Source organism: Falco biarmicus, chromosome 1 (assembly GCF_023638135.1).
Source record: "Falco biarmicus isolate bFalBia1 chromosome 1, bFalBia1.pri, whole genome shotgun sequence".
In the NCBI taxonomy this organism is placed as follows: domain Eukaryota; kingdom Metazoa; phylum Chordata; class Aves; order Falconiformes; family Falconidae; genus Falco; species Falco biarmicus.
In genome coordinates this window covers 29,413,204-29,485,292 of record NC_079288.1, presented here as the reverse complement: position 1 = coordinate 29,485,292, position 72,089 = coordinate 29,413,204, and the positions used below count along the sequence as shown (strand labels likewise).

At 41.0% G+C, this 72,089-nt stretch overlaps 1 long non-coding RNA gene across 8 annotated transcripts; it reads left to right on the top strand.

Annotated features, from left to right (window-relative positions):
• The first annotated feature begins 22,947 nt into the window (after window positions 1–22,947).
• LOC130154248 (uncharacterized) lies at window positions 22,948–54,243 on the top strand. Of its 8 annotated transcripts, none has more exons than XR_008823659.1 (9): window positions 22,948–23,094; window positions 35,348–35,513; window positions 35,913–36,001; window positions 36,285–36,394; window positions 36,950–37,112; window positions 41,923–43,104; window positions 46,569–46,811; window positions 50,206–50,363; window positions 52,237–54,243. It is a non-coding gene; the product is annotated as an uncharacterized LOC130154248 (long non-coding RNA). The 8 variants fall into 8 exon arrangements; XR_008823666.1 differs by having other exon boundaries at window positions 52,214–54,243; XR_008823658.1 differs by lacking the exons at window positions 50,206–50,363; window positions 52,237–54,243 and adding an exon at window positions 48,273–49,146 and having other exon boundaries at window positions 41,923–42,872; window positions 42,954–43,104.
• Window positions 54,244–72,089: the final 17,846 nt, after the last annotated feature.

Sequence of the window (72,089 nt, the reverse complement as noted above, 5' to 3'; positions counted from 1 at the left end):
GCACAAGCTGTAATATAAAGAGAGCATCAGTTAGACAAGTAAAGGGATTCAGCAGAAGTGAAGCATGACGAATTAGGAGAAACAATCAATATAGACATCATTATAAAAGTCATATCAATGATTTAAGCAACTTAAAAATCCATAAAAATCTACAGTGATGTGAATTAAATAAAAATTACAGATTTCAAAAAAATTTTCATTAAATGTTGTTTTGAGTGAACCTGTCATTCTTGGTGACATGACTATAATTTCTCAGACACTCAACATTTGTTCTTTTCTTTTACAGTACATCCAATCTAGCACAGTACTATACTGAGGGTAGCTGCAATAATACCTATTTGCCTGAATTAATACTTGAATGATTATTTAAAGAACCACACCTCTCTCAGTACAGGATATAGCTCACTATGATTAAATAGCCAGTGAAAGGATTACCAGTCTTACATTACTTGTACTTCCCTCTCATAACATTTGTTCATAATGAGGGATGTATCTGCCATCCTATCCTTTAAATATCATAATATTCGAATCATGGTATTGGCCACAGTGTCTCTGACAGTTATCTTTCGAAAAATGTTGCTGTTTCATAGTGACATTATTTTTCACTAGGTTATAGCCACTGAAAACCACCATTTCCAAGAAATTAACAGTAATGAATAATCTCTGCTTTCAGATACAGCCTTATCACCACTGCACCTTAATCTTCTTGCAAAATATTCACATTTTCCTACAAAACACATATCTTTCCACAAAAAACCCCCCCACATTTTTCTATTGAAAAAATCAGTACTGGAAGAATTTCAATTTGTGACAGGGCACTGAAAGTTAAACACTATTCTATTACTTTTTAAAATTTAAATAATGGAAAGGAAGAAGTACAGAAAAAAACATGAAGAAAAACAAAAGAGAGACATATGTTTTGCAAATTCCCATAGAAAAACTGACTCGCTGTGTTACTTGATTTTGAGGTCAACCAACACTGAACACACGCACTTCTCTTTCTTTTACTTGAAACTGTAAATTTGTCCAAGTCCAAGGCAAATTTTGACCTACGAAATAGCCCTCATTATTCCTGCTTGGCAATGCTCAACTGGCAAGTTCTGCAGGTAATTTTTTTTAATTTTCAGGCTACTGAAATATTTAAATTAAGATATAGCTTTTATGAAATCAAAGGAGTCTGGTGGAAATATTCTGCAGGCTTTTTACCATTAAGCCATTTAAAGAAAGCAGCAAGGAGATAATCAAAACCCTCTAATGTCTGGAGGGGAAAAGCAAGTGAGGAATAATTCAGAGAAAAGATGAAAAAAGGGGAAGGAAAAATAAAGGAGGTAATGTAAATGTTATTCCAGTTTGTTTTCACAGCTCCTAAGTAATTTCTCCCACTTGTGATCCAAATTACATTGTCTGTGCCCTTAAAAAGCAAATTGCCATTTACAGGCTTCCTTTCTCTGGCGGTAATCACTTATACCCCTTTCATAACTGGCTCTGTCAGTTAAACAACAAAAAATAGTAACAAACTGTATCATCTGCTTCTTCCTATATCATTTTCCACTGCCCATTCTCAGTCCCTATTCCACGTTGAAAAGAAGTTTCTGGCACTAGGGTATATCAAAACAACTTCAAATGGCTGTGAAATGTGAAGTCAGAAAAATGTGGGGGTTTTTCTAGCATTTTTTTATTAAAAATACTTAAAATTAAGCCCCTCTGAAACTTTTGTGGCAGCTGGCTGTGCATACCTGTCACCTAAGGATGTAAAGGGAAGTGATATTGCACTCTTACAAGAAACAGGGGGTACAGAGGACTCCGAACACCCAGCTAGTGCAGAATGAAGCCTGTCTGTATTGCATCATGAATGCACCACAATAAGGGTCTAATGCCTTGCATGTAACAATGAGTGACAGCCTAATAGTTACCTGTAATTTTTCATTTGGGACCTAGGTTGCTTTTGCTGCTGTTGTTTTGCAGAATCATAATAAACAGCCACATTTAGAAAAGTGTTCCCAGCCTGCACTGCTCAAAAATTTCTGGCAAAATCAAAAGGCAAAAAAAGTCCTGTTTAGGCTGGAGGAAACTCTTTACCAGAAAAAGAACTGCAGCAGTGAGAAATGAGAAGGCATAGAGGGATGATTCAGTTGAAGATTTTCTTAAATAATAAGTTGGTTGCTACCTTCCTACGAGGCGACTTCTTTTCACTGACCTGTCAGAAGTCTATTTTATTGTGTTGGTTGGGTTTCTAACGCTGCTCTGATTCACCGCGCATATTAAAGCCGGCAACAGAGAGTTCTGCCATGTTCTAATATAGGCTTAATAATCCGTATTTACACCAAATGGGCACCAAAAGACTGAAATTATTCATGTTTGTATAGGGTTTCAATATCATTAAGCGAAGCACAGTAGGGAATGTAATAATCAAAGAAATTATTACAAGCTACCATTGCAGTATAGGTTGCAGTAAGAAATACACAGAAGGGTCTTCACAAAGGCTAATTTTAGGCAGAGAAGACTGGTCTCTGTAAGCACTTTCTGTAATCAATAGAAAGAGACAGGCACCTTCAGAGGGCAATTCAGAGCATGAGCTAATTTAAGTGTTCTGAATTGCACTCTTGAAATCCCCATCTCTCAGTGTTTTATATATTGGAGCCTAGGGAGATATACCTCAGATACTGACACAGAAAAAGCAGAAGAGAAGTAAATCTTCTGTATTTTGTAAAAGAGTCATGACACTTGTAAACTGAGGGCATGTCAACGCGGCAAAATAAGACAAAGTGCAGGGAGGCCCAATTTAGCCCTGGCTGGGGCTGGTGAGTCCACAACGCGCAGTAACAAGCAGGTCTACAGGCCCTGGAGCCTTCCTGGAAAGGTTTCTCATCTTCCACCCAGCCCAGGACAGACCAGCTCTGCAATTTCGGGGTGCAGACCGATGCAGGGATGGCCACCCAAGCTCCCCCAGCACACAGCAAGCCAGGCTGGCTGGCCCCAGCATCAGCCTCCCCTGCCGCCGGTTCCCAAGGGACCTTGTCCTGCTTGACTTTTTCCTCCTGAGACACCAGTGTCCCCCTTGGCTCCACCAAATCCAGAGAGAAGCATGAGAGGAATAGAAGTGCTGGGGATCCTCCCTAGCATGAAACAAAGCTGATTTTGGAATAGATAAACAGTGAAAGTAGGACACATTAGACACAGGCATTCTGTGAGATGATACCTGTTCATGTTTACTTTTAAACAAAAGACTTACTGACAACTTTGAACAAACTTTTTATTGTTGATGCACAAAATAGAATGAATACATCTTCAAAAACAGTAACAAAGTTATGTGCAAATTCTACTCTTTAAGAGACATCTATTATTTTTGAGTCGTGACAGTAATAGGGCTATTGCATCCTCTCTGCCAGGGCTGTATCCTCTGAAAATCGTTTTTGCAGAAACATCACAGTGTATGAGTCAGCAGGTCAGATTCACCCACCATGTAAATCAGTTGGAATAACAGGATTTCCAGCTTTGAACCCAGAGACAGCCGTGTTACACCTGTCCTTCCAAACTAGCCTATTTCATTTATTCACGTTTGGTTTTTGTGAGTGAAGAGCTGCAAATACCTGCAGTGTCTTCACAGCCCCCCAGGGAAGGGGATTGGGCTCAGAGGGTTGGCTCCTTCTTGGACACACACTTCCCTGCTACAGGAAGTTATTTCACAGCCAAACTACTACCCCTAGGAGAGGAACTGAGGGGAAAAGAAAGGACCAGGCTTTTTCTGCCGCTGCCTGTCTCTGCCTTACAACAAAGGCAGCTGTTAATACTGAGCACACAATGGCGACCTGGGCCATCTTCTTCCTACAGACTCTCCTGAAGATATTTATTATTTACCTGATGTTAGAACTAGCAGCAGGAAAGAGAAACAGAAGCTGAGTTACTTATAGCACTATCAGAAAAAAACATGAACAGAGAGGAAGGAAAGGAAATCAATATGTGTGATTGCTCTTCTCCATCCACTGTAAACGTGTTGGTGAGGGACATGATTCATCTCTGCTGGTGAAAATTGGATTATAAGTGTTGTTGAAGCAGAAAGGGAATTTTGAAAGGAAAATATGTTCCTGCATTCATGGCTGAGCACTTTGCAGAGAGACTTTTAATTGGATATATGACAAATCCCGTCACAGAAGAGCAGTCTTGGCTAGAACCCTGAGGAACAGAAGTCAGCTGTTGTCCTACTCCCCTGGTGTTACACCCTGGACCTCCTTTATAGATGACTTTACAGTCCTTGGGTTTTCCGTATCTTCCTCCAGCGGGAAAGGCACGCAGTGCCGAGTACAGGTGAAGCTTTGATATGCCAATGCTCCTCTGAAGGCTCCCATCAGAAAGGTAGGAGGGAGGTATTAATATAAACGTTTTCCATTTACCTAATTTGTTCAATTCAACGATACTAAACAGCTTTGGAAATAGCTTGAAACAGAGACTTTCAGCATGTCTGAGAAGTAAGATAAAGTAGCAAGGACACGCCAAATGAGAAGAGTTCCTTAACTGACCACAATTATTTTAGATTTTTTTTTTTCTCAAGGACACCTAAATATAAATGAACAATGCTCTGCAGAAGGATGGAATTGACGGATTTAGTTACCTTCCTTGACCTGTATTCTTCTTAGTTAATGGTGAGAACAGGCAAGCCAGGTTTTATTTAGATAATTAAGCCCAAGTATAGAAAAGAAGTATCAGAAAATCTATATCTTGTTGCGTTCAGAGAAGACAACTAGGTAGACAATTAGGCAGCCGCATCACCTGCAACACAAGCATTTCACTGTGTTCCATTTCTCATGTCTGCCACTGACTTACTGGATGATCTTAAGCAAGTAACTACTGGTTCAGTTTGCCATCACTCACCTACAGCACCGAGAAGAAACTGCACTGATGGCAGTTACACTTCCAGCAGTCACGGAGGAGCCCTTAAAAACCTCCCTAAATGGTTCTCTTTCAAGACTGCTAAAGAACTACCATTTCTGCGATACAAAGCAAACCAAGGAAAACTCGAAACCATTAAAAATTAGACTTTGGTTGTCCATCTTAGGCAGTTAGCAAGTAGCAAGTGTTTTACCTTGAATAGGCTCCAGAGAGCAGGTAGGAGCCCCTGGGACACCAGGGCTGCAAGGATAATAAGCCAGGCTGTTCTTTCCAAGGAGAAAGCAGCAGCTGCATTGTCACTGTTGTCATGGAAGTTTTTCCATTTTGAAGTAGTCTAGACAAAAATAAATTTTCAGCAGCTCTACATAGTCATAATAATCAATATTTAAAGGGTTGTGGAACATTGTAACAAAGGGGTTTGATTTTAGTCCCTGACAACTAGAGAGGTAACCTGATTTAATAAGGGAATGCAGCAGCAACCATGCTTCTGAGCCATTATTGCTAATTCTAAAGACCCCATAGTGATAAAAGAACAATAATGACTGAGGACTAATAAAAACAAAATCAGTGAGGGTTTTAATCATCAGCAGAAGGACATGAATTGAGTGTTAGAAAACATACTCTGTTTAGAGAGTTAAGCTGTTATGCACACTGAAGCATAATTTGCTGTCACTGTTTTATTGTCATGCAATATATATTGTAGAGTAATCATTTTAATCTGCATGCAGATTATTAATTAGTGAAATAATAATTTAGCCCAGAGTGAAAGCACAGGCAGGATGAGGAAGCAGCTGGCTATTTCTCCGACCTTTTCCATTTCAAAAGCTATTCCATAATGACCCAGCTGCTGTTCAGGGACAATTTTTATGTTAACTTTGTTGTAAAAAATCTGCATTATGTGTAAGGCTGCATTGTGACTATGTACTTACAAAGATTTAGATGCATATATATTATTTATGCCAGGCTAATAAACTATACTTCACCATTAATTTTAGTGAACATCTACTGCTGAAGTGTCTTTAACTCGTCAAAGTTCCTTGCAGGTTAGTCTACGGTGCAGCAGGCGCGCCAGGTCCAGCCTGCTGAACCAGTAATGGTAAGCAACTCAGGACAAATGGAACAGCAGAAGCTTCATGTGGCCTTGGGAACTCTTTGGAGTTTACTATTTGGAGTCACCTGCTGGCTGGTCCTGCCCTCCCTTGGACCAAGCTCTAAAGTGCTCCATCATTGTGTCCTATGATGCATGCACACGCACACACACACACACACACTTGCATCCTTGTGAATCTAAATAACGGCAGCTGTGGCTCCATGGTGACTGCGTGCGTTCCTGTAGGTATCTCAGTGCTTTCTGGAGGCAAAATTCAGGACCTGGAACATTCAAAGCATACCCCAGTGGGGGTGACTCAGCCATCAGTAAAGAGCTGGCCATTGTAGCTGCTGGTTCCAGCCGCTAAAACCTGGCACCACTACCCCCGTGCCTGAGGGCTGAAACCTGCAAGGTTGCATTGTTTCTATGAGAAGTCAAATTCCTATTAAACTTAATGAAACCTCTGTCTCTAAATCCCTTGCACCAAATGATAAAACTTTTGCTTACTTAAATGGGAGAAGACATTTAGGGGACCTTTTGCTCGTGGACTCTGGGAAACTGTCGCTGGGGCTCCCTGCTCTGTGTATTAGCAAGGCTGATCCTTCCCCTTCCCTTTCCCACTCACTATAAAGGAAGCTCTTAAGAATTACCCCTCCCAAGAAAGATGTGCTTGTTCACAGAAGTGATAATGGAATATTAATGAAATATAATGTATCTCCTTCTAGTTCAGTTCAAATCTAAACCAGAGTGCCCCCAAACTAAACCCATGACTAGCAGCTCCCCCCTCTCTCTGATTTTCATTAGGGAAGCTGTGGTTCAGTGTGTCGTGGTGACATTCAGAAGATGCCATGAAAAATCCACTTAATGCAGAAAAACAAATTTTCTGTCACTTCCTTTTGCAGAAGAAGCTTGCAAGTAAAGACAGCACGCATAGTGCAATTTGCAACATTGGCTACTCTTTAAAAGTTTTTGTATTCAGCCCCACCTAACTGAATTTATATGCTCAACTTCAAAGGTGACATGCAGAGCCAAACCTGTCCTTTGCTACTCCATTGTGTTTCGTTTATTTCTCGCCTTGCAGTAAACCTGCAGCCTCGTTCAAATCAAGACAGACAGTTGTGGGCAGTTATAAGCAGCAAGGTAATTAAGGGATTTGCTGACTTTAGTGAAAGCGAAATGAAATGAAAAGTGAATATGAATATATGGGGGAAAATCAATGCAAGATATTCAGTGGGGTTTAAAAAGGCTTAAAGAAAGGATTTCCAAAGCTTGCCGTGTCTTAGAAAGCTTTCATTTTTACCTGATTCAATACTATTACTTATTTTGATAGGGAGACAAAAGTGATCTCAGAGCTTGTGCTGTATCTCAGTCTGGGGTTTCTGAGGAATGTATTTTGACTTCCAAGGAGCCAGTCTGTTCCATCGCTGAGCATTGTGCCTGGCTGGTACTTAGTAATAAGACTTCTTTTAATCTGCATGTTCCAAAAGAGACAAGATTTGTAGAAGGTTTAGGTGAAAAAATAACCAGTTTCTTGAGACCTCCTATGTTGTACATTTTGTGAATATGCATTCCATCAAAAGCTTTCTTCTTCATCCAAGTAGGCTGGGATTATGAGAGCTCTAGATATCTTTGAAAACTGCAGCACACACCTACGCTCAGCCAGCACTTTTCTAATTATATCAGCAGGTCTTTGAATTATTGCTGGTTAAACTCTATATAAACACCTCTGAATAGAGGTGATCAGGGATTGTACTCCACCTTCATTAGACAACCTGCACGAAGCAGCCAATTTTTGACAGTCTAAAAATAAAAGCATTACTTTCCTTGGTAAGGGAGACTTATTAACAGACTACAGAGCTTTCCTGCTTCAGGGCAGTACAGCAACTGAAGGGGAGAAGGACTGAAAGTTATTAGCATCAGAAGTTTGTTTTTAACCTATATGAAATAATAAGATGGTCTCACACCACTGCCTGGAGTGTAAATGGCCAGGAAAACAAGTACTTTGGAAGCCGCTCTCTTTCTTCAGAGTAAAACAATGATTTTCTTAATCAAGTCACAAAAATCCTATTCACAGGACTGTCATTAATTCAAACTAGAGTCTTTTCTATATTCAAGGAGATCATCTAAAAACAAAAGTAGAACCACAACAGAGTATGTCTTATTCTTTTCAACTCTTTTTAATTTATTTAAGTTTAATGAGCCTTTGGCTTTCCACATACACATATATAGGTGGCAATTAACCCTGCATTGTCAGAGAATGCCACTTGATTCAACACATTTGTCTTTGAACCCTTTTATCAGAGCAGCTCACTTTGTGAAGAAAGCATAGGTGGGCTCTTGAAGCATGTGTTACACAACAGAGTTCTGCCCAGAAAAATACTCCAGCAAAACATCAGAAAATCCGTGACTCGTTGTGCCTAGCTATTTTTGTGTGCAGACTGTCAATGAATATGGATCATACAAAGTGGATGCTTGCTCTGATCCAGTACAGTCATGACTGTCTTTCTGCCAGTCTTCTGCTTGCTTTCCTCCAACATACAAATACATTCATCACTTAGATTTATGCTTTTTCAGCTGGTTGCCCACCTTTCACAGTAAGCTTCCAACATGTCTTTTGAGTTCAGTGATATTCACTCTTGTATGGTTCATTTCACCCTTAGGTAATCCTGTCTGAGCCTTGATTGCCTGCCTCCAGTGAGCCGCCAGCACAGGAATTTCTGTTACATGCTGCTCAACACCCCCAGTAATTGCGGTGGGTTTTGAGAGCACCCACTGAAATGCAGCACTGTTTTGTAGCGGCGTGTGTTTCCTTCCCTGCAGGCTTCCCCTTCTGAGCCTGACCTCTAGGAGAGGAGCCGCCGGCTCCCTGCCCTCCCTGTCAGCTCCCCCCTGGAAAGCAATGCAGAGATGACCATGGCTGGGAGCATATGGATCAGGAACGGTATTTATACACGTCAAAATACTACATAGGATACTGGATCTTATGCTATGACACAAGCACAGTGAAACTACTAGATACAAGCTCTTTAGAAGAGCATAAGTTACTCTAAACCCACATATTTAAAATTTATGGACAAAACAGTTCATGTAACTGTCATACTTTAAAATTAGCAAAACTCCATTAACGGTCCCCTAACTTATCGGGAAAGTAGATGGAATATTTGAACACATCTGAAAATCTGACAGCTAAGTGCTATAGATCATGAATGCACCTTTCTAAGCCATACATAAATTCCCCTAGTGCTTCAAACAAGAAGATAAATAAGATATACCATCAGATATTTTTTTTGGCAATTCTCCTTGCTTAGGATGATATGTAGACAGAGCTTCTTCACCTACAGAATTTTAAGAAGGGTTTCAAACAAAGGACCACATTGGCCAAATACACTTTATGCAGACTTTCTAGTGGCTTCTTTCTGAGTTTGACTACATTGTTGCTGCTACACTGTGATGCTTAAATAGAATTCAGGTGGCATCTTGGACCAGTGGCTTCAATAAGGTTAGAATTTAGTTTTCTGGATAGGTATAGATGGTATAGAAACATCATTCACTTCTGAAACGTATCCACACATGAAAAGGAACACCAAAATGCTCCTACAAATAGCAATGGCCAAACACCACCACACTTTCTGAAAATATGATCAGACATCCATATGTCTCTTTACTTTCAGGCCATGGTCATACCATTTAGCTACCTACTATGAAGCAGTATGTGCACATGGAAGTAGTGCTGGTGCAGGGCACCTGGGCAAATACACATGAGGCTTTGAGTCCTGCAACACGGAGTATCTAAAATTACCTGTCCTCTGAAATAAGCTGTGGCTTGCTAAGTACACTAAGTACAGATTCACTAAGTACAGAAAATGGCAACAGAAAGAAGATGAACGGTTTGAAGAGAATATGTCATGAAAAAGGAGTATTAAATGTGCAAAACATGATTTAAAAAAATAAAAATACAGTGTTCTCACTGACCCAGAAAAGTATATTGGTCCACTGGTTGTTCTAACGCAAATATAGCAGCCTCTCAGTTAGATACACACCCATACATCTGAATCTACAGAAAGTCCTCTCAGCTGAGTCTGTAATATACATTCATGTGCCCTTTAGAGAGAAACAGAGCCAAAAATCTGTTTACTTTATATTCCTGTTAAACAAAAGAATCCTACCTAGTTATGATTTTGTCCAGGAACTGGATTAAACTACAACACAGGCAGCTGAAATAAATTCAGATAAGGGGGAAAAAAAACCCCAAAACCAACCAAAACCCACCAGTCATGTAAAGTTTCTGACTGGTTTTAAATGTTCAGACCACATGCCATTCCTCCCTGTTTGCTGCACTACAGTGTCTGAACTCTGCAACGTGACAAAGCCAATCTCAGCTGTGCAAAACCGGCCCCACAGGCTGCAAACCATAATCCTCCTGCAACAGCAAGGGCTGGAAACGTCCTGGAAAGAGGAAAGGTTGATCACTTCACATTTCTTTCTCTGCACTTTTTATGCTTTCACCAAATTATTCTTTGTCTCTTCATTTCACAAATTAGTGCACACCAGCACACTGACAAAGCTGCCCTCCCAGGAAATGTATTGTTGGAAACCACTAAGTTTTCCTCAAAATAACTACACGGACAGCTGTGTGGAAAAAAGAATTCTACTTGGGAAGCTGAAAAGGTTTAAGCTGCTGAGAAAATGAGGACTCAAGCTGATAGAGAGATTTAGGGGCTATTGTTTTTAATCTCTCTCTCTGTCTCCAGTGAATGCTTCTTCCTACACAGAGTTGCCATAGTTTCAGATTTCTGTGGTTCCTTGGCTGCTGGTTACTATGACATTTTTATATCCCTGATGATTTTATGATGTGTACAGTACCCAAATTTGTTTTCACGCTGTATATGGCATTACAACTCACATACATACTATAACACCTGTAATTATTCTTTACTCTTTTGGATATTCTTTTCCAACTTGAAACCTAAACAAATCCCCAGATTTCAAATTCCTTTTTGTTTAGTTCAACACCTAGCTTTCAAAAATATCTTTGAAAACTATGACTTAAAGGAAGAAGTAATTAAACTTACATCACCAGAGTTTTCTCTGGTGCTGCATACTAGGGGGAGCTAGTAGTTAGTGCTAAGTACAGGCAGTCCTGTGCTCTCAGTGGGGAAAAAAGCTACTGGGAGCTCTGGAGTAAAACTTCTTTTCCTGTTATTAATCCACATGATCTGCACAGATGCTTCCCCTGCTTTTTACAGATAACCTGTGTGTTATTAGCATGAAACTAAAGACAGATATTTATTGCTTTTATGATTTTTAGCAATTCAACTTCCACTCTTGAAGGTGTTGAAACACAGGATTCGAAAACTCTCTCAAACCTTTTTACTTTTCAGCATTTTCCACATTTGGATTGACATGCTAAATTAGGTTCTGTTACGGTACATTTGCTTCCATCTCTCCTTTTCCCACATCTACACATCGCTCTACAATAAACCATGCCTCTTCATTGTATCCCAAACAAATAACTCTTTCCAAGTCTCTTTTTCCAGGTTGCCAGTCCCCCTTTCTTTGTGTCTGGTCTTGGCAAGATCTCTTTGCACTGCTTTCCCAATAAGGCCAGGTTTTAGCTTTATCTCTGCCTCATTTATTTTGCAGCTGCTTTGTTCTCATGCCCAGGCTATTTAGCAACATGTCCTGTGGAAACGTAAAAAATCCCCCCCAACAACTGAACATCTAGTCCCCGTAATGTATTTGAATCCAATGACAATGCTACTGCTTCAATCAGCTTTCCAGGCATTTTCGCTAACTTATTCCATCCCCTAAGAAAAAACAAAACAAACTAAAAAAGACATGGCTTTAAAAAGTTTGGACTGGAAGCACTTGGCTTCAGAGAGCTAAGCACTGTTACTGGTATTCAAGAATGCTGCGGTGAGCGGCAACTGGTCTGTCTGGAAGCAGAATGTGGTCCACTGCAACATGTTTATTCCTAATGGGTTTTTTCCTGCTTGATTTTTTCTTTCTGTGGGTTAACATTATCCATCAGTCACTCTCTATAGATGCAGAACTATGCCATACCTTGAGAAATGATCTCAAGACAGCATTCTGACAAAGGCAGCCCTGCTGTTTGAAAGGATTCGTTCTATATCCATTGGTCCACAGTTCTTCATTCCATGATCTCAAGCAGCACAGCTAGGCGATAGGGAACTGTATCACATTCGGCTGCGAGAGAATGTTCCTTTCTGTTGGCTTTGCTGCTTGTGATTGCAGCGTGAGAGCAGAATACTCAAACACCCAGAAGTACATTTAAATCTCCAGGGCAGGAGCCCTTTTTGCTTGACTGATCAGGGAAAAGTGAACAGTTGTTGAATGACATTAATACTGGTTTTATTTACCTATCATTTTGTGGATTTGGGTTTATTTTTTAAACTGGCTGCCTATAGGAACTGCTGATGCCTTCCTGTGATATTACAGTCAGTAGCTGCCGTTCTTTTTGGAAGGAGATAACTGGTTGGCCATACTGCATGCACAATGTCATCATTTGATACACAGGATTTGTTGCTAATAGAAAATTCTTAAGGGCCACTAACCAGTTGTATGAAGATAAATTACCTTTGCTTGGTATCATTGTGAATGCCACTCTTTCTACAGCCTGATGTCATGAGTTTACCCCTGAATTGTGTGATTCAGTTCCGTAGAGTGAGGGATACCGCAGGATGGTAAAGGAAGGCATTGTATGTTTATAAAGACTGATTTTACTCCAGAGATAAATCTGCAGCGCATCACTGTCTTATTATATCCTTTCCTTACAAATGGAAATTATTGAATTTCTTTTGCCTCATTTAATTCTTTTTAATCCCTTTTCTTTTTTGCCTTCTGGTGATAGCTTTTGCTTACTAATTGTCCAAGGCTGACACCCAATGGGTTGCATTATACTCAAATGCTCACAAAGCTATACCCGCTTCCGAATGACTGCTATTGAAGGGAAGTCCAATTATGGCAAAATATTTTTCTTTTCCTCTTCTGTGATGCTGACAGGCCTTGGGCATTAGTTTGCCTTATTTTATCAAAAGCAACAATGGAATGAAGATTTGCTTGCTTTGAACTATTTCATAGAATTTTGAGACAGGCAGGTATACATCCTGATCGTACACAAAATAACTTATAACTGGTAAACACTTAGACTCAGCGTAAATCTGGAGTTCTATGGTCTGCTCCCACATGGAATACTCTGTTCCTGTGAATTTACATTCACCCAGCTCCAAGCAGCTCGCTATAAGACTACTTGCATGAAGAGTCATCCATCGGAATAAGTATTTCCACCACCGGCCCCATTTAATTCTGATTTAGCTGGTATATCAGCTCAGGATTCTGTCCATCGTCTTTTAACCTGCTACATAAGAAGCAAAAACCATGGCCACAGTGAATGCATTTTGTCTGTACTATATCTTGCTTCAGCCCATCAAAAGAACACATTTAGATGAATCATGCTGAGAACTCAATTTGATTGCGAATTTGATCATGAACTGCAAAGCCTAAATGTGCATTATGAACACAAGCAGAATAGGGAAGCCCAGTTACAAAATACATGGGTTATTATAATCTTAAAATCACAGCAGTGCATTATGCAGCAGACTTGATGCAAAGTCTAAGCATGAGATAAAGTACAGGAACCTAAAAAATGTTATTAATGCAATTAATTAGTTTTTGTTTCTTTGTGCAGTGTTTGAAAAAAAAAACAGACAGGATTTTAATATAAAAGAGATCCTTGAGGAGACAATTTAATCAGCATTATGATACACCAAGTGATTAAGATTAAACACAGGGAGGCATAATGAGAACATCAGCATTAGCAAAGTCAAAATTTCTCACCTCAACACAAAAAGTTATTACAAATGTTAAAATACAAACTATGTTTTATTTCAAATGTTAAAATACAAACTATGTTTTATTTCAAGGACGTATAGTCCAGATATAAATATTGTTAAAAGATTTGGTTTTCTTCTCCCACTTGTGTTTTTTATTTCAAAACATTTTCCTGTCCTCAGAAATCAGTTTCCTCCTGATAAACAGCCAGACAAATGAAGGTCTGATACACGGCCCTTTGAAGTCAAAAGGCAGCTTATCTTTTGACTTCTGTGAGCTGCTTTATCCAATGTTAAAAGCTGAATTCAGAAAAGCCACAGAGTTTCATAAAAACCAAAAGGGATTCAAATACGTCACTACTTCGTTGAAGAGAACCAGTGTGCCGAGTCGGGGACCAAAATTTTAAGTAGCCAAAGTCTTAGCCAAATTTTGCTCTAAACCTGAAAACTGAGGTACCAAGTCCTTCCACTGGGATAAAATCTTCTAAAAGCTGATGGAAGCTTCCTTCAGCACGGCCTGCCAAAGCCAGGAAAGGACTTTTTGCTAAAGAATGCGAGAAACAGTTATTTCTGTAAGCTATTATGTTTTTACCATTATATGGCAACCGAATGTGGTGACCCCAAGTCCTGAAGTTGATAGTTCCACGTCCTCAACAACATTTGCTGAAAAAAGCAGTCAATAAAGTCTCTGAGCATTTGTCTGGGTAACAGCACTGGAAAACGCGGAAGGACCAAACACCTTTCCAATCTATGTCTCATGCAGCGCTATTCAGATCAGTAAAACTTTTATCATCCTGACCAGCAATTCCCAGATCAAGCACTGGGCTGCAAAGTGTGCACGTGGGGGCCTGTCAAGAGCCCAGCCCTTTCTGAAATGTCAGGGCTTTGCATCTCCGGCCAGGTTGTGCATTGTATGAAAACACCGCGGGACAGAGAGAAACGGCTGCAGAACCTACCACACAGTACCCTCCGCTGAGCAAGCAAGGCCAGAGGGACCGAGAGAATCCTATTTGTGCGCCTCAGGTAAACAAGGCACTCTGATATCTTTCTTCATTATGAGGAAGTAGGCACATAGGAAGTTTCTGGAACCCCAGAGAAAACGTTAAACATACTAAGATAGATATGTATCTAAGCAGATGCATTATTTTAAAAGGGGGAGCTCAACTTCATGCTTAGGTAGAGCCTTGCAGGTGTTGACTTTCATTACACCACTTTGACGTTATTGATGCTCTCCCCCCAAACAACACTGAACATTTGGCTTCTGCATAAATGGCAGAAACTGCAGTAGATTAAGCACCAGGCTATTGCCTGCCTTTGGAAAATTGCCATGTAACAGCAAATGAGCAAAGCACTCTGAAGCCGCAGCCACCTTTAAGAGTCTGATAACAGAGGAGGACTTCTCATAAAACATCTTTTTAACCTGAGCACCCAGGTGGGAGCACTGCCGTGTGATACCATTCTGACCTTTCCTGCCAAATAAGAATGATCTCCACAGAGTACTAATCTCTTCAACAATAGTTATTGCTGGTTTTAACAAATTACTTACGGGGGAGGGGTTAGTTACTAAATGCTTTATTCTTTCATCTGTTGCTTTTGAAAGTTTGTCTTGTTTTCATTATTCAGGGGTTTCCCTCTAAAACGGAAAGGGAAAAATGATTCAAATTTATTAATATAGGTGTCAGGCAAACTCTGAAAGATATGAGACTGGATCCTACTCTGTATAAATCAATTTCTTCTTGGATATCATGGGAGTTACAGAGATTCATGCTAGTAGAGGATTTTGCCCTACAAATAAACCAGCCAAAGTTTTGCTGACATCTCTGAGCCACTACTGATTATCAAAATGGTTATCACATCTTTTAATGTCAGGCTTTAATAAAGCTACTGAGCCAGAAAAACTGAAGGTAACCCAAGATTTAAACCAAGATCTAATCCTAGTCATGAGGCAGAGCAGAAAGGGTGGCTGTGCTTTCGGTGCACCTCAGTGAGACCAGCAGGTTTATTATCTGAATGTGATCTGCTTGGTAGGGTTTGGGTGTAGGTCTTTGGCATGAGCCAGGGGTCTGTAAAATTTCTCCCTGTTGTTCAGACCTCGAGTTTCTACAGGTTCTGTCTGCAGCAGCAAGACAAATTCAGCCCAGTCACACAACCGGTAAAGAGCAGAGATTACAGCCAGCCATCTCCTTCCACTATGGCAAGTGAAAATTTAAAAATATATTTTCTCATTCTTTTTCATATTTCAGTACATCCCCATGCAATAAGCAAAAACACTGGAGACCCTTTCACTAATGTATCTCCTGCACTTGCTGTTTCCGAGTTTTTGTTTTTGAGGTTTGATTAAGCCAGTTCAATTTCTCAGTCTTCACCTCCTTCTTCCAAGGTTGCCTGCAAAGAAAATCACTTGCCAGCAGAAAGGCAGCAGCTTTCCTGACTCCCCTGTGTACAGCCCACGTGCAACCCCGACAGGGAGCCCAATAACTGAGAATGGATCTGGAGAGGGAGGGTAATGGGCGTTACAAAGAGGGGAACCAAGGATTTACTGGATGAGGGGAAAGAGATGGAGGTGAAAAGACTGAAAAAAGGAGGAAGGACTGGCCATCACCTTGTAAGCATTTCAGTCTTCCCCATGCCTGATTTTCCAGCATAAGCATTCTTGTGGTGGTGTTTTATTTGCACGTAATAGACAGGTAATGTCAAGAAGACATTCTGTAGCTCCGACATAGCTTAGCTGCATACAGTATACTGTAACGCTACCTACCAATTAGTGTGGATATGCTGCAATTACTACTGCCATTTGTTAACGCTTCTTTGTTATTTTGTCAAGCACAATATTTATATATAGTATCAAATTCTACATTGAGTAACACAAGTTTAGAATGAGAGGGGTAAACAAGCAGCAGCATAGTACTAAGTCTGTACTAAGCCTAGAAAAATAATTTTTAAGGGACAACAATCCTACATAAAGCTGACTGATCCACTAGAGGAAGAATATGCTATTTTGTCAAGCACTGAGATAAAATCAAATAGTCCCAAATTGCTGAAGATCATGCAGGTGTGGTTGTTTTCAAAGTTCATGTTTGACTGGCCAGGCCAGTTAAACCCTCTTGCTCATACAACCCCTTAATTCCAGCCACCTTGGGAGGATCAGACCAAGACAACCAAATCCAGGAGGTAAAATATAGCACATAATAACGTGCCAGGTATTATCTGCTTTTACATGCAGAGCAAAATCCTCTACGTTGTTTGCCTTCCAACCAGCCAGCTAACACTTCCAGAGGCCAAACCCCCTGCCTTACAAGCTGAATCCAGCCCTTTGGCCATTATTTGGACATCCTTGACTAAAGCCATGACCTTGCAATACTCCTTGCTTACCTTCAGGCTTTGGCTAGACTCACTCATTTCAGCAGGATTATTTCCATGCTTAAACAAACACGTATGTGTGTGCAGAAGCGGTGACTACGACCCCATACTGATGTGCATGTTATAATAAAATACATGAAATTGCTTCATGAACTCTAACAAGGAGAACAACGTGACACCCAAGCTAAACAGGGATTGCGAGCCATTGTGATGATCTACATTTCTCACCCCTCAGCACTGACAATCAGCCACTGACAGAGTCAAATTTTGGGCTAAATTAAGCTATTTCTCTCTTCTAGATGAGTTACATTTACTACTAAAATGATTCTGTGCATATTGATCTTACTTATAAAGGAATCTATACATAGACAACTGCACTGTATCAGGTCTTCTATAGAAAGACAGTATAACCTGAAGAAACAAATCCAACCAAAACACAATAGCATGTTTTTTTTCTCTCTGGTGGCTGTGGCTGTGTTTCTATGGGCAGGACTGGTGGACCTCCTATTCAAATCAACAGCTGTGAACAGCCTTCAAGGTCAGGACTAAGGAAATAAGACAAATAGCAAATAAGAACAGTGCTGACAACAACTGATAAGGTGGGTTTTCAGATGCTGAGCGGCTCATCAAGTATATTTTGAGGCTATGGCATGGAATATCTGTCCCAACTACTATAATTCATAAGTTATACAATAAAACAGGAATAAAATGAACCTGAACATAGAAGAATTTACCATTCCTCATGATGTGGATTAAAGAACACGTAGACTGACATTATGAGTGAAATAGTGATAGATAATCTAATTTCACAAACTGTCTTGAGGAATAGGGATTTGATAAATGAGGAAGGTTCCATTTGAAGAGAGCTCTCAGCGTGGGCAGTGTTGTCTGGAAATCTCCCTGGGACAGAGCAATATGGGCATTTGATAACTTCAAGTCTAAACAAAAAACATTATGCAATTAGCCCATCCGGTAAGAAAGTCTCACCATAAAGCATCATGACAATATCAGAAAACACCACAGCACTTGCTGTGTTGCCTGGTGGCTCAGGTCCAGCCTGGGACTCAGGAAGGCTTTCTTTTAATGTTTCTGATCAGCTGTGACATGTGGAAAGTCAAGGAGGCAGCAAAGTTAAGACCAGAACTCTTCATTAAATACTGCCCTAACAGTCAGGACTATAAAGCAAAGCCTGCTCACGTGCTAGAGTTCTGAGGACTTCCAATTGTACAAAACCAATTATGAAAAGAAGTACCATGATAGAGATTTCCCATTTGTATACTTAAACCTGTCATACTCAATAACACCTCAAAAAAAAGTCTCCCATTAGTCCTTACCTCTCTCTCAGCCTCTGGTCTGTGAGCAGAACCTGTAGGAAATTGCCATGCAGATCTCAACCTTGAGTTGTCACGAACACCTTACAATCATCTTACTGTGAACTGATCTTACAAGCGTCCAGATGCAATCTGTGTCTCCGTCAAGGAACGTGCAGACTCTGATTAACTGTGTTCTGTACAGGTAGCACTTGCTGCTCCTGCAATTCTTCTAATATAAAAGTCTGCTATCTATCTTTTATCCCAGTTGTGTAGTCCAATCTCAGATGTTTATTACAGCTGTATCTTACTCCTCCCTGTGTCTCAGCATGGCTCCCAGACTGCAGTTACAGCCCTGATAGCTACTGGCTTCACCTTGTTTCACTGCACACTGGGTTTCAAGGTATGTGCAATTTCAAAAAGCAATACACTTCATAGTATTTTTTGCTAACACATCACATCAACCAATACTTCACATATTTACTGATAGATTTCCTCTGATACAATTCAAATAGTTAGCAATTCCTTTTCAGTTTTGGCATTGCTTTGTCCTCCCAGTAGAGCTCACGCACGGGGCATTTGCAAGCAGACCTCACCCCTGCAGGAGACATGCTTTTACAAAAAAAATGTGCTTGGTGCAGATGTACTGGTATTACACTGAGGATTTTCTTCAGCTGATGCAAATCTTGGCACACTCCTATGACCACCATGAAGTTACTGGCTCCTTTAACCATTGTCTCAATAGTGCGTGATGTGTCACTGGAGCCAGTTGTCCCCTGCATCTTCTACAGGACCTTTCTGCCCTAGAGAGTTTCATAGTGGCTTTAACTCCACTGTGAGCTGGCTTACTCCTCCTGATAAGACTATGTCCTCCTTATATTTGGCTGCTTTACCATAAACCGGATCTTATCTGAAATGATCTTACTATTTTCAGTTTGATTCCTTGCTGCCACTTCTGGGTGTGACCTCTGAGCTGGTCCTATATTTTGAAGTCATCAGCTGTAACACAGATGTTTGAAGTATTTCCAAACACCTCATTGAAATACATCACTGGCTGAACTTTTTTGAGAAGGTGGGGAAAATATATATACTTGCACCACATTCTCCGTGCACAGTTCAGATGATTTCTCATTTAATTTGACTTGGCAGTACCTGACGACTCCTCCACAACAGACAGCTTTACCCAGCAGTGAGCTCACAGCATCTCTGTGGGAGGGCAGAAGAATGCTGTCCCTAGCACAGTTCAACTAAGGCTCAGGCTTCAGATAAAAATCCTAATCTTCAACTTTTCTTTTAATTTCTGACTGAATCCTTGACTCACAGGGTGCAGGTGGAGGAGACTAGTTCAAGCCAGCTACAGCTCCATGCATCTCTAATTGCCTGAGCCTGTTCCTTGCTGCAAAGCAAAAGTTTCTACCGCTGGGTAGAACAGATATGGCTACATCCATACATAGTTTTGATACATGGTCCAGGAAGGTCTCTGGGTGAGCAGCTCCTCTTTGGAGCTGTGTGCTCTGGTGTGCAGCTAACTCCTCTGAGTTCAGCCTTCTCTGTTAAGTTGTGGTGCCTGAGTAATAAGACTCCTCTTGTCTGGCCACTGAACCAGCTCTACCAGAGAGCACAAGAGTTGAAGTAGGTATTCATTCCAACACAGCACCACCTTAAAGTGCTGGTGATGAATCTGAATGGGCAATGAACAAAGAAGTAGTTTTTGTGCCCCAAAAAAACATACAGATCATCTTTTATTGGAAACCTGTCCTATGAAGAAAACATGTATAAGATGCAGAAGCACTAAACATGCGTCATAGATGGTATTTCAAAGGTTCAGAGCTAAGGTGAACCTTGTATTGAACACTGCTAACTGTTGGAGTCTGCCCTTCACCAACATGCCTGATTAATCAGTTTCTTGCTATGTTTATTGTTTGGAGCAAAATTATATTAATACAGGAATGGAAACAGCACAAACAGTACTATAAGAATGCCTGGCTATAAGAACAGGAAAAAAATAACTCAAGCACTTGTGATCACTGATTATTACATTTTCAGTGCTGTTGAAGAGAATTTTTTTTGAAGTATGTTTACAATCATCTCCAAGTTCTATAAATATTGCTTCATTATTGACTTTGCCCCATGAATCCAGTACTGATGCAAATACTCACCCTCCCCACTGCCAGTGGCAGATCAGCACTTGTGCTCTGGTTGGCCTCTGTGCATTTTTAGTATTTGTAGGACTGAGAGTTCAATGGCTTAAAAGTAATGAAGAGTGAAGAAAACAGCTTCTGCCAGAATGAAAGAAAAGTACAAGTTTTAAATGCTAGGTTCTGTTTAAATAAGAGCACAGCAAGAATACAGCCGGCGGCGTTACAGTTGTTTGAAGGGCGTCACTCATAAGGAGAGCGCCTTGTTAGATATGGCCATGCAGGGGAAAAAGATTTTTGCCTGTACACCAGGTTCACATAAAAATACACCAGATAAAATGAATTGAAGTGCCTAGCAGATGTCACTTTTAAAGAAAGAATACAAAATCTAAAATAAGATGTTTTTATAAAAAGACTGCAGGAATTTGTTTAGCATATCTGCGTTTCCCTCACCCAATGGGATATCATAAACCCCTTGGCCAGGAGCTGATACTCCACAGAGCTGAACACTGCCCACAGGGCTGTAGTACAGGAGCACAGGGATACAAATGGGGCAGCCTTGATGCTGGCTGTCCTATAGATCCCTTTACAGGAAAGCAGGGACTACTGATTGCAGGTACAATTACCTCCCTTTGCCCTAAATCCTGATCTCTGACAGATCAGAATTATGCCTCGATACAGTTATAGATCAGATACATTGAAAACGCTACAAATTAGAGAAGCCACAAATGGCCAAAGACTTTCAAACCATGTAAGTCAGTTCAATTCCATACAGAATCGAATAAGGATGAAACTATTCATATGAATAGTTTCATTGTTATATGAAGGAAGTTCTAATTCCTTCTCCAGTTTTGTAAGTTGGTCTGAAAAGCAAACATTTCTTCTGCAACCACAGGACTTCACTGTGAAAGCAAAGAACAGATATTAAGAATTACTGAGCTCCGATGATCAAAACTGATCTATTGCTTGTAGGTGGTTCACCAGGACTTACAGGCACACCAGCAGTGCAGTTTGGTTAATTCTATCTTTGCAATAACTAGCAAAGTTGCTCTGAAACAGCTTAGCCCAGCGATTGTGTCCAAGGTGATGGAAAGGTAGGGCATGATGCCAGTGGGCTATTATCCCATCTTACAGAAACTGATATAGAGGATGTAGCAGCTGGAGTAAGAATCATAAGGTGAATCCAGGGAGAAGGATGGAGCTGAACGTTCTTTTATATTCTTGCTCATTACTTCATTAACAAAATCAAGCACAGCAAAGAGGACACGTTTATAATGCTATGCTGTGTGTAGACTTCATGAATTAGCCAAGAAAGACATTGATTATTACAACCGTGATTTGAATTTTATCGAATAGCATCTAAAGGCAATTTTCCCCTTGTCATAGTGATTGTGCTATTGTGACAGAACCCTTCCCCTGAGAATTTTCAGTCTCAGTGTAATATTAAAGACAGCAAACAGGACAGAAGAGAACTCACTGTGCTATTACTATCTTCAATCCAGATTACTGTAGTTCTCCAGGGATATGAATAGGGGTAAGTAGGATCTATAGTAGAGAAAGTATAACATGCTCATTATACGTTGCCTGTGTCTTCCATCCTTCCACACCCTGGATTTCAAAAGTGACCTCAATCTTCCATGCTAGTTAGTTATTAGAAACAAATCTTCCAACTAGTTTAGTGCCAATACAAGACATAGAAAGATGAATGCAGAACCCGGAAAACTGTGGGCATGGCTCAAGGATGGTTTAATGCATGAAGCTGAGACTCAGCTGAGCTTGGAATAAATGTGAGAGGCAGTTCAAGGACAAAAAGGCTGTGTGCAATGGCCTCTCTGCACAGTTAACTCTTCCCCCTCGGAAGTAGTTCTGGCTGTTTGACTCTATTGCAGTAGAATTGCAGTGGACAGCAGGTTTCTCACCATTGACTTAATGAAAATATGACCAAGTTATATTTGGAGACTTTATGGCAGAGAGGCTTTTTATTTTTGAAAAGTTTTTTTTTTTTTTTTTCTCTCAGGAAGATTTATGGAAGTTGCTCTGTATTTCTCATTTCTTCATGAGCATCAGATATAAGCAGAGCAAAGCACAGGTAGTTTAAAGTAGAGTTTTGGTGAAGTTGGGAGGTTAATATTAATTTGCTACTAAGCTCATTACCATTTGCCTTAATTGTCACTGTAAACATGAAGTTGAATGACCTGTTTTTCAGTTTACTAGGAATTGGCACAATTTTCTGCCTTTGCTTAGAGCCAGGGCACCGCATACGTCACATTGTGAAAGACAGAGCAAACAAAGATTATCCTCAGCAGCTCAGCCCCAGATATCATTAGTTGCTCGGTTCTCCTTGCACTTGACTACCTCAGATCCGTCAAGCAACATTTATGCCACAGCAAAACCAACAAAGAAGGCATGAGGAAACGGCACAAGTGCCCTTCATGACAGAAGCAAAGGTGTCGACACTAGTAAGTGTTAGCTGTTTTGATTTTGGCAGAGCTGAGGCTGTTATTTTCTGTTCTCCTGATAGAGGAGAAAACAATGTCCTTTTCTAGTTGCAGTATCTGTTTTGACCGATATTACTGCCTGTTACACTGCTGGATAAAGGTCTACCATACTGTCACAAGAATCCTCTTTTCCTGAACGCTCTCCACATACCTCCTGAGCCCACGAATCCCCCTCATTCATCTCTCTAACACGTATCTTGTCTACTTTTTGTTACATTTATTGGCATTTAGTTCAAGATTGCATGTATCCCAAAAGATTTCACATTTCTGTGGCAATACATCTTAATCATTGGTTTTTCTGCCTTTGACCTCACTCACGTCTATTATAATAGCTTGTCATGCAGTAGCCATACCCTGGGACTTTTATCAAACCACAACTTAAAATCACCTAGCATTGTGTTTTTGTAGGTGATTTGCCTCTGTCATCCTGAATGTTATTTGAACCTTCATTTACCAGAGAAAGAAATCTGTTAAACAAGCAAAAATGGGTCGGCTGCCTCAAATCCCAGTAAATTGGCACAGCTTCACAATTTAGCATTATGCAATTATATTAAAATTAAGATTTTCAATCATCAGTTTTAAAAAAGAACATTACCAAATACTATTAGGAGCTACTAAAATATACTAAGTTTCAACAACTGCCAATGAAAATTAAATTAAGCGATCTGCATACTGTAAAATGAGGGAATAATATTTAAAACAAAACAGATACACAGGAAAACTGTGGTTGTAAGTGCATGATCGTGTTCCCCTCTGGGTAGTGTCATGGGGCTATAGTTTTCACTAAAGGCAGAGAAACCTCTGAACTCCAGGGAACCTGAGCCAACTTTTTAAAGTTGACTCATCGCAAATTGCAGCACAGCCATAGCAAGGAAAAAAACAAACAAACAAACAAAAACCCCAACAAGACTCACTGCAGAAAGATATGGTATTTCATAGAATGCAAGAAAAATGTCATTATATAGGAACAAATAAATACCAATCTGAGGTTGGACTGAGTGACTAAGAGACACAGAAGTAAGCTGCTGACAGATTAGAGTGATATTTCCAGGACCCACAGCCCAGTTTGACGGCAGATGGGAAAGCTGAAAGCTAATGACAGATAAGATAGATGTAGCTCTTGGTTTGTTAGCTGCTGTTTACATCATGTGAGAGACTGAAGTTCACAGCCAAGGATAAGCAGGAAAAAACCACTAGATATGGAAAAAATGAAAAAAAAAAACAAACCCAACTTGATATGTGAGAAATTTACTTTAATAGATTTCTGTGATTGCTCTCTGCTCATTCAAAGTGGGTAATCTGAGGTTTTTCCCTTGAAGAGCATTTTGCCAGAGGTCTAACACAATTCCCCTTCCCTTTCCCTCTAAAACGTTGCTCCTGGTGGCCATTATCATCAACTAAGCAGCAGGAAAATGAAGGGCATTAGACTTCTAAGGAGTCCAGGCTGGGCAATTGCCGACTGATATAGACCCATCCTATGTCCCCAAGAGTCCCACTGAAAAACGTGCAAACTATGCATGATGTTAAGAATTAAAACTGGCGCACCTTTTTTTTTGTCTTTTTTTTTTTTTTTTTAAGATTGTTGGATTCTGTTGATTTCAAACATTTACAATTTCCTGGCATTTCTTAAAACTTGCTTTATGAAATGACGCAGTGAGGAAAGTTGAATGAACATCATGCTGATAGACACAATGTTGTCTGGCATGCATTGACTCGGTAACGTCAAGGTCTGTGGAAAAGTAGTAGTAACGTTACGCCTAACGTACTTCTGGGTTGGTTTTATAAGACATTTTGGTCACTGCATTGTAAGAGCATCCTTTGAGAGAGAGTGCAACATCACCGCTCAGGGCAAACCCTTTGAGGGGTATTACTAGAGAAAAGGATTAACTGGCTGTTGCCTAAAATAGCTCAGAGACAAGTGGGAAGGGAAAGGTATCCCAGTAAGCTGTAGCATTGCTGTAGGGCATCAGGATGATGGCCAGCCTAGAATATCACAATGACACTTCCAAACGTGTCTTCATAAAATGTTATTGCAGAGCTTCGGAGAGGAGCAAAGCAGGTCAAGGTTTGCAGTAGGCTTCTGGAGTTAGTACCTAGCTCAGAAACAAGAGTTCAAATACCAATGTTAATTAGAAAAAAATGATCTAGAGGATACAAAAACCAATTTGTTACATGTAACAAAGCATGAAAGGTTTTTATGGAAAAAAGTAGCCTGCACAAAGAATTCAGGACAGCATGTTTTGTTTTTCTTCCTCCCGTAAGCTTCCAAAGCAGTATGGGGCTGTGCTCTTAGATGTGACTTAGTTACTGTAGAAAATAAGAAATAAATCTGCCTTGAATATACTTTTCCAAATTTTCTTTCTTTAATTTCGGAAGTATTCAAATAAAAAGTGCCTTGTAGAGAGACAGTGCGCACTGTCCCTTGTGTTCCTACATCCATTCAATGCCTTGAAATTGGAAGTCTGCAGAGCAGTAGTTTCATGTATAATAAATACAAAATTCTCTAACACAGGCTGTCTACACAATGCTGACAGAACATGAATGTGAAATAACACTCAAGAGATCACTCAGAAATCAATAAACTCAATCAGCTAGGATCTTAACACTGTCTACAACAATAATACAGGGAAAGTGATGAACACTGCAAGGGTATGTGGTGATTTTAAAATGAAACCAGAAAAAAATTCTCCCAAAATGTTTTCTTCAGGCGGGGTGGTGGTGGTGTGAAAAACAAAAGAAGCCAAAACCAACCTGTCCAGGTTTCTGTTGGGATACAGTTAATTTTCTTCTTAGTAGCTGATATGGTGCTGTGTTTTGGACTTAGTGTGAGAATAATGTTGATAATACATTGTTTTAGTTGTTGCTAAGTAGTGCTTACTCTAAATCAAGGACTTTTCAAGTTCCCCGTGCTCTGCCAGTGGGCAGGTGCACGAGAAGCCAGGCAGGAGCAGAGCCAGTACAGCTGACCCCAACTAGCCAAAGGGACATTACACACCACAGAATGTCATGCTAAGTACACAAATCTGGGGGAAGAAGAAGAAAAGGGGGCTGGGTGTGTGGGGATGTCATTCAGAGTTACAGCGTTCGTCTTCCCGAGTCACCGTGACACATGCTGCAGCCCTGCAGCCCCAGGGATGGGTGAGTACCTGCCTGCTGTGGTGAGTGGGGAATTAATTCCTGGCTTTGCTTTGCCTGCATTTGCGGCTTTTGCTTTACCTATTAAACTGTCTTTATCTCAATCCATGAGTTTTCTCACTTTTCTGATTCTCCCTGCTATCTCACAAAGGGGGAGGGAGTGAGCAGCTGCATGGGGCTTGGTTGCTGGCTGGGGTTAAACCACAACACAACCCGATCCCAAACTACGCGCCCCTTAGGAGCATGGACAGGAAGAGTACGGGGCTTGTCATCACAGACTGGCTTAAACCGTTTCTTACTCTGATCTGATAGTAGCCAGTCCTGAATGTTTCAGGAAGAGATAAACTGCTACAAGAAGACTTTTATTTTCCTAACTCGAAGAATTTATAACCTTCTAAGTAAGGATGGAGCAATGAAACTGAGATTAGACCTGCCAGCTTCAGTCAGCTGGATTTGGCTTGTAGAAAACCAAAGAATAGACTCAAACATTTTATCCGAGATGCCAACGTTTGAGAAAACAGATAAAAGCTGCAGGCTGATGGTATATGCTGATCTGAGCAGGCTACAATGAGTCAAAATTTAGAAGTAGGTTTTGTTAATAAAAGTACTGAGCTTCCTTTGAATCACTAACAACATCATACCAACTTCAATAGGAGCAGCATCTAACCAAAACTATCCTTAAGAATTCTCAAAACCATTAGCTCTTCTGTACAACATGACAGAGTAACATCACGGAAAGTTAGTGCCCCAAAAGACAATCCATCAGCCCATGCTGCTGGGAAATGTTAAGAGAGATTGCACCACAATCCAGGGGAGTACTTGGAGCCTTTGTACTGAAAAAGGATTAACAGAAGTGAAACTGGGCAGGCAGCAATGGTTGAAGTGAATCAATAGCACTTCATGTACCCAAAGAATAGCATTAGAAACGGTGCAACAGGAGAGAGAGGGAGGCAGCTGGAGGCAGCTGGCAGCTGCTCCTAGGAGGGATGACAGGTAGGAGACAAATCTGTCCCCCTGGACCCTCGGGAACACCGGGCATGTCAATTTATAGCGAGGGATTTGAAGGACTGCTACAAAGCAGATCTTCATGCCACATGCATCAGCCCAGCTGTCTGTGTGCTACTTCATTCAGTCCTTTCAAATACATTTTACATCAGCTTTGGGTCCTCCATCAGGAGATGATGGAGCATCACGTGACACCTATCAGTGCCCCTCTTCTCCATTTTACATACAAATAAGCTGCAGCACAGAAAGCAGGCATCTGCTACCACAGGAAGCCTATGAATGAACAGAGGTTTGAACAGTCTCCCCAGCCTCCCATCCCTGCTGCCCAGTCCCCCATCTCTGGTTCTTTTCCCCCTGTATCATCACACACTGCTACATATAAAGTTTCCCCAATGTAGCTTACTTAAGGACAATGCCATTGTTTACCAAATGAATAATTTTATGGAACAAGTCATAAGGATCTTGCTGAGCTGGTAAAGTTACCAAGCAGCTCATTTTCGATTCCATATGTTCTTAATAAATGCATTTCCACACCAGTTGGTATTTGGTTGCTGCAATTCATTTGCAAACATGATTAAAAATTCAGTCAAGATTAATCTTTATTTTTCACTCAACTACCTTCAAACAAAATCACCTACAGCAATGTGTATGGTAATCAACCCAAGCAAAAAACCTTAGAAATGGAAAAAAACACATGAGTAAAAGGTAAGGTTATTAAAATCTGAATTATTTCTTTCCTACAAAGTTTTGAGATAGTGCTCTTTAACTTTGGATATGGCAGTTTCTCTACATCTGCTCCACCTGATATGAATAAATAATTGACAGTTATTTGACAGCCCTTTAGAAACAGCGCATGAAATATATAAATAAAATGTTACAGGATAATAGCAAGCCTCCATACAACAGACATGAAAGAGAATTTTCTTGCAATCTGCATTGTAGAGACTTGACTGCATTTGAAATTACTTCAGGAAAATGTTGGTACAGCCAAGTTACGTGCAGGAATACAAATACACTGAGGAGCTAAAAGAAGAGCCGCCAGGCACAGGCAGCGCATGCAGCACTGGCGTGTCAGCATGCCTGAGAGGGGTCACAGAGCCCCTGCAGTGACTGTGGGGTCTCAGGTGTGCACCGAGTCAGGGACAGGACCAGTGCTCTCGTGGTGATACACGCACGTGCTTAGAGCAATTACAACAGGCTGCAGCTTGTGTGGCAAGGTAGTGCTGAACGGGTAGTTCGTACCAAGGTGGTGGCGGAACTCCTCTCAGTACCCACCTCATGCTTACAAACGGCTTCATAGGGCACATCACCGCCTGGAAGAAAGCGCCAGAGAGCACGGCTGTGCCCTTTGCTCCGTACAAGTGGTTGGTAGAAACCACCAGGAGCAATGATATTGGATTGCATTTGTTGATTACTGTGGATTAGGTATGCAAATAGCGCACTGAGTCCTGTGGCTATATTTGCTAAATGCAGCATTTCTCTGGTCTAAACACTCACGAAACTGGCACAGAAATCATGCCATGGTGCTTGCTGCTGGGTCATGGCTCTGGCCTGAGAAATGCTTTTGAGTATCCCAGACGAAGTGAAATGCCCTGTAAGGGCGCTTGCTGTTCTGATGACCATATTTCTTTTTTTAGCATGACATACCCAGATATATAGGAAAGGCAAAGGTGAAGATGCAGGGTTTCATTCCCTCTTCTCTAGGTTCAGGAAGGTTTATCTACTCGATTCTTAAGGCCACTCCTAGTCCTGACCGAGATTCTAGTTGCTTCCAGTCAGTTCCAATTTACATCACCTGTCTTTGACCCTACAATAGTCAGGAAAACCCTTTAAAAATATGTTTCCAACTGTGGGAGTGTCAGGGAATCAAACCTTTCTGGAGCTTTTCTCTTTTGTTTCAAGGGGAGTGCAGGCTGACTGAAGGGATAAGTTGTTCAGATCAAATCACAGTGAAAATTAGAAAGCATAAGCACATTCAATGCAAGTAGAGTCAGAGGTGCTTTTTTTAAACAGAATAATGAAATCAAGGAGGCTGCTCTCTATACCCGCTAATATGAGCTGATCCGAAGCTAGAGACCTAAACGCTTTTTTCCTAAAGCTGTCTGAAGAGGATCAGGGCTCCCATTTAAATATGAGTGGAGACTGTCTGCAGACTCTCAGTGGAGCGTGGAAAAATACAGTGATGGGGAATGTGCAGTTCTGAGGCAGCAGCCCGTTCTGTTGGCTCGGCAGACGATCAGGGCTCTGCCTTCTCTCTAGCACAGTGTGGTCCGCGCCTGGTTCACCCAGCGGAGGGATGGGAGACCCGAGCAGCCCACACGCCACAGCGCGGGGCACTTGCTCCCTGTGCCACACCTGCCCTGGGCTGCTCCCGGCAGGGGAACGGTTGCCCTGAATATTTACCACAAGACGAAACAAAACACACAGACATTCTTTTCCACTCTGAAAACCCTCTGCCAGGTGAGTTTTCCTGGCCAGATCCCACCCCCCCCCAATCTGTTCCAATGTATGAAGATGACTTTTTTCCTTTAAATCTCTCAGTATTACAAAAAATTTGGATTTGACAGTTCTGTACTTTCCCTTCCTATCCCCCAACAGCAAACTTAAATAATGATGAGCATACAACGTAGAGGGAACTAATATGCAAAGTGACAGCTATTTTAGTAATGTCTCTAACCCATTAACACTCGGAGGGCATTAGGCAGCACAACAGGATGACCTTTGCTAAAAAGGTGGACTGGAAAAATACGTTTCTTTTCTTTAGGATATGAACTGAGCATAACATTATTTCAGAAGTGATAAAGATCAGAGAGCTGTAGCATAAGGAAGATGAAATCTGACTCACTGACTTATTCAGGCTGGAATATCCTATTGATTCCTGCTTTCATCACAGACAGCCCATCTGTGTTCAGCTGAGTTTGGGTCAAAGGATCTGTAAGTATTTCATTATTTAGACAAGTTAACCTACTTAAACAAAAACATTATCAGCTATTGCAGGATGATTTGATATGACATAAACCCTCTGAACACTAAACAAACAATGACAAAAAGCAGACACTGACGGTAATAAGTGTGCAGCATCAAAGGCTTTCAGCAGCATCCACCATTTACTTACAAGTTATTTGTTCCAGCATCTGCTAGTGTGTATAGGAACATATCATGAGGAATTGTTGCCTCAGGAGATGGAAGAATACTACGTTTTAAATTTGCAAACCTTACAGTTTTGCAGCTGAGGGACAGGCACTGGTATAATGCAGTTCAGTCTGCCAGTAATAGCCCAGTTTTTATTAGTTATTTCACTATTATTCAGAAAGAATCCATATACCCCGTCGTGACCTGTAAACCAAAGGTTGAAATCACTGGTTTTTACTAAATCTGAGAAGGAAATGGAATTTTTATCTCCAGGGAAACTTTTAATTTCCAGATTTTTTTGTGTAGACTTTTTCAAAAGAGAAGCACAGAAAAAAAAGATTGAAATTTTTTTGAGAGAGGAATTTCTCAAAATTTGTTTCAGTATTATGTCAATTTTGACTTTTTTTTTTTTTCAATATAGAATACTTTCCCATTGAAAGGTCATTTAAAAAAAATTACAATGCTGTGTTCCAATATCTCAAAAACACTCCCTTTGATCTGGTCAAAACATTGGAGTAACCACAACAAAATAAACTAAAAAAATAAAACAGGTATACTGTGAAACATCTCAATTTTGGGAAAAAGGTAAGAGTCTGACAGATGCTAGAAAAGCATCTCTCAGAAGCTCCATCTCTGATCTACAAGGTAAAAACTACCTTTAAACATCCAGCTGAGCCAGCAGCTGTAGAGAGGATGCATTTGTAGAAATACAAAAGCTTACAAAAGAGAGCCAAAGCAGGACACCCGGAAACTTTATGTAAAGCCTACCTAAGAATAACACTTGGGAATCACAGAGCAAATATACATGGATGAGATACTGAGATTTGGGGTTTTGTGAAGAAATGGGCATTCAGAGAGAAACTAATAAAGGTTTTGCAGGGTTGAGATAAAAGTTTTGTCATTATTGAACCTTGGATATAAAAATGTAGAATGTGATAACGGCTTACTTTTATATAATAAAGAGCGTAAGTTTCCTCCTAATTGACTAAGAAGAGCAATTAACCTTGTAGTGCATTTATATGTCAGGATTGAAATATTTGTAAATTAGGCAATTAGGATGCTGTAGGTTTAATACACTCGTTAAGTAAGCCTGGGTTTCCCAGAATTCTTGCAAATCCAATCTTTAAGAAATTTTTAAGTTCAATGATACTATCATGTAAGTATGAGGCATGTATTATGTTAGCCAGCAAAATAATACACATAACCAATTAGTCCAGTTTGGATAGTTTAAAGACATAAAACTTTAATGGTTAGAGTAAAAGCTGATGTGGCATCTGCCTTTTGTGCCTATCAGGTTACAGAGGCAGCCAATGATTTGGATTTGCAGAGATTCTCTAGATAAAGTTGTATATTCTTTATTGCTATTTTTCTTCCAATTAACATTATTGCCTATAATAAAAGTAAGTTCAAGGCAACAGAAGGAAAAGCTACTTAATAAGCCCAATTCTGGCTTTACCTTACTCTACTAAGGAAAAAATGGGCAGGTACAAACCGATCCAAACCTCTCTCTGTAAGAGACCATCCTCCTGCAGGCCAGCTCTGGTCCAGAAAGCACGCTGCTGCTGGGCATCCTCTCTCCGCTGTGCCAGAGCTGTCCTTTGCACAGTAAATATGCAGGATCACTAGGAAAAATTACACTGATCTTTCCCGGTCATTTAATAGAACCTTGCACAGGTAATGCACCTCAGAATAGCTCAATGGATGCAAGAAAATGATTTAAAGGCCATAGATTTAAAGGCCACAGGGGAACAGTTTTATCTGAATACCAGTCTTGCTATTTCACTTAAACCTAATCGCTTAGTGCTTCACTGTGATAGCTAAGGTGACTTTTTTCCTCCCTTATTCAACTCAGTGAAAGGGTCCCTCAGGTATTTTTATATTCCCAGGTGCCTTCATTAATTGTGTAATTTGTGTGCTATTGTTTCTCCAGTATCATTGCTGGCATTTATGATTATGCAAAATGCTCTGAGGAACCAGCTCTGCAGGTTGCTACAAACAACATATGCAAAGCTACTGGAAGGAGTAAAGTTGACCAGTCAGGGTTTTGTGGAGATTAACAATGCAGAAGGATGATCAGGGCCTAAAAGAATTATTTTAAATTTGTGCAAAATAATTTGCAGTGCTTGTCCAGCTCTCTGCACGGTGACCTTGTGTTGTCCAAGTTAATGCATCTTTGGAAAAAAACTCATGAAAATTAATAAGCCAGCATATTGTTCAGGCCATGAGCATTGGTCAATATATGTCCCTTTCTGTGATATATGCAGGTTATGGTACATGATTGATTCTTGCTTATCATCATTGATTGGAAAACAGTCCTTCTAATTCGTAGCATATTCTCCTTGAGGCGTAATACACATGAATCATCCCAACAGTTACCTGCGGCCATTAGCATGAAGGATGAAAGGGCTGGTAACAGTGAGGACCCAGGGAAGAGTGAACAGGAAGGCTCATGTAGGCAGGGGGTTGAACTAGAAATATTGACTGCAGGGGCCCTCTTCAAACACTAACACAGGTATTATGGTGGTCTGCAGCAGACAACCCTGTCTCATGCTTTCTTATATAAATATGAATCAGCAAGTGCTCCAGATTTGCTACCAACTGGCAGCCACTCTTGCCTGCTGTTTTGTTCAGTCTGCTCTGCCTAGTGGAATACAAGCATTTTTATAGCAGTCCAAAAATGTGAATCTTCTCAGCAGGTTTCAATAACACTGGCTAGTTCAAACAGCCCATTTGTAAATATTTCAGCTCCTCTCCTCCATTGAGAACAAAAAATGAAATAATTTCCCTTCATGCCCTTCCACTGCTTCAGTTTGCTCAGCTTCTTGGTTTTGTGCTAAATAAGTGCAGCTTTGTTTCTTCCTCCCCTTTTGCTTTCCATTTCATTATTTAAAGCCCACTTCGACAGCATCAGCTCCCCATCTGCTGAGGGAAAGGCCAGGCAAACAGTGTCCTTCATAACACACAAATCCTCATGGCAGCTTAGAGTGAGAATTCAGCCACAGCCATTTAGCAAACAGGAATTCAGGAGCATCTTTTGAAGTTTCCATGCTCTGATTCCAATACAGATCAGGTCTTTTAACTATGTGGGGTGTTTGCGACTCCTCTTTCTTTCTGACCATCTGCCCATCCTCATCTGCCCACACAGAAGTCCATCTGACAACCTTCCTACTGCTGCGCCTCCTCAGACTCAGCAGCCTGAGCCACGCAGCGCCTGGTGGAGCAGCTCCCCGTCCCTGCTGCCCAGCTCTGGTTCCTGCAGCAAACCCCCATGGCAGCCCCCCTGCGCCGCTCGGTGTGAGCCCATCTGGGCTTTTGGCTTCCACCCTGCCAGCCCCAAGGGGACTCCACACACAGCCACCACCTCCGCATCTGCTCCCGGCACCTGGTGTGCTGGTGAGGTTTCTTGGCACAGGCAGGCTGCTGAACACGGAGTGCCTGGCCCTGCACCCACCCTTGTGCCACAGCGCTGGGGACCCCAGGGGAGCCCCCCCCAGTGGGAGCGCTGAAGGCAGATCAATGTAGCAGGTTAGTGCTGGGTGGGAACCGGTCAACCCTGCTGGGCTGGAGCCCGCTCCCTGCAGAAGCTGGGCAATGTTCCTGCACCATGCTCAGCAGCACGTCCTTTATCATCTCATTGCTGTCCAGATTTTCTTCAGCAGCCCCCAGACAGGAGAGCTGAACATAAGAAACGACCAGAACATTGCTTTCCTGACAAATGGATCAGTGGACAACTTTCTAACCTTGGCAGAGTCACTGGTGTAGTACAGACCACCCTGTTACATACACCCTTACGTTTTCTGTGGTGCAGGGATGACATGCAGGAAAAATTATAACCAGCACTGTGCTGAATTTGTTTGTCCAGTTATCCCTGGACATAGTCAGCTGAGGAAACTGATCCAGGATTTTTTCCTCACCACCACCACCCAGCAGATCCTCAGCCCTTTGAATTCCAGAAAATTCCACTAGATTAGGCAACTGGTTTCCCAGCATTTGAACTGACAGCACTGCAGAAGTAGAGTGAGAAAAGAGAAAAATCAACCCTAAAGGACTAGGTTTAGTTCAGAGAAGTGTCTCAGGATGAACAGACAAGAAAAGAAAAGGTCACTGCCACGAGCTGGCAGAGTACGTCCAGCACCGCACCTAATACCCGGGCTCCAGTACGCGTGCTGTTCTACCAGAAAACCTATTAGCAGCCTGCAGAAAGAAGACAACCTCTCAATCTATCCACATAGAGGGTTAATGAGATTCCTTAATTAGGTACAATGGAGAGGAGAATTTGGAGCTTTATATTTTAGCTCTGTGGTCAAACGAGACCTTAATATCCTCTCAGGGCATTGCCTTTAATAAGAAACAGCAACATGAATAAATCTACAAGCACAAAATCTAACAGGGAGAACCCGGACCCAGCCGGCTAAGTAATGACCGTCTGAGAGAGACCATTTGCAATACGCAGCCAGCGTTTTGCCAGACTTGATATTCTTTGCATCATTGTGAGTGCTGAATTTTATTTATTTGGCTCCATACACTGCAGCCTGGCATTGGCTCTGTATGCAGCTGCCAGCAGAAAACTGCCGGATGCAGGAAACCTTTCACTGGAGGGAAAGTGATGGCCAAGAGATAGAAGCCATCCCACCCCCCTGGCTGGAGGACCCACACTGCAGCTGAAGCGAACAGAAAGATGTGCACGCTTAGATACCTACTTGAATCAACGCAAAGCACGCTTGTACAGTGGGGTCTGCAACCTTCCTCTGGACAGACGCTATGAGAGCTCGCTGGTATAAACGCCTGGTTTAATCTCCCAGTGTTTCACCCCTCATTAGGAATGAGAAAGAGTCTTATTCACATATTTAAGAACACTGGTTTGAAAGATCATTTTCAGTGGTTCAGAGTACATTCTCTGCTGTCTTAAAATCACTGGAGTTTCTAATTTTCTTTGACCTAGATCCTACACTGATGGCTCACAACCCACTTTCACAAGAAATGAGATCTGTGAGCGGTCAGCACCTCTGAGGGCTCGGGTGAGTCCTTAACCCTGTTGCCTTCATCAGGTCTCAGGCTCCATCCTGCTCCTGAGGGAGGTAGATGGAGGCACACTCTACAATACAAAGGTAAAAGGACTTTCTTTTGATACAACTGTGCAATAAATATAAAAAGAAAGGGAAGAGTATGATGTAGAAGAAAGCTGTGGGTTTGCCACAGCTTTTGGAAGTGGATTCAAAGACTTTATTCTTCAGAAGAGGCTAAGGGCCCCTAAGTAAGAAAGTGTTGCTATAAGGTGTTGAGGGATCACATCTTAATCCTTCCATGTTCTTACTGGTGTAGGGCAGGAAGAATCTCAAACATGGTAAACCCTGAAAAACTAAAACCATCCACTTAGCACAGATGTTCTCACAAGCAAAGCCTGTTCCTACTTGACAAATAATTATGACTCCACTGAAGTTAATAAAGCTATAGTTGCAGTGACTCTAAAGATCAAATCGTATTTTCCTCTCACATTCCTTAAACAGATGGACAGCTAAATGAAGCAAGTACTCCTAGAAAACTTCCAACAAGGGACTGCCTTGCTGGATTATGAAGATGAATATTCAGATGAGAGGTGTGTCATTTCTTAATTTTGTTTTTCTACTACAGCTGCTAAGTCTGTACATCTCAGAGTGTCTGTGAAAGCAGAAGGAAGATCTGCCATTCCTCAAGAGCAGGTGTGTAGGTTACTGTGACAGGTTGTCAGTAGAGGGGCTTGTTGTAGTAATACAAAGGCAATTCTGGGCAACACTTGCATCATTTTTATGCTAATGTCTGACACTATTAGAAGAGAGACACCAAATCCAGAGACCCTGATGTGAATACTTTCAAATGCCAAGAGAAGTTCTTTTCTGCAGCCTGGCGTCCAGCACTCGCATGCAGTTGGAGGCTGATCCATGGCTGGATGGGTGCTCGTTATTCAGCTCACACAGGGAAGCAACAGTTCCAAAGAGGTACTCAGAACATGGTACGTAAGATTTCAGACCCTTTAAAATCTTGCTGCAGGCTGAAACACACCTACTGCCCAGCCCTGCTCCGAGTTCACCACCAGCCCCTAGTCAGAAGTATCCCTCTGCGGGAACATTCACGTCAGTCTTCCAAATATTTCACATGCAGCCACAATTTGTCTTTTCCTTCCATGCCTATTATAAGGACTTGGGATGGAGAAGAGGACTTTTTCTCTGACTGAATCTAAACAGCCATGTGGGTAAAAGAGGTTTTGTTACTTCTGTGTGTTAGACAGCTCTCTCCTGACTATACAGTCCTAAGCTTGAGCTTTTATGCTGCAGCAGCAATCTTAAGGAGGAAAAAAGAGGTTAAAATAACTAAAAACTACCTTCTCTGTTAGCACAAGGATGCACATTAAAGCATGTGTTGTTCTGCATGTTAATCCCTTAAAAAGCCTTTCTTTAAAAAGTGACTAATGAAGAGTCTTAACACTTTTTACTTGGCTCACATGAACAAATGAAGGAAAAGGGCAAATTAAATGAAGCTTTTATATCCTTTGACATCAATGCAACAGGAGTAACAGTGAAAAAGCTAAAGCACTTCCAAGGTGTATGGAGAGGAAGAAATCAGAATTTCAAAGAAGCTTAACAGCAAGACTGAAATGAAAGAGGTGGCCTGGGAAAATCACAGAGATGTTCTCCTCTAGATTTCTATCTGAAGGTTGGCACCAAGAGAAGGTAATACACCAGAAAGTTACACAGTAGCAACCTTTTTTTTTATTGCTCATCCTGGTAACATATGCCAATGCAGTCTAACTGCAATTGTAATATTAATTGTGGATCTACAAAACACAGATTTCCAGTGTCCTGCATTTACTGCAGAATAACTGAAGTCTTAGGTGGTCTGTGGAGTCTTTCATTAGACAAGTCAAATCCTACCGAAGAGTTCGCATAATCTGCTTTGACTGGAAATTGAATTTGCTTCTGCCTCATTTTGCATTATCTACTGAACAAAAAATTGAAAGCTTTATAATAATGGCACGTTAACAAGCAAGTATTAGTTGTGACATGAAATGCTTTTTCTTTCTCCTTATTGGATTAATGGGGGAAAAAAAATCCAGAGTTTGACCTAAAATACAACAGCTAGTAACTCTGAACAACCATGTTCTGCAATTAGAGTTAAAAATAAAAGCTACAAATTACAATAAATCCCTATTCTGTCTATTATAAAGGCAGAAAGGCATAAATCACCATTAGATTTTGTTAGTTAAAATGAGAAGAAATATTGAGCAGTTTTCTATTTGTTTTAATTGTATGATGACAGCATACCCATTATTTCTTTAACTGAAGTTTAGTGCAACTTTTGGTACAACAGAGAGGACAGAAGGTTTGGATGTTTCACAACAGACATCCTCCTGTTTCAAACTGAGCTTCAAATATTTTGATTTTTTTCAGAATAATGCCTTAATGCCTGTAAACACCTCACAACAGAAAACAGATTATGAAAGTACATGTGCCCATTAGTGTTAGCGAAGTCCTCACTTTGGACCTTCATGTAACCTCCATAGCAAATAACTTTTCTTATACATGGCCTTAGTAGACTGGCTGGATTATTGTATCTTAGAACACAAACTCTTGCCCAGGTCACTAGCCCAGCCTGCAGACACCAGAAGTCACAAGTGACTACCCTGTTCCAAGGGGTGCACAGCCAAGCATTTGCAAAGTCTGAGCAGCTGTCTTCATACGGTTTTATACAGCAACGGAGGCATGTACAGGCAATGCTCACCTTAATTCAAATCAGACTTAACATCAGCAAAAAATGACAATTGCATCCTACTGGAAGTTGAACCATACAGAAAAATTGTAAATAAAGAAGAACAGGAGAAAAGGTTTTGTATTAACTCATGTTCTGTTACAATTAGGAGCATCCTTGTAAAAAAGAGAGGTACGTGTTATAAACTTGATTTCTAAACAAACCCCATATCCATCTGGGTCTACCTATTCTTTGCTCTCATTTGGGTTAGCACTTCAAATTCTCCTTGAACTTCACATTTCTCCTTACTGGCAGACAGACTAGGGAACACAAAGCCACCCTGACCACCAAACTGCCAGCATGGAAATAAAGATAAGTTTGAGTTCTTTAGTACGTTGCAGTGCTTAAATGATGATAAATGTTATGCTATAATACAGCATCTAGTTGAATGTAATTGCTTTGACTAAGTCTAGAAAGAAATTAATTTACTCCAAACCAAATTATTCTGAGGACTTTAGGGTACAATTTTAAACTATTGTTGAATTCAGATGCTTAAATAACTATAGTGCCTCTATTAGTCTAGAGTGGGAGTATACTAACATTTAGCATACTGAGTGATTCAGTCCTGTAACTGCTTCATTAATAGCTTTCACCAAGGCAGCAGGAGTTACCAGGCATCTTAAACATAAAGCATTTGTTTAAGAAACTACTGCAGTTATACGCATAGAAAAAAAGTTTCTGCACAACCCATCCCAATATATTTGCTGGATACATGATTTTTTACTAACAGAGTAAAATGTGTTTCACGAGCTAGTGACATGCAGAGAATAATATTTCTGGTTGACTGCAGATTCGGAGAATTTCATAGATAAATTTCATATCAGGCCCATCACTTAAAACCACCTGCTACAGGTATCTGCTTCAGACCCACATCCCTGTGGCAATGTGTGACCCCACCACAGTATGGGACCAGTGTTTGGTGGCGGTCAGGTTTTTGTATACACGAGAATGACATCATGCAAAAGCACCTTCTGTGTGTAGAAACAGGTTTGGGTATTCTGAATCAGAAAGTGTGAAAATATATACTAAAGCCTTCATAAATAACAAGGGGAACTAAAAAACCCAACCAAAATCCAACACCTAAATCCAAAACCACCATCTCCTTGAGAACAAGTTATGTAAAAATCTAAATGAGTCAGTATCTTAAGTAGGAAATTTAATCCTATATGTGCTTCCTTTTTATATATATTATATATATGCACACCCACACATCATATATAAAGATTAGTCCCCTAATAGGGGACTAGTAGCAGATTTGTAGAAAAAAGACTCTAAAGGACTGTGACAAAATTAAATTCTTAGTAGTTTCCAAAAATTACGTGACCTAATGGGAAAAAACAACCCAAACCAACTTTGAAATGAGATGGCATACACAAAGCTGTCTCTGAAGCATCATTTATGTGATAAAACACAACTACAGTATGGACAATTATTTCCTCTGCTCCTGTAAATGAATATCTGATAGCCTTGAGGGGTTTTCCAGTACAGTTCATCAATTCTTATCATATTTAATTCAGATACTCTCAAGAGAACTGCAGGGAAAACTGGCAATAACTCAGCAGATAATTCCCCAAAGAAACCTTCATCTCTCTCTTCTTAATTGCATGGCATATCAACGCTCGATGTTTTAAGGAGACTATCCTGAGCTTTTGGCAAAACCATCATTCAGATGAATAAACATAGAAGGCCCAAAGATCTTAGGGTGTATTCTGATTTTTGGATAGCGAAGATCTTACTAGCATGGGATAACAAGTTATTGCTAATCCTGTTCTACCAGGAGCCTGCAACTAGCTGACCCCTCCACAACAGACAGTTGTAGAAGTATAGTAGGGAGACATGTCCGCAGGACATACAACGTTGCTGTCATGATTCCCAGATACTGTCTGCCATATTACCTTGCCAATTAAAGATTTTAAATGATTTATAGATTGTAACGATATAAATTATTATAAATCAGATTGGAAGGGTCTAATTCTGATCCCTATAGCAGGGAATATATCCTGATACAACATATACATAGATCAGAAGGAACAAAAAAATACCCTAAGTCTTCAGGATTTTTTGTGAACCAGATAACCTGAGCTTTTCTTCAGCTCTGACTGCCCTGGTTTCACTCTGCATTTGCTTCACCTCTAAGGAAGCAGACTGCTTTCTCATCATCTCGCAGGATGTCACGGTGGAGCCTGGCACGGGCACCAAGCGTCAGCGGATTCTAACAGGGAGCTACAGTAAATGAAAACCTCCTCACAGCAGTGGCTGCGCAGAGCAGCTGACCGACCTTACACTGAAATCAAGAGGATCACAAAGTGAAATGAATTCTAGCAAGGTCAAAAAGCGTTAGCAGACTTCAGAGGAGCTCCGGTGCTTCTAGCTGCTAGCATCCATTCCTTCATCCCTGCTCCTTGATGTGCCCACCACCCCTGGACAGGGTGCTCCTAGCTCTGAGCCTGTTTGAAGTTTCACAAATACTAACACGGCAAAGGTGAATAATAGCGCTGTTGTATTGGCTGTTTCACTGTACAAATGAGCTTTGAAAAACATTTATAGCTACTCTCTAGCCCCTAGCACCTCCTTCTTCTTCAATAACTCTCTGAAATGTAACTGTTTTAATTAAGGTCTCAGCCTCTGCTTCTTGCTTTCATCATGTCTCAGTCTGTTACTTAAAACTAAATCCTGTTCTTGTTCTACAAAGATCTATAGGCCCTAAAGGAAACTCTGTAATGATGAACGAAAAGTACTTAATACGGTATTTTCAATTAGATTAAAACTCCAAAAATTTTTCCAGAAGCATCAGTTAACAGTCTGCTACTGTAAATTAATCTTTTACACAGACATGAACTAAAAGCATGTGTTCTCTGAAGTGGAAGAAGCATATTCCTTACAAATTACAGTTCTACTGACTGTTACACAGGCAGGATTAAGCACTATAATTCAAGGAATATAAATATTTAGATTATTGGAAGAGCCTTAAGGTAGCCTGAACTCTCCCTGTATTTTGTGATGATACAACTCCTTTTCCAGGGAACCATTCTCCAGCTAAGACACACTGTCACAGCCCGAGGAGGCGTTCACAGGATAGACTCCGCATCTTTGCGGTCACTTGGGCAGCACTCAGACAGCCACACTTTGTAAGGATGACAAACGCGTGCAACACACCAGGCACAGACACTGGGGTTCGGTCCCTGTGGGAGATCATCCAGCCTGCTGTAACCACAGCCCACGAACACCCTCCCTCCCATCCGCGAGGAGTTCATCAAACCTGAAACGTTTCGCAGCAAACATCTGCTGCAACTGAGGATTTGCTGACAAATCTGTTTCCTCAGAAAGTTTCTGCACTAATCTGGGAGTATGTCAAGATCCCAAATTCCTCCCACTTTCTATCCGAGCACTTACAAATGTTCTCATTACTGTTTCAAAGAGCTATCCTTTAATTGCGCTGACTTTCAAATATGAAGGTAAAAAAGGCATGTTGCCACAAAGCTGTCTGGTAGTTTTCACAGATGCTTCTTGCCTTCTTATGAGGTAATAGGCATAATGAGCATGAGCTAGCATCATGGTTTGTGGTCCAGGCAAGGAGATTACACTATACGTGGGCTTTTTCCTTGGGATCTGCTTGTCTACTGACTGACAGCCAAAAGAAGCATATTAAGGCTTTTTAAGTTCAAAAAATTGTGTAACAAGCTCTGGAGATTTCAGAAAGCTAACAACATTTTTATTAACCATCTTTTATTGCAGGCTAACATATTTCCTGAAAGATTGTTTTTCTGGATGCACATTTCCCTTTGCTCTCTTGATAAGTTGCCACCTCAAGAAATAAACCAAAGGGAAAATGATGCATATTTTTTTAAAATAGAAAAATAAGGTCATTAAAGGTTGGAAGGCTACCCTGAATATTCAAATTTCTGCTATTCATATATATTTCTCTCCAATATTGTAAGGTTACTTGTGGGCAGGAACAGGCATCCATTTGATACCTGAACACTGGAAAACAACTGCACTCCAGCAAGACTTGATGAAAATATATAGCAGTGCAATGCCCTTCAACCGCAGGTGAAAGTAGATCAGAAACCAGCACAGGCTGAGAGAAGTATTCAGAAAATACAAAATAATCAGCACGTTGTTGGTGAGGCAGTAAAACAACCCTGTGCGTGGCTCCTGGAAAGAAAAGGGGGAACACAGACAGTGACCTTGTAAGACGGGTGATTTTTAAAGCAACACCAACTGTCTAACAGGGTTGTCTTTGTTGATACATTTGCTTCAGGCTACATTCGGATATAATTGAGATTCATCTAGCGAGCGGGGAGGGCTCCACTCTGCTGAAGAGTTTTGATTTTTAGGGAGGATGCTGTGACCGAATAGCTCGTGGTCAGGTGTAACCAACCTGCGATATCCAAGAAAGTGAGTTAGGGCTGTGGATTAACTGGGTCCATCGCACGTCATCTCTGAAACCAGATTATTCAAACCTCAAAAAAGTCTTATTAAACCCTAGATTTTCTTATAGGCAAACAGTGATCTTGTGCTAAAACCTGTCAGTTCACATGGACTAGCTTTGGGCCTTAGAAAGTTGGGACAGGACCAGCCAGAAAGCATTGCACATCGGTTTTTTACCGACACTCGGGACTCAGGCTGGGGAGTAACGATTTTGAAACCTACTACAACTGGGACTTGTGGAGATGAGCAGGCAGGTAACCATTGCTCCTTTCCACTACCCTGTCCTCATTTCAACCTCAGCAGCTGGCAATCCAATTAATTCTCATTTTTCTCAGAGAAGAGGAAACTTTTTGGAGCTGGGGATGGTGTTGAACTATTTTGTGTCAGTCTCTGAACATCACTTCTACCAAAAAGAGTGAGAAGTACATGAACTTAATGGATGAATAGACTCCATAGTCATGATGATGCATTTTCTTTGATACCTGGGTAAGTGACCCAGTCCTGGCTGCATTTTAATTTTTAATGTGCTAGCTATATTAAAATCCTAAATAGACTCCTGTAAATCTATTTAGAAGCATAATGAAACAAAATTCAAGTTTGAATAGGGAATGCATTGATTTTCTATGTCAGAAATGAAGCAATTTAGTGTTTCTTTTACTCAAGGTGCTACTGTTCTGTGCCAGCACTAATTAAATTCTATATGTGTTCTGAGCACAGAAATTATGTTGTCTCATAGTAAAGTAACTATATCAAATTGAGGGGTAGAGACATTAATGGCCTGATCAGTTGAATTAACATAAACCAGCAGTCCTTGTCATTGCACAAGTACATTTTTCATTAGAATTGACTTTTCTTGATTTCTTGTAAAAGTAGGCTACTAAACAGAGGGGAGAGGAGGAGTTGTTAAGTATTTTGCCATTCTAGGTCATAGAATAAGGGACTGCAGAAAAACTGAAAATTGTTTGGACGTTTAATGGACAAAATGACCCTCACAGACCCTCTCCAAATTTTCACATGTGTAGCTTTGCAATTATTTACCAGACTATCACCTCATCTGCAAAATGTTCCTGTATCACTCTGCAGGTATCTTTGGGTGGGACAAGTAGCTGGATGCAGTGGCTGGATGCTTACCTAAGCCCGTAACAGCCAAGGGGTTGTCTCCCAACCAAAACCTTCATGGCTTCCAGCCATACAAGCCAAGGAAACAGCACTCTTCAACTGCTAAAGCAAAGCAGGGATAAGACTTGGATCAAAGGCTTTGAAGAAGCACCAAGGACCACCTAGATAGCAGAAGGTCCTGTTGGAAGGACAGCGGAGACACTTCTTCCCTTTCCATAGGCAGTGGTCGGGTCACCCCACTGCTCAGGGAGACCAGCAGCTCTGCCCAGTACAATCCTTAGGCTTGCATTTCAGTGGCAGAGCTTTTCCAAGTTCGTTAAGCTGTACTTGTTTTCCTTTGCACATGCAACCGATTGCATGTAGTCCTGCAAAACTAAAGTGGTTTCTCCTCCAAGAAAGGTGCAGACATTCTAAAGCTCTTTCCAACCATGCTACCGGAGGCAAGGACCACTGCATTATTAACATTCACAACAGCAACGCCAGCTGCATAGGAAGTCTATATTGCAAGGTATCAAGTAAGTGTTCATATTCAAGAATTCGATTTCATTGAATTCATCAATTTGAAGAACATTTGCATTTATTAGAATCTCCCAGTTGATACCCTTTAAATTAAAAAAAAAAATCAGTATGTAGGGTGATTTGCCAAAAAGAAAGTGTTGGATTTAAACAAAATTATTTCAAGACTATCTATTATTTTACTTAATGTATTAAAAAAAAAAAATCCTGAGAAGGAAAGGAATTAGAATTTGGATTCATTACTTCTCTTCCTGATTGAAGGTAAGAAAAATAATGAAAAGTGAGAATTTTTCACATCACAAAACAAAAGTATCCCACTTGGATTTATTTATAGCCTGTACTAATTCCCTCGAAGTGTGATCAAAAATATACGATCATTTTCAATTCATTAGGAATTAGTTTGTAGGTAAGAAACATTCTTGTCTCACCTTAGGCTAAATCTCTTCTTGGTGAGTGAAACCCGTATGGCCCCTCTTTGCCTTTCGTCAACTGACGCCAAAAGGCCAAAGTGAGATAGGAAGGAGCCAGGGAGTGAAACCATGCCCTTGGGGCGAACACCTTGCTGGTGCTGGTGTCCTCATTGAGTTGAGATACACATAACATACAGAAGTAACCAGGAGAAACGTGGTTTCAGAGCATGCCTTCTGTCTATCCTGCAAAGTGATTTTGTATAAAATTAAGGAAACGTACATGCAAATGCAGTTTTCATCCCCTTCCCATCAGGTGAGCCCACTTCATCCCTGCTATAAAGTAGATGCTGTGGCTGTAACTTCTGATGAGTCTGACTTGCCTTGCCAGGGATCCCAGGCAATGGTGGGGCAGCCACGGGCTGCCAGGAGTCCAAGACTGTCCTCTCAGGGGCACAGCACAAGGTGGGCAGACCTAGGCCAGGCAACAAAATATATTCTGACTCTTCAAAACCTTCCAAAAATATTTTTTCGGCTCTTGCTTTCAGTGGGAAATCGAGGTTAGCTAACAAACGTGAACCAACATTCTTTGTTTCAAAGACCAAGTCTACTTTAACAATTCACTTTGGACCACTTGAACCTGTGCCTCAGTTTACCCATATGTAAAACTCAAGGCATATCTAACTTGCAGGGCTCTGCCGACTCTTAAAATTAATGTACTGCTTTAATGTGTTCCTTGATCAAAATTAACTCTAGATGTGCATGTGGCAACAGCTCATTAGGAAATCTGGTTGAGATTTATGGGAAGAGGCAAGCCCAGTGCTTTGGGCTGGCATGCGGACGGAGCTAATGTCACACAGCTGAGGCTAACCAGACAGATGGGCTCTGCCAGCAGCAATGTGTCTGAGCTGTCAGACATCCTGAACTTTCCAGCCACCTACACAACACACAGCCACACATGTGAACACCCGGAGAAATTAATATGGATATTAGACTTCACCATTCATTACCCTGTCATCGTTTTAAAGCCCAGTTTTGAGGTGATAGGACACATCACAGCTTTTTAATTACCACTTCCCCCAGCTACTGCAATCATAGACCCATAAAGGAAGCCCAGCACAAATTGTTTTTTTCTAATAAATATCAGTCAGGGATAAATAATGGACCAGAGCTCTTTCACCTTTTTATTAATCTATGATATTTGCTGTAAAAGTCTTGATGAAAGGAGCTCTGCCCTTACAAGCAATGAGGTGCAAAGGAATACAGCAAGTTCTTTGGATCTGCTGGGATTAAAACTTGCCGCAGTGGCTGATAGGGTATCATAATTCCTAAGTGGGGAGATGCGAGATATGGAAAGTGCCCCACTGCCAGCCTCTGCAGTATCCACGAACATTTTATTAATTAATTAATTAATTTTAATTTTTGCAAGGTTTACTTCAAATCCTGAAAGGTAGGAATTGGGTTGTGCATTAGGCTTGGGCGGGGAGGAGGGGAACATGGTTGTAACTCCAGCCCGTGGTACTGGACTTTGAGAGTGGGGCAGCCATTGCACATCAGCACATCTGCACGTAGGGCAGGTTAAACATCAACCATGTCATATTAGAGGACATTTTACTTAAAAAGAAAAAAAAAACGGTTATTTGCTCAGCTAGTGTTAGTCTGAACAAATGGATGATTTACCTCCTGACCAACATTGAAATCCAGACATGCAGTAAGCGGTGGCATCTGTGGGAACAGAAGACGGGCCGTAGGTAACAGGGCTGCAAAACGCTTTATGCTCATCTGTGAGGCAGTTAATGAGCTCCTCTCTTAGAACAGGGGATTTCCAGGTTTTGGTATGTGCCAGCTTTATCATCTTTATATTTAAAGTCCTTATACACTTTGCCATGCTGTCTTTGTCACCCACAGCCTTGTCTCGCAGCCTTGCTGAAAGAACTCGTTTGAGATCAAGTTCCTTAAGACGGCATTGCATAAAAGCTGGGGTTTGATGTCTAGAGATGGAACAGTCCAGGACACTGACACCTGCAAAGGTCCCGATTTTACAGAACATTCTCTTTTCCGTGTTCAGAACAACACTGGAATCTTCTCAACCAAAGGGAGCTACAAGCAGCCATGGAAGGCTACAGGACAAACGGAACCACTACATCACGAGTAAGGGCTCCATTCTCCGGCAAAAGGACAAGGATAGAGTCTGAGCTATGAATTAGGGCTAAAAGATGTATGAGTGTCTTGTCAGAATAGCAAAAAGAATTGAAGAATGAAATGGTAGTCAATAGCTGGTTTTATATAGGGATTCCACAAAATAACTGCTTTATGGAAATGGTTCTCATCTCCCTTTAACCCTTAAATCCTTCAGAAGGCTACATTCACACTGCTCGCATTTCATTCCGCCACCTATATTTCACCCCCATCCCACAAAGGAGTGCAAGGTTTCCTTTTCCCTTTTTAACCCCTTTAACCTTCCTCAACACTCCATAAATTAATCTGCATGGAGAACACCCCCCTGAGATGCTAAAGCAACTAGGGTTAAACTTTTTTTAATCCTTCTCCTTTTCCTTTCTGGGTTTCTTCACTTCTTAAAAAAGTCCTTGAAAGTTCTCTATCTTGATGAGGATATAATTACGTCTCAGTCTAGAGGCAGTCACAGCTCGTGGCATTTTCTGACTTGCAGTAGAAGACTTCGGTCCCCCAAGCAGCACGTTCTCCTCCTGTCTCATCCTAGGAACAACCTTGAAATTTTTTAACTCCAGAATTAGAATTCTGAACTTGCTTCAGAGTGCCTCAAAAAAGCTGCATGTGAAATAGCTGTTTCCTGTCAGGCTCCTAAAATCCCTAGCAGTTAAACATAATTTTTTTAAAGGCTTTACTTGCTATCAAAGCACCTGAATCCTGTGTATTTTACAAGATAATGAGCTAGTTTTTGAGGAGAAAATGTAGCTGTTAGGAATATTAACTGAAGTTATTCTTACTGCAGGAGCGTGTGTAGGGTGTGTGTGTAAAAAAACTGCTTTAATGTCTAGTCTTGGAGTAAGTCCCAGAAGAGATTGATTCAATTTCCATTCATTATGAGACCAAAACTTAAAATTACTCTGATGTATAGATGCTATTCCCAGCATCTTTCAGGCAGCAGAGATTAGTGATGTCTGGCAGGGCCTACGATGACTAGTAATAAAGACCCTTCAAATTATGGTGCGGTGTGTATTAATGGAAAGCTTAAGGATTGGGTTTGTGTTACAATATGGGCTCTATAATTGACAGTTTTCATTAAGAGGTCTCCAGACCACAAATGGGAAACCTACAACTGCTCATCCCTTTTATATGAAAGGGTACTTAGAAGAAACTCTAGATTATCATTCCTGGTTTGTGTTGCCTTGGGAACTAAAGCACAAGTTTTGAATTAAAAAAAAAAAAAAAAAGACTATAATGTAAAATATATTTTCAATAAAATACTTAAGGGAAACTAGAACATTTACACATCATCTGGTTTCATATTTGCCTTAGAGGTCCTCCTCTATCCCTGACCTGTGTGTATAAATAATTCTGTTGAGGCATGTTCTATAAACTGAAGGAACTACATTGATCGTGATATCATCTACTCTTTCTGTTACACAGTAAGGAACTACCTCTGCTATTCAGCCACAAAGAGACAAAACCCAAACCTCTCGAAAACCTTTCATGAAACTCATCTTGCTGCATTGTGAAATTATGATTGTATGTGGAAAAACTCACTATGAATGAGTATCTGCAAGCAGCCACAGAGATACGTCTCAGGCTTAGGGAGCACCAGTCCGCCCTGAGTACCAGGTTCACCAAGCTGAATACCTGCTGGGGAGCTGTAAAACCAGAGCACGGAGGAACCTATACAGAAATGCACAGCAAATTACCAACAATGCTAAATCAGATCCCAGACTGAACAGCTCCTAGTGCTTCCTCGTGATTTAATTCACCAAATTTGCACCAATTGACAGAGGCTTCAACAGGGAAGTCCTGCTTTCAACCTGAGCTGCCTTGGAGATTTCAAAGAGAGGAGGTGAAGATGTACAGGCTTAAATCTGTTTCATTCCTAATGAGATCAGCCCTAGAAAGGATGGTTCAGGTGGATTCAGGAACCCATCCCAATCCCTGCCTTGTACAACACAATTCAGCTTCTGCAGGCTCTGCTTCTTCTCATGTGAGAAATGGTGCTTAAGAAGAGCCCAGCACCTCAATGGTGCATAAATAAGTCAGGAATTTAGATGAAAACTCTCCAATAGATTTTGTATCCATCTCAAGGGTTAAAAATAGGCCAAATGAAATTTCAATGTTTTACAGTAATGTAAATTTTACAGCATTTTCCTGTTTTGATGATTCTTGAATGCTTTTAAGGCATGCTTTAAAGTAGTTTAGCTGCTATAGTTCAACATAGGTATTCCATTTTCATATTATATATGTATTTGTAAATTATTTTGTTTGAACTGAAGACTGAATAAACTTGTGATCTTGAGAATTTATTGAAAAAAAACTCATTCAGTAGGCTCTAATAAGGACAGCAGATCTCTAAAGGGCTGTATTTGTCAAATATCAACCATATATCGAATGGGGGAATTTTTTTTGATTTGAACCAAGATTTAGCCACTTAAATGTAACAAAGAAGCCTGAAATTTTCAGAAGCATCAAACAGCTGTTCCAGAATCAGAGCACTGCACAAACTCTGTGGCTTTATGTTTTTCATCAGGTGCTTTTTGGAGGGGAGGGGGGGAAGGGACTGAAAGATAGTATTTTGTTTTTCCTAAAACATAAATATGTTTTGATTTTATGTAATGAATAAATTCAATTTGTTGTTAAAAAGAAATAAACATCAGCCTTGACTTCAGTGTAAAAGGCATTCAGAGGAAATAAACATTACGATAACAGTTCAGTGCTCAGGTTTGCCCTTTTAGTGCGGGGGACACTGTACTTCTGCACAAAAGCCCCGAGGCAACAAACACAGAAACAAACGATGCAAATGGAGTGGTGGGGCGATACAGTTGTCATCTTTATTTTCCTGCAGCTCTTTCATTTTCCAGTTCCGAGACATTTTTGTTAATGACTTGAAAAGTCATTATTCTTTGCAGAGTGTTGATCTAGAAGTTAAAAACCCTAATTTACAAGTAGCATAGACCTGATCCCAAAGAATGCCAGGACAAAAGAAGAAAAGGATAAAAGAAGCCCCAGGATTTTTGCATAGCAAAAGATCAGTGTAAGCTTTCCCCAAGAACAAATAGAGCAATAATCAGGTATGACCAAAATAATTTTCCTGGTTTTAATTTGTAGAGTTTTAATAACTAAAGAAATAAATGATTTTATATGGTGATCAACCTATGGACTATATGTATCAAATAATATAATGTATTAACAGCATAACTGAAGATGCATTTTCAGCTCTGTTCATGCATCAGACTATCAGTGAGTTAGCTTCCTTGTGAAAGGATGAAAGTCATGACTCAATTGACTAATTACATGCGTGCACATGTATTTTAAGAAGGTTTCTGATGTTGACTAATTTTGCACTTTGCTTGTTTCACAGATACTTTTGTGGCACAGCCTTGATGAGTCTTTTTACTAGATTCTGAATTTCTAACAAACATTACTGTAATTGTTGTGGATAACAGACCTTGCATCACTGAGCCCAGCTAACTCCCTTCCCCTGACTCTATCCTGCCAAAATGCAAAGTGCTTTAAGGGGTAAGTCAGTCGTAGGAGGAAACATCATTGCAGTCCTGTGTGATTTACAAGAATGTCAGGGCACATTACAGCTGGTATTTACTTCCATGCTAATTTATTTTGAGTGATAAAACACTTGTCCTGTCTATTAGTGCCACACAGAATTAATTGTCAGTATTACTTGACCAAAGGAAAATAAAAATTTTGCAGAAAGGCAGAAGGTAGTGGTGCTGCAGAAGCCTAGCCAAGTTTTCATAGGATTCTGAAGCTGTATGGCACCGCAGTACATTTTCAGTTAAGCTGCCATTTGTGAAGGGTTAGTGAACGATCACTGTATTGTTATTAAGGTTAATAAAAAGTTTCTACAGACAGCAGGAACTACGTCTAGTAAGAAGGTCTCTTCAGGTACTGCACTCCAAGGCGTGCAGTTGTTATGATCACGTTACAGGCATTAATTAGGATTCATTCACAGAGAGTCACAAGCACATCACCAACCCAAACCCAAGAGGTTTAACCAACAGTTAATTTTTCAAGTCCAACTACAATGGATTAAATTTCCTTTTAACTCAAACTTTAAATACAAGTGTGGTAAAAACCTCACATTTTTCTGGCTTTACTTTAGTCCTGATAATACTTTCAATTCAACAACCCTTATAGAGTGTTTATAAAGTTCTTATATTTTTATTTGAGATCGAGAAAATTGTAGCTTTGCTGACTAACATTTATTTAAGCAAATAAGTCTGTTTAACTTGAAACTCAGCAGGGCATAAACTGAGGGGGGAAACATAGTTAATGAAAAATCTGCTTTCAATCTGAGTGGCATCCAGAAAAGATATCCCCTCAGTTATTTAAGTAGCCATCATGATTAAAACCACTTAGATGACCAAAATCTTGTTTTACTTATCCTTCACAGCATCCTGCATAGAACACAGACATTCCAGACATGTTAACCCCAAATGACATAATGTAGCCCATGCACCCTTTGGGCTACAATGCCCCAAAACAGACGTCGTCATCCTTAAACCTATCCCGTACGTACTCCCTTGAACTTCTACAGTGTGTTATACCTGCCTACATCCTCTATGCCTAACTCTCTCGAAGCCATCACAAAGGAAATATAAAAGTCTCTTGTAAAGCTTTAGAAATTCATACAAATTCAAGAATAGGTCTGTAAAAGAATGCATGGCAAGGGCTGTACAAAGCCTCCTCTTTTTGTAGGAAGTTCAAATAAGAAACTTCCTGTGTCTCATTAAATCTGGAGGTAGAACGCCAGTGTTTGACTCTGAAAGGTTTATTACTCTAAACTCTATTGATTAATAGTAAAACACTGCATTTCTTAATTTACAAGCAAGTAAATCAGTTCCTAACCTATTACAGAACACTACAAGAGCCTAGCAGATATAGTAAGTCTCTGGGACGTCTGCAGAAGGGAGGAGGTTGCCCACTGTCATTGAAGTTTTCCTGTGGGTATTTTTCCCCATGACCAGGACCTCTCTGATTGACAGAAATCCCTGGTTAAACACCAGTTGCTATTTCTACCACATTAGCTGTTCCCTCCTCACAAATTTGGGAGTTTTACCAACTCATTTCCCAAATCAATTTGTTCGGATTCCGCCCAGCCCTCCCTTAGTTTCAACCGGTCTAAGTAGGAAATGGAGATACTCCTGCTCTTCCGTAGGTCTGCCTCCCTGCTGATGCCTTAAGAACATCTAGGGCCAGTTCTGTAACAAATGTATCGCCTCTTGTCACCTATCTACTCAAACCACGTGTCAAACATCTAACAGGGTTGGGGTATTTTTGGGGGGATGGGGTGGGAAGGGGGAGTGAGAAAAATGTGCACTCCCTATACAGTTCTAACAATGTATTTGCAGTTTATATAATGTTACATTTTTAGGGTTAATTCATCACAGAGTTTTTGCTGATTGGCATCAACTCCTACTGCACAATGCTGCAAGTGGATGCATTATCAACCCTGCACTTCACAAGAATTGCAAAGCAAGACTAGAGACACCAGATCCAATGAAGTCAATGAGAGACTCTCTTAATTTCAACAGCATTAGATCAAATCCCAAGCAAAGATAAAGGATTAAATATTTAATGCCATGAGGTCATTTTTTCTGTATTTTCTTTACTTACTTCAGCCCCAGAGGGAGCAATTTGTATCAGTATGGTATTGTACATCTACAGATTCCGCCCGAGAAAGTGATTTTAAAGAGAACTGTCCCAGTTCCGGAATGAAGTAGGAGCCCAACCTCTGTTTGCAGATTTACTAACACTATGATGACAAAAATAAAAATGTGTTGCCTGTAAAGCAAAGCTAAGTAAGCAGTATCAGGATGGCGAAGGACAACTGAATTAAAAATGTTCATCTTTTAATAATGATATGCATTGTTCATAAGGAGATCATTTTTTCCAGCACAGTCTAACACAATTACTCCACGTAATCATTGTTATAGTTTGCCTACTGTATCAAAATTTAATGCTATGCTCTAAAACCCATCGTCTTACAAGAAAACCTGCAGTCTCAATATGCTTCGCACGGAGATGCATTTTTCCCAGCTTTAGTGGATTTTCAAGCAACTAGAAATTCGTATTTTTCAATCAAATGTAACGTTATATCTCAAGGTGTTAAGGGAGAGTCTTTGCAGAGCTACTGACTTGTTGTGCATGATGGAAAGGTATTACTTCAGCAGGATGTGATGGGTGCTCTCCATTCGCGCTGGAAATAAGTGGATGTTAATATCTGTAAGTTCGTTACATTTTTGTTAGGTCAGAGACTTTGAGGTGGAAGATAGCCTAAATAAGAGTCAGTGTTGTATCAAGCCACTTCGTGCCCTATGTCAAACTATGAATTGCTCCACTGAGCACGACTGAACACAGCTTTAGTTAACGTGAGCAGTTTTTAATAACCAGGAAGACCAAAGTGGTCATCATCAAACATAGAAATCAATAATACTCATTGGAGATCAGAGGTGAAATATCAGTTCACAAGTTGCTCTCTTACAATCTTTTCGGTATAAGGTTAGGAAGAAGTCCTACTGATTTATTATTTAAAACAAAGAATATTAAATACCAAGATTAATTCTTAATTAAACTTTTATGGTGCTAAATCAAGCATCCAGACTCTAGGAAATTTCAAACCCTGAGTTTTCTTCAGTTGTATTAACTCAGCTACATGAACACTGTATTTATCGATGTCCTAAACACTTTGTATTAGGGAATCTGAATGTCTTAATATAGAAATCAGACAAGGAACTGCTTTATTACCTAACCATGCTACCCAAACTCTGAGGACCTCCTTCCTAAGCTCTTTGCAATCACAATCTGCACCAGATTCAAGTCCTTAACCACACTCACTTCATGGATGTCTCCCCTTTGCCACTGACTGGGGCAGCAAGGATGTTATAAAATACAATGTATCAGCCTGTTTAACACAGGAAGCATTTGTTAAAGAAAACAAACAAAACCACAAACACAAGCTGACAGGCTTCCCACACAGCTTGAGCTACAGATTTGTCTTTTTTTTTCTTTTCTTTTCTTTTTTTTTTCTTTTTTTTCTTTAATCTAAAATTTCTGGAGAGCCCACAGAGACATCTTGTGCCTGGATAACATATAGCAAGTCATCAGTACAAAAGAGGAGCTGCGGTCCTTCTTCCTCTTTGCGCCAATCATCTTGGGACACCAAGGACACAACCAGCTGGCACCCACCAGCACCATGGCTTGGGAGCGCAGGTTTATCGTCTCCCTCGTCTTTAGATGGATTGAAAGAAGTTGGTGATAGAAGCTCCTGCTCTTGTGAACCCAGGCTGGCCACAGAAGTACCCAGTCTTTTTTCATCACATAGTGTCTACTGATATTTTTGAGTCATCTTGTCTTATTCAATAAAACATTTTATCTAATAGCTCCTTGTAGGCATTGATTCTTGAACCAAACATCACTGTGTTACCCACTGATAACTGCATTGCAGCGAGGAAACCTTTGGACAATGTTACTGAGCTTTGAAACCAAAAACTCAGATTCCTATCTGAGTGCTCTTTTTCCAGTGGGAATTCTTGGGTTTAGTTACAAAACAGGAGTTAAATTCCGGCAGTATTTGAGACAGAATTTAAATTTCAGGTAGTGACAGTGAGATGAAGTGCAGGTGTTGTGAGCTGACTGGAGCACCCCGAGGGTGCTTGAGCCGTAGGCGGCAAGAGGGGCTGTGGGCTACCTCAGGGAGGGCACAGCCGGGCAGGTTGTCTCCTCTTAAACTAATTCCTCAGAGCATGAAAAAGTTTCCCCATTTCCCAACAATATACCTGCCTCCCACTTGAAACTAGATACTATTCTGTAGAATTTATTTTAATTGGAAAATCAGGGTCAAATTATGCTGTCACATATTTTCAAGTAACCCTTTAGAAGATGGCCCCATTCCACCTGGAATGCACCCTTACTCTAGGGGACTCAGCTGCAGCGCTGGTGTAACTGCCTTTGCCTGAGAGCATAAAGAAAGGAAGGTCCGTAGGGAGAGGTGTAGGGTGCGACACAGCCCAAGAGCTCTCCACCCTGAGGGACACCATGCCTGCAGTGCTACAGAACGAAACGCGGGGGAATTTGCCTCAAGGACAAAGCAGCTGCCCGCTGACATCACCTGCCCGTGAGAGCATGCTTGGCATGGGGCAGCAGCACCTGGCTTCTCAGAGGACTTGTATCTCCAAGTGTGCTGGTTCCTAGAGGACCTTTTGAAGCACACCGGCTGTTGGGGCAGACACCAGCACTCCATGCAGCCTCTGACTACTCTGTTTGCCTTAGGATTTTTTTTTTTTTGGGGGGGTGGGGTGGGTGGGTTAAAGGATCCAACATCACCTGGAACAGGATAAAGACAACTGCTTGGACACCCTGAACTCTGGGTTAGGTCAGGCTCTCCAGGAGAGAGGCAATACAAGAGTTCTGGCTGCCTTCCTACCAAGGGTCCCCTGGAGCCACCCCTCCTGGTGCAGTTGATTAAACAGCCATTGTAACTGTTTTCACAAAGCACAGTTTTCTCCCCGTTTTCTCTCTGGTTCCTTATTTACTCCATGCCTATATTAGCAGCAGATTATCACACCCTCTCTCCAGCTGTGTTTTATTCACTCACTGACCAGTGAAGCTAAGGTATGTTCACTGCCCCTTCAGCCCCTGGATACCCACTTTGAGGAAACAAACAGGTTCACAGGATACTTTGGGTCCTGCAGGTCCAGCCAGTGTCTAGAGAACCCATGTGAGATGCCTATTTATCCTAACGCAACTGAGCAGATCCTACTGTACCCCAAAGCACCCCCAGGCTGGATAGTCCACATAAGATCCAGTGGAGGGGGACAGGAAGATTTGTGTGCGTGTAGCATATAGTTCAGGAATACTCCCTGAGAGAGCTCTCCTGATGCCATTTGTAAAGTTGATCAATAAAGTTTTGCTGTTGTTTGCTTAACCACTAACTGTGAACCCAAACTGACCAGTGGAGATGTGGCTCACGGTGTGCACCAGTAACCCAGTGCAACAGCGGCTGTCACGCTGCCTCCCTTATTTCATGGCAATGTCGTGCCAAGGCTTAGAGAAGCTATTTTTGTGCTCGGTGTTACTGCTACACAAGATGATAATTAAGAGAAGTATGCACCGAACTGGAAGGAAATGTATAAGAAGCTCTGAGAAAGTATCCCTGAAGCTATACTAGTAATGAAAATGAAGTTCTGTTACTCAGAGCCAAAAAAGTGAGGTCATGAAAGGTGAGGTGGCACAGAATTTACTTATCCCCTATCTACAGGAGGCTCCTAAAGATTATCACTGGCTCAAAGGTACACTAATCTTTCAGAGATGAGAGAGGAATAAAAGTAACCGATTTTTAAAGGTAGACGCATGAAGTAATTGTAAGTTTGGACAAGAAAATGCCCCACATGCTCTCCCTCTCTCTTCTGAAAAGGAAATGAAAAATATTAGCCTCTTGACTGAATGGGGATTGTGACAATTTCAGAATGGTTCTTGACCTGTCCTGTAAAAAGTAGATGACTTGCCAGAGAAAAAGCAGGGGAGAAGGTGGATGATAATGTCAGAGAGTTCCAACCTGACAACTTGTGACAATACAGCCGGTATTCAGGAGAGTAGTAATTCTTACAATGTAAAAAGCCACCACCACACACATAGAGAAAAAAAACCACACCCAAAAAAACCAACCCCACCCCCAAACCCCCATACCCCCATAAATTGGAAAATGTTTGCATAGTTGATATTTTAAACACCTGCAGAAGACAATAGGTTTAATTCCCATCTGTGTAACAACCTTCTTTGTAAAACCTTGGACAAATAAATGAATTTCTTTACACTTTAGTCCCAAACTTCTAAAATAGGCGCAGTGATATTTACCTTTCTGCACCCCAACCAAAAGCTCTTCAGAAAGGAAATTGTTTTCCACCACCAGTCAACGGAGCAGATAAATTGGCAGGTGTTTTTGTTTAGCTTGTGACCCTTCCAGAGCGCCACACGTTTTGCTGTTGCAGCCTTTGGTTAGCGGCCATGGGTCAGCTTTGCATCTTGACTGGCAGCTGAAGACTGACTTCAGCAGCTCACTGACGATCCCCCTGGGGTACCACACAGGTACACTTCCCCTCTCATGGAAGGAGCGTGATAGACCTGTCAGCAAAAAACCACAGCTGAGACATCTCTACACCCCTGCTGGCTGCTAGAGCAGGACAGCAGCGTTTAGACAGAGCAACTATTAAGGTAGACTGGAGGATACCACCATCCTGCATCAAACACACCTTAAAAAAAACCACAAACCAAACCCCCACTGTAGAGGAATGAAGCTGGGTTAATTAGCTTTGATAATGTACAACTGTGGGCTGGCTTCAGGGGCAGGGGGTGGGGGGGTGGGGGTGGGTGGGGGTGGCATGGCCAATGTAGATAAGGTGTAGCTGTGGCTGGTTCTGGTAAGGGGTCGGGCAGCCAAGGAAGAAGTAGAGAGAGGAAGAAGCAAGAGAAGAGAGAGCAGGCCCTGGGTGAGGAGAAGGCAGCAGAGGGACTGGCATGAAGAGTACGTTGGTATGAGATGGTAAAAGACCTTGTTGCAGCTGGCTAGTTTGGAGAGTGCTGTGACACACCACCACCTGCGAAAAACAACCAACCCAAGCAATATTTCTCAACCAGCTCTACCAGTGGAGAGCACCAATGGATGCTGTTTGCACTGAAGATACGTCTGTCTAATACCATTCATCTCCTTTCCAGAAAGGAGACAGTCAGATTCTTTTGGTGTATATGTCTTCATATGGACTCCTTTAGTCTGCATGATTTCAGTGGTCAGGCACCTCCTTTGGCTAGTGTTTTTTTCTATCCATAATGGATATCACAATAGAAATTTATGTCTTCCTGTCAGTAGGTAGATAGGTTGCTTTTGTGGATTGTAAGCTGAGCATTCTATAACACTTTCCAGCAAAATGTATTCATTACTAACAAAAAAAAATAATATCTGTGAAACAGCCAAACAGGCACAAAAGGAAAATTATTTATTTTTAAACTTACTTATTTCCACACTTGCATGATACTTACACATACACATTTTTATTAGGCTTAATTGTCTCCTAGGATATTTCTGTGTCTGCTATAATGATTTCAACAAAGGGAATTTGGAGAGACATTGAAGTGTTATTCTGGTTCCTTCATATTTTACACAGGGGGGAAATTGTTATGCAGAATGCAATGCTGTGGACTTCACCTCACGATGGAGTTATTCCTGATGTACAAAACAGAAATCCACTGAGATTATGCTGATGTTGCTTGTATAAGGTCAGAATCTGGCTTTTTGTTGCTGCAGAAATTTAGATATTTTTGCTTCTTAAAACCCACTCCTTACTTCTAGCAGCATTTCACTTTTAAAATACTGCATATAAACCTGAAACAGCATAGGGCATTTCACCTTTGGACTCATACAGAGCTCTGCTTTCTTGATACAAATTTGCATTATGGAACCAAAGCTCTACTGAAAAAATAAAACAGACTGTTTTGGTTTTTTGTTTGTTTTTTAAAGGATGAAGTACTTTGTATAGGATGAAGAACAGAAAATGGGTGTTTCTTCAGAAAACCATCAGAGATGTTGCAAATAATATATTTTTTTAAAAATGAGAACCATAATAAAACCATTGTTTGTATCAAACAATCTCATTTGTTTTGTTGTATCAATGTGACTAATCTCTCTTCACTGATCTCTGTCATTCCAGCCTTGAAAGGCTAAACCTGCATGATCTTGACAGGACTACTAAGTAGTTGAGAATTACAAGAATATAGTTTACAATGCAAATCTCTTACTGGCTTTCACAGATGCTCTAGGGCTGGCTCAAGAATCCACATACACACTCATCAGTTGACATTTGTGACAGATTAATGGAACAAATTATATCCAAGCACTGAAATGCATAGTACATAATCACAAAGTCAGCAAGATGTTTAGAAAAGGACAGGAACCAAAAATACTTTTATTGCAGGCATTGTTAAATATTGAAATTTCATTGTTTTGTACAACACTGTGCCATGAAAATAATCTGACATCTGATCTAGTAACTCACTGGAGCATAAAAAAAACCCTCAAGAATAACATTTATCTACCTTTTAAGCAATCTGCTTCCAGAGTGGATCATGTCACCTGTTGCTCTGTGCACAAGTAACGCTCATCCTTACAGAAAAAGACCAGTGGCATAAGTCAGCGTAACTTTGGGTACTGGAGGAGCTGTGCTTATTTCCTAGTTGTCTTTTCAATGCTGTTCTGATGGTGAAGCAGGGGGGAGGCCTGTCTCCAAGACACAGGCATTTTGATGTGTCCCTGTACTGTACACCCAGCCTACCTCTGCCTCCCCAACTTCTCTTGCTAGTGCAACATGTCGGTGCAGTGTGGTAGGATGTAGTAGCGGGATTGAACAATTTGCAAGGTATCTGCAAGCAGTGAGTACCCATCTCCTGCTGGTTCATGGGATGAAAAAGGACCCTAGTGAGGCTGGCAGCTTTGCTTAGTCCCTCTACAGGGCCAGAGACTGCATTTGCTACAGGGAAAAGATGGAGAGCAGATGGGAGGTGGGCAAGCATGGAATGGGGAGGACCCAAAAATCTGACAGTTTGCAGATTATTTTGTTCTTGTCCTTGGGGCACCAAAAACATGCTTCGTCCACAGCACTAAACCACTCTGAGCCAGCCCCCGGGTATTCTCCTTTCAGCACTTCGTATTAGATGAGTATTCTGTCTTTAAGAGCTTTAAGACATAACACACCCAGGCAATGACACGCCTGAACAGGCCACGTATGGTCGCTGTATGTCTGCTGCCATGGCCAGTTTCTAAACCTTGAGCTGCTGGGCAGCAGATGGATTTCATCCGTAGCTGCAGAAGCTGAAGAAGCCCCACCAGTGAGTCCTTCTGTACTGTAGATAGACACTTTTTGCCTTAGAAAAGAAGAGTGTTTAGCTTCTCCCTGGGAAACAGTTCCCACACCGTTTCCTCCAAGTAGGGCAGTCTTGAAATATCTCACAAGTTACACCCAGGCCAGCTACAGAAGCTGCATCAGACAAGGTGAGAAATTCGTAACATGATCAGAAACTGCTTTGAAACAAGGTACATGAACATTTTAGGCGAGTACTAGGGGTAGGGCCAAGTAAGAACCCTACAAGTAAGAAGCCTGCTGTTGTCAAGAGTTACCCCACGTGCCTTGGGTCTTCCAGTTTCTCTTATCCCTCCTGTACACGTAGAGTACTTGCTGTTTTCTGGCATGTTAGAGCTTATAGAATTTGCCAAATAAAATAAAATTTTAAAAAAAAGTCAAATGCTTTTTTTCCCCAACAACAAAATTCCAAAATTGCCAAAGCCAAGAGACATAATTCTGAGGACAGGGTGAAAGAGATAGAAAACAAGTTATCTCATGACAGATCTTATCTCTCTGGACCCCACATCTAAGAGTTTTGGTCTATTCAAGCTCCAAGTCCTTTGCCTTTCAAAGAGCAGTGGCATTTGTGTCTCTGTGCTGTCTTTAGTGAAGAGTTTGCATCCAAAAAGCTCACCCATCTCATAAAGCATTGCAAGAGACTAAAGCAGATCAAACCAGCATTTGGGTCAGTTGGTAATTTACTTTGGCAGGAGAAAATTAAAAGCAGTTCTGATCTCCTTTGTCTGCTTTTGTATATTCATTTATTTTGTAGCTGCCATGCCATACAATTTCCACTCTGAGATCTGCCAAACACCAAAACCTTTTATGAGAAAAAATTACTGTACTGACAGAATTAAACAGCTGGATAAATGTAGATTCCCCAGCAGCCTTTTACGGTCCTTGCTCCAGGTGCAGGATTCCTAGAAGTCTGTGACACTGGAAGTGTTTGAAAGGCATCGTGATGTGCGCAGACCGAGCAGCCCCAGCTGACAGAGCGTGCCTTCCCTGGAATGAGCGGCTCCGTCCACTTACACCCAAGCTGTTGGTTGGCATGATCTGCTTTTTGTCACCATCATACATAATTACGCTAGCAAATTTGTTTCAATAAACACATCATATTGAATACCATTGTTCCTTAATTTAAACCCAGACTTTCTCATCACAAAATATGTGCTGTGCAGCTTTACCACTGGCACTAGTGCACAGCTCTAACCACCTCACTTCCCCACCTGCATTAAATCCTAATGGGTCTTTGTCCCTCCTGCCTTATAGAATCTCTTCCAGCATCACATTTCACCCTTAGCAGCAAACTCCCAGCACGTATGCTGCATTTGGAATGAGACAAGTGAGCTAGCATGGCTAGACAGAGCTGAACTGACTAATTCAGCTGAATAACATGGGCTGTTTGACAGAGCAAGAGCCTTGCCTTTATTTCCTTTTGTTAATAGCCATGTACTCCCACACACCAATCTCAACAATGACAAGAGACCTTAACCGTAGACATTATATCATCCCTAAAAACCTAACCCATAGAATCCAGGGGAAATTGTCAGATATTACATTAGCTGACATTCTTGTTTATTCAGGGAACTATACATTTGAAGCCATAGCTGACTAATATTCTGATGGTCGATGTGTGCTTCTCTATTACTTTCCATCTATTACACACTGAACAAAAGGCTAGAAAGCGCAGACATCAAGGGGAAAAATTCTAGTTCCACTAGACTAGCTAAAGCTGTCTGCTATTAAAAGGGATGATAGGTAATCTATAAAATAATTTCAACAACCCCACAAGGAAAGAATCCCACTATCAGTGTAACACTAGTGGCTGGAAGATAATTTATTCAACAGTGAAAAGTGAAAGTTAGTCCACAAGAAAAAAAAAAAAGAAAAAGATGTTTTTACAATATAAACTACATTGTTTTATGATGTATAGACCAGCATCTTCAGAACTCACTGTGGAGGAATTAAGGAAGTTTCAATCAAGATCAAAGTTTGGGCCACATCGCAAGGTTAGATATGAAGAACAGAACGCTATCTAAATGAAGTTTAAAACACAGACAAACACTCTGGACAAGGAGCCCATCTTACTGAACCCACTGCATTTAGGATAAAATAAGTTTTCAAGTCACGCTCCAAACCAAGTCAGATTTTTAGTTCTGTCTTATGAAGAACAACCAGAAATTCAGAACTCAGTTCTTTGTCCCTGGTAACTGCTGTAGCAGCAAACTTTTGATATCCTTCCACCTTTTCACATTTGGGGATCAACCTCAACAGAAGTTAGGAAAAAGTCCCTGATGGTTGTTTTGGCAGCCAGCAGACGCGGTACAGACATGCACCCTCAGCATGCCTCGTATGCTTTCAAATCATAGAATAGCAAACTTAGCCCTGTACTGCCACGGTTTCCCTTACGGTAGCATATTCTTAGGTTATAGGAGCCACACAGATCATTTATGATGCAGAACCAATATAGAATACACAGAATGCCAGATCCTGCCCTCTACATTATTTGGTAAATCTGGAGTTCTTCTGAATGCTGACCTGATCTATGAAATCAAAAGGCCTTTATTGTAAAACTTGTAACTAATGTTTATGACCAAGCCTATCATTAGGGATTTTACAGCGAATTAAGAACTTGGCAGTGTTAGGTTTATGGTTGGACTTGATGAACTTCAGGATTTTTTCCAGCCCCTATGATGCCCCATATACTTTCCAGATGGGTATGATCGTATATAGCAGTAATCAGTTAAGTTATATGGTTGGGAATCACAGCAAAGGGAAAGACGACTAAGAGTTTGAAAGTGTCTCTTTGTGTTTTAAAGGACTCATTTATTGGCCTACCACAGTGTTACCCAGTATTGTTAACACAAAATGTAATGTTCCTGTGGCTGCCAAAAACTGGCTGCAACATTCCTGGAAAACTGGGGGCAGATTCAAGCTTGGAAAGTGAATTAAGGAGCAATTCCAGCATACCTGTATAGTTCCAGGAGACCCACGAGACTGGAAGGGTTGAAGCTGGGTTTTGCTGCACAAGTGGATGGGGTAGCTGGCAACTAGGAGCTGAACCGCTTTCAAGGGAAAGCAAACTCCAAGTGACCAAGATTTTGTAAGCAAGACATGCAGAGGATGGAGCACCACAAGGCTCTGAACAAAGATGGCTGAGGCTGACACAGAACTGGGCTGGAGTTTTCATTTGAAAACATCTTTCGAACCACAGTGCCGGCTACCTGCCGTTCTGCTCCAGCACCCAGGCTGCCCGCTGGTGAGGCACCCCCCATGGGCACTTGGCCATGAGTTTGGGTTTCCGAACAGCACGGGCGGTACTGCGTGGGGATGCTCGGGGTGAGCCATGCAGGGGGTACACAGCACACTGTGGTGCCATACAGATGCACCAGCCTGAGCCACAGATGGTGCAGAGCAGAGCACTCAGTCCGAAAGCATGACCCGGCTGATGGAATGGGAATGGCTGCTCCCTGACAGCACTACAGAAGGCTGCATGTCATAGGCATAAAACTAGCCTGACACAGAGTTAGAGACCCCTGAGAAAAAGAATCACAAAGATTACCACAATTAATAATTTTAACTTCGCTTATTTTAGGAAGCTTTTTTTTTTTTTTTTTTTAACTGCAAAGAACATTTTTCTGCTGCTCTAAATTGGGAACTAACATTAAGTGGAGTGAGTGAAGTGAGAAAGTTTGGTGTCAGATTATTTTAGCTATGGCTTCCTAGAAAGTCAGAAATACTTTTCTGTAACTTAGTGCAATTAATTAGTTACACCTAGAGAATTTCATGTGGTAGGTATAAACGAGGCAGCCTTGTTAATCCAGATTGATACAAAACTGCCTTTTAAATAGTGTTAGAATCCTTTTGAATCATTTTTCTTACTTACAGCTGTATTTCTATTCTTTAGTTAAACAGGCTGGGAAAGTATTGAAACAGAAGCCACTTTTTCCCTAATAATTATAACTATGTCTTTTTATCATCTGTATCAAGATTGTTTCTGCAGGGTTTTATACATGATTTTGCTCCCAATTCCAAATAAATGCCCAGACTTTGGTATTACAATGGAGCGACTCATCATGCTAAGTGAAACCCACGTACTACTTCCCTAACCCAGGACAAAGAAGAGACATGCAAGAGAGGATAATGTTCAAAGAGGGACAGATTACTGTAGCATGAAATGTTTTTACCACTGCTACAGCCCATGCAACAAATCACGCAGGCAGAGGCAGTCACAGCTCAAACTTTCCAGGAACTTTGCTTTACTGCCTTGACTGCCACCTGTTTGTACATTAGACATTGCTACGATCAGTTTACGCTCCTACAGCTAAAGTGCCCTCCATCGAGAGTTCCACAGACAGTAGCAGCTCCGAGCTGTGATACCCACCGAGCGCCCAGCACCGTGTACTTCCCCAGCACCGCCAGTCTGTCCAACACCGAGCAGCACCACAGCCTGACTCTGTTCTCCACTACACAAAACAAAGCCTCCCACCCTGAACTTCTTCTGTAGTCTCCCACCTCCCATCTGCTTCCTCATCCATCCTTTCTGCCCAGATGTGGTGGGACTTGGGAGAAAGGCAATGGCAACTAACTGAAAGGTGAAGCTTAGAAAGACTTTTCTGGCCAAATATATTCCATTTACAGGGAAACAGCCAATTCAACAGCCGGTTCAATTTAGCAGCCTGAAGAATCCAGCCCTTTGATTCCCCATCTGAATTTCTGCAGTCAAACATTAAAAATGATTCAAGGCAGAGATAACGCAGTTTCAGTACTGGCAAAACCTCTTCAGCTGCTCGTCATTCAGATACATTTTTGAATTCCTGAGCAGTGTAGGAAGCAGCAAAGCTTGTAGTTTATGCCTGGCCCAGTTACAAATAGAGACAAGCTATTACTTTCTCTTTCCAAGAACTCATTCAATTGAATCCAATTTTGAAAGCTTTGGAGAATCATTTGAAATATAAGGAATTTTAGGTTCCTTCTGAGCCTTCACAGTGCCTTGACACTGGATTATTCATCCACATCTTGTCAGCGGCTTGGAGGCTATAAATTCAAGCAGAACTAATAGCAAAATAGCTTCTTTGATTACATTGTGAAGGTGTAGCTTGTGTAAGCAAATATCGGGCAAACATTCTCACTTCTGCGAGCTCTTACAGATACTTCAAGTGGAAGTATTTTTAGTGTAATTGCTATTAAATGAATTATAGGAAACCAATATAATTTTATAACTGGTGAAAAATATTGCTACTTTACATCATTAAAATGATTTTTAGAACTGCTGCAATCACATTTTGCCTATATATATTGTCTGTCAGTATATCCAAGATTCATAAAAATAGGCCAGTTTCACATACCACTTGAAATACAGTTTATGTGCAGCCAGAAACATTTTATATTCTGCAATATGTGCTTTTCATTCTTCAGCACGTGCTCATTGTACCATATACAACACCTTTCCCCTCTGCATTCACTGCAGTGTCACTTCCCGATGCCGCTGCGTCAGGTGTGCAGTTCTCTAAGCATGCCCTGTAGCCCAGACATGGTCTGTCTGTGGAGCTACAGGAAAACGTTTGGAAGATCAGCACGAAGTTATACTGAGAGATGTTTTCTCCAGCAGCCCTTTACCTGGCACAGATCATTTTCCCTGTCACAACCACCAATTCATGTTTTCAGGGCAGGCGGAATAGAAACTCCACACACAGGCTGTCCTTGCCTTCCCACTCACCACCTGCTCGCTTGATAGGGGACATCGGAGCCATGAGGAACTCACCATCTCTGATGAGCTGTCCATTGTAACGAAGCTAATCAGGACAGGGATGCTGCAGTGACTTTTCTCTTCTACCTTATTTCCCTGCAGAAATGCCAAATGCAAGTTACCCTCACATCCAATGTGATTAATTAGCAAACCAGTGAGTCTGAAAATCTATAGATGATGACAGATGGTGGGGCTCTCAGGAGCAAGTGAATAGGACTTCACTTCCTGTTTGTTTATTACTGGAAACAACATTACCAGCCTAATGCTCACACATCCCGACATTATTCTCCAGTTAAACAGGACTGTCTATAGCCGCTGCAATGGGTCCTCTTACAGGCTGGCACATAAGTGCTGACGAGGGTCAGTTATGGCAGAACACTCGTCCCACCCACGCAGATGTCGGCTGTCTTTTACAAATAACAGCTCAGCAGTATGGGGGGAGAGCAACAGAAGGCAGCCTGGGAAGATGAGGAGCTTAAGCAAAAGCAGACCCCTCCTGAATAATCAGGAGAAAGAGGTGGCCATAAAAAACGACCCCATAATCTAATGCCTACTGCACTCTGTCATCCAAGATGACCCATAACTCTGTTTACAGACCATGCAGAACTTATTTTCTGCAGTATTTTTAGACTGGTCACGAACTGTTGGCTCAATAATTTGACAGTTCAATTCACAGGAGAACAGGGAGGAAGAAAAACTGTCCCAGAACACTAATGAGTGCTGGGAGACACAGGATTTTGATGAGTGGCCCATCGTTGGTCTTGCCGTGTTGGCAAAGGGCAATCTCAACAAACAAGCATAAACCGATTCACGGCACTAAACACAGCAAGAAAAATAAATCTGTCAGTGTTATTTTGCAGAAGAAAATGCTTAAAAAAAATGAACTTTAATATCTAAGCTCAGCACTGATGGCTGAGCTTGCATTTGTACACTGTTTCAGTGGGGAGCAATCTTCATCTCGCTTGAGCAGTCAATGGAAGAGACATGACTGACTACTGTCATTGCTTATGTAAATGAATGGCAAAGACTATAAAGATGTAAAGATGAGGGACATCAGCAGGCAAAGGAAGGCCCAAGCCACATCCATAGAATCAACAGCCAAAAAAAACCCCTGAACAAATAACAAAAACATCCAACAACCTCCCCCCAAACCAAGCCCCTGCAAAAGAAAACGCGTGTTTTTAAAGAAAAAAATCCTCCTCTCTGCTGATGATTTCCTCTTTCGCTCTGCAGTGATTATATTATCAAGTTTCCCTAATTACAAAGAAAAATAAATCCTTGTTTGCCATTCTTTTACTTCAGGTAATCTACTCTTAATTGGCCATTTTACTGAGCAATCGATTGTACTTCACTCACTTTCCTGGATTTGAATTACAGAATTACGAGTGGGAAAAATACTAGCTACTGAAGACTACATCATTGTCATCCTAGTATTAGGATGAAGTTCTGCCTGGGCAAAGGATTCCTTTGCAGCATTTAAGCTCTATTCTGAGTAGGAAGAAATGAGATCTTGTGCTCCTCTTCGGCACAGATCGGGAGCCATCCATTCTTACCAGCCAGTGCTGAGTAGCTTTGGTGAAGTCAGAGGATCACCCATAGGAATGGCATCTCACATATAAGCATTAAGGGCTGTCCCATTTTAACTTGACTGTGGTTCTTCCCATCCAGTGAGCTATTTATTGTAGCCATTGCAAAATAAACTGTTGTTTAAAATGTCAGGGAGCATAGCGAAAATAAGAGGAGTGAAGAAATAGCTGGAATCCAATAGAGTATTGCTATACGATATATATACAGTATGCATCACACAAAAGATGCCATATTTATGATTTAATAGGGTTTACTATTTTGAAAGTTAGAATTAGCTTCCAATGTATTCTATTAGCGAAGCTGCAACATGTTAAGTGAACGTGTGAAGGCATTGTTGGTAGCTACAATTTCCCACGTAATTGAATGTAGAAGGAATAATAATAAAAAAAGGAGTTTGTAGTATATGCCACCACAATGGACAGTTATAATATTTTTTATGGTTCTCTTGTAATGGAAATATCAAGTTCATGGGTAAGCACTGTAATTGCGGGTAAAAGACAACAATATATCATATTATGTAAAGAGCCAGGAAAGGTTTCTTGGCCTCAGATTCATCCCAGTTCTTTACCGCATTGGAACAGCAGAAAGCGATGACTTTGGCACTTATGGAATTTGTAGTATACATGATATTTGTCTCTCATTGCTACCAGCAGCCAACCAAGTTTTGCAAACGCCAATTTAAAGAGTTGCCTGAAACATGCCTGTAAAGCACAAAGCTTGGTTATGTTTGCAGCTATCGGACCAAGTGCCCCCCTGCAACTGGATAAACAGAAGAGTAAAGGAAGTAAAAAATCTTACAATAATCACAGAGATGGTAAAACACTGGTGGCCAAATCTTCAGGTCTTGCAAATTTGTATTGCTAGTGTGGAAAACCCGCAAGGTTCCTAATTACCATTATGTAGCTGACCCCAAGTGTCTAACCTTTGTCACATTTTGCTACCTTGACGTATAGAAACCAAATCCTTGTTCTACATTCCCAAGAACATCTGTAATTCCTATGTAGGCACTTAGTTTCTAAGAACTACCATGGAATTTTTACATAGGTAGTATTTTTTAAATTTCAGGCTTTTAAATAAACAAAGTTAATTATCAGACCCACATCACATCTCAAAAGACAATAGTGTAGAATAAAGCTGAACTGGCATTTGAATATTACTGTACCTCAAGTGAGGAAAAATACCTTACAGTTCAATTTGCCCACAAAGAAACCCTTTTTGATGTAGAAAAACACCCTCAACCCTGCATCAGAAAAAGCAGAATAAAGAAGTTTCCCTTCAGCATAAAATAATTATATAAAGTTTCTAGATACCCGTTACATCTTCAAAAAAGTCATGCATGCGCTTGAGACAGCTCCACATAGTCAGTGTAATATTCCATTCATTATTAGGGGACAGGCTGGCCTGAAAGGCTAAGTTAAAAATATATTCACATAATAAGGTTGGGGTTTTTTGGTCTCGGTTGCAGTAAAAGCTATTAAAAGAGAGACTTAGAAAGCTAAATATTCTATAAAATTTACTAGCACAAGTTTCAGCTTGGTATGCCTGTCATTCTAATGATAAAGCTGTGTATTCATCTTCACCTTTAAGGTTCAGTGTATTGTCTATTATTTCACTGCTAGCTCTGGAACATACTGGAACACAATAATCTTTGTGGTTACAAGCAGACTTAGAAACTGCTGCCTCTCATTATGTATTTTCTATTATAGGGAAAGAATATTTAGTTTCTTTCATTTAGTCCATTTGCTTCAGGATCTTTGAAAGTACAAATGAATGTGAAAGTCTCAAGAAGGCAGGCATTTGCTTTCAAAACAGCAGATTTGAATGGTTAAATGGTGTGGAAATAATTTACAGCATAATTTTTCTTCTTTATGCCTGTGTCTCCTGCCTGTTATTGGAAGTTCTTTCAGACATGGACTGTTTCTTACCATGGGGTCTACTGTAAAATACCAGAGGTAGAAAAGGCATGACATTTGCTATAGCAGGCTCTCCAACCAATTCTCCACTTTTCTTGTTTTTCAGGTCTCCAAGGCAGCGAGTTCAATATCTCTAATAAATAGTAATTAAAGGCAGGGGTAAGGAGGAAGAGAAACAGGAGACATTTTGCTCAAGAGAAAGGACAATACCATCACTTTTTAAGCAGGTATATTAAAATGATACCTGCTTTGGCTTAGCCCCAAGCTGCTAGCAGACTTATTTAAAAGGAACAAGTCATTTTAATTAGCTCTCCCTGGACTCATGAACATGTGGGTCCCAGGTGGTGGGGGAAGCAGAGAGAAATAAATATGTATAAACTTAAATGAAGAGCAGGCTGGACTTGTTGCAAGCTGTCTCCACTCTGCCAGTAATCACTTTCAACAATACAAGTCCACAGTGACCTCTGTTGTTGCTTTCATATTGGAGATTAAAAGATGAAGCACTCATACCACAGCTGGTGAACACGCTGTGAGCTGGGAAATCAATGGCTCTTTCAGACAAGTCTCTGTGCAAAAAGGGTTATCAGACATGAAATAATTAATTTTAACTCAACTATTTAAAAATATATCCTGCAAAAAGAAAAATGGCCTTTCCTGATAAAAAACAAGGCAAACAGATTTTTTTTAAGCTCGTATTTCCTACATGACATCAGATGCCTCCCATTTTAGGATAGAAATTGAATCATATATATACTTTTTTCCATTCCTTTTCTGTTTACGTACTTCCTTATTGCACTAAATCTACTTCTGGCAGAAGAATTTCAAGTAGTCCCCTACCTACTCCGATGTTCTACAGTTTCTCAAGGGTAACTGTCTCCAGCACTGTATCACATAAAACCTACAAGCAGTGGGGCTTGAGAGACAAGAATCTATCCAGAAAGGCAGCCTCACAGGGTGGTAAAGGATTAGAACAGAATTGCCCCCGAGTTACTTCTGATAGTTAAGCAGCTACATGTTCCACGAGTACCTGCAGCTTCTCCTGTTATTTCACCTGAAGACTGTTAGGAAGACATGCAACATTTTCCTGTGCTACAGACACAGTGCATCCTCTCTCTTCAAAGGCAGTGCAAAGCTGGTGTAACACCCAAGCTTCCTATTTCCTCTAGGAGGCAATATAGGAGTAAGGGAATTGAAATCTCTTGGCAGGAGCCTGAACATCGGGCTTACTAGTCATACTACGAAGGCAGCACGCAGGGGTTGGATACTCATCTGCAGAGGGGTGAGACTGATCTCAGCCATGCTCAACCTTCCTTGGCATTTGGGTTGGAGTAACACTTTTCCCACAGCCTAACACCTTCTGTGTTGCTGAGGTTTAAAAGTCAACCCCGTCTGAACTTGGAATTGAACCAACATAATTTGAATGCTCCAGCCACGGTGTCTGAAAGGGGGACCTTTGCAGGCTTGTTTTCCTCCTATACTGTACCAAGCTGCTAAGGAGTGATAAGCAACTCAGCATGAAAAGAAGCTCAAGACAGCATTTATTTTTCCTCCATGTGTAACAATAACAAACTGGATATTGATCCCTTTTTTGGAAAATAGCCTCCATTTGTGATTTAGGAACAACAGCCAGGTTAATTGAACAGTGCAGCTTGTTGTTTGACCTTCTATCTTTCCTGGGCATTTTTACAATTCCTCCAGAGAGCACATAATGTTTGAGTAGATGATACACCGTGCAACTGGATAGAAAGGAACAAACAGCAGCAGACTTCTACAAACACTGAGAATAGCTGAACGGTGTAACAGTTTTCCAGCAATTCTCAGGCTGGATCTCACGTACCCCGCATGGACAGAGCACGATTTATTCAATTGTTTAAACCCAGAAACGTTTACTATCAACTAAGGAAAGTGCCATTAAATAAGCCATTGCACAAATGAAAGTCATGCCAAACACCACGAGACACGAAGAGCGTAGGTGTGCTTCCCAGCACACATTCTGCAGCAGCAAAGCGGTCCTCCTGCTTCGCAACACAAGGCCTGGCACTCTGTCAGGACAGTTTATCTAAAGCATCTCAGAAGAAAGTATCAACCAATTCAGCAGATGCTTGTTAAAAAATGTTCAATACTGAACCTTAGGACTTCAACCTCAGTGTATTTACCGCTGCAGTTCTTCCCACTCAGAAACTATCCAAAGACTTTGATTTTCTTACGTACTTGCTCACTATTCAGTTCTCAACCCATTGCTTTTTTCTTGTAGTTTTTGCAGCTCTAGATGTGATGCTTGTTGCCTAACCCCCTCTCTGGGACACAAACTGTTCTGTGAATATAAGGAGAGAACTGATGAAGCTCTGTAACTGATTATGTGAGATTGTCTGGCATCAACTATTGCTCAAATCCAGTTATATAAGACTCTGAAGTATTTGGAATATCTAAAAATAACCCCTCCTCCAGCTGGTTCTTCCATGAACCCTTATCATCTGGAATAATTGGTAGCAATGGCAGGGCAGAGGCTGTTCTCGGATACAGCCTGGGTGGAGGGGGAGAGGAGGGCTGTAGAAACCACCTTCCATTAGCATCACTGCACACTACAGCAGACAGACCCACGCAGAAAACACAACAATTCTGTATTGGGGATCACTGGCTGCCTGGCAAAGGAGGTCATTTGGATAAAGCTTAGCTGCACATGTGGCAATGTCTTGAACTCCTCCTTCTGTGGGATACAACACTCAAAATCACCACCTGCATGCTGATGTTGCAACTCTTTTAGTAATTAGGGTTTTTTAAATTTTAAACTTAATGCTATATACAAGGCCTGAAGGCATGGCAAGCAAGATACAGCGATCTCCAAGACAATTAAAGTAATTAAAACATCCAGGAAAAGTATCATTGCTTAGCATTTCCCACCAACGTTGTTGCCATACCCTTGACCTTATCGAGTCCTATCCTACTGTTACGGAAGTTTGAAGAAACTTTCTTCCTGGCACGGGCACACACATTCCAGGTCAACAGGCAGGCAGGTTCAGGTAACAGTCCTACCAGTGACTCATGCCATTCCAGGTGAATAGTTTCATCTGTCCCTTCCCACACT